Here is a 60,948-nt window from a genome sequence, read left to right on the forward strand (position 1 = left end):
GGTTAAGGGGTTACTAGGCTTACTAGGATTATTTGGTTACTAGGGTCACTAGGGTTAAGGGGTTACTAGGGTTACTAGGGTTAAGGGGTTACTAGGTTACTATGGTTAAGGGATTACTAGGGTTACTAGGGTTACTAGGGGTTAGGGTTACTAGGGTTACTAGGGTTACTAGGGGTTAGGGTTACTAGGGTTAAGGGGTTAGGGTTACTAGGGTTAGGGTTACTAGGGTTAAGGGGTTAGGGTTAGGGTTAAGGGGTTAGGGTTACTAGGGTTAAGGGGTTAGGGTTACTAGGGTTAAGGGGTTAGGGTTACTAGGGTTAAGGGGTTAGGGGTTAAGGTTACTATGGTTACTAGGGTTAGTGTTACTAGGGTTAGGGTTACTAGGGTTAGGGTTACTAGGGTTAAGGGGTTAGGGTTACTAGGGGTTAGGGTTACTAGGGTTAAGGGGGTAGGGGTTAGGGTTACTAGGGTTACTAGGGTTAAGGGCTTAGGGTTACTAGGGTTAAGGGGTTAGGGTTACTAGGGTTATTAGGGTTACTAGGGTTAGGGTTACTAGGGTTAGGGTTACTAGGGTTAAGGGTTACTAGGGTTAAGGGTTTAGGGTTACTAGGGTTAAGGGTTTAGGGTTACTAGGGTTAAGGGGTTAGGGTTACTAGGGTTACTAGGGGTTAGGGTTACTAGGGTTACTAGGGGTTAGGGTTACTAGGGTTACTAGGGGTTAGGGTTTCTAGGGTTACTAGGGTTAAGGGGGTAGGGGTTAGGGTTACTAGGGTTAATGGGTTAGGGGTTAAGGTTACTATGGTTACTAGGGTTAGGGTTACTAGGGTTAGGGTTACTAGGGTTAGGGTTACTAGGGTTAAGGGGTTAGGGTTACTAGGGTTAAGGGGTTAGGGTTACTAGGGTTATTAGGGTTACTAGGGTTAGGGTTACTAGGGTTAAGGGTAAAGGGTTACTAGGGTTAAGGGTTTAGGGTTACTAGGGTTAAGGGGTTAGGGTTACTAGGGTTACTAGGGGTTAGGGTTACTAGGGGTTAGGGTTACTAGGGTTACTAGGGATTAGGGTTACTAGGGTTACTAGGGTTAAGGGGGTAAGGGTTAGGGTTACTAGGGTTAATGGGTTAGGGGTTAAGGTTACTATGGTTACTAGGGTTAGGGTTACTAGGGTTAGGGTTACTAGGGTTAGGGTTACTAGGGTTAAGGGGTTAGGGTTACTAGGGTTAAGGGGTTAGGGTTACTAGGGGTTAGGGTTACTAGGGTTAAGGGGGTAGGGGTTAGGGTTACTAGGTTTAAGGGGTTAGGGTTACTAGGGTTAAGGGGTTAGGGTTACTAGGGTTATTAGGGTTACTAGGGTTAGGGTTACTAGGGTTAAGGGTTTAGGGTAACTAGGGTTAAGGGTTTAGGGTTACTAGGGTTAAGGGTTTAGGGTTACTAGGGTTAAGGGGTTAGGGTTACTAGGGTTACTAGGGGTTAGGGTTACTAGGGTTACTCGGGGTTAGGGTTACTAGGGTTACTAGGGGTTAGGGTTACTAGGGTTACTAGGGTTAATGGGTTAGGGTTTAAGGTTACTATGGTTACTAGGGTTAGGGTTACTAGGGTTAGGGTTACTAGGGTTAGGGTTACTAGGGTTAAGGGGTTATTGTTACTAGGGTTAAGGGGTTAGGGTTACTAGGGGTTAGGGTTACTAGGGTTAAGGGTTTAGGGTTACTAGGGTTAAGGGTTTAGGGTTACTAGGGTTAAGGGGTTAGGGTTACTAGGGTTAAGGGGTTAGGGTTACTAGGGGTTAGGGTTACTAGGGTTACTAGGGGTTAGGGTTACTAGGGTTAGGGTTACTAGGGTTAGGGTTACTAGGGTTAAGGGTTTAGGGTTACTAGGGTTAAGGGTTTAGGGTTACTAGGGTTAAGGGGTTAGGGTTACTAGGGTTAAGGGGTTAGGGTTACTAGGGGTTAGGGTTACTAGGGTTACTAGGGGTTAGGGTTACTAGGGTTACTAGGGTTTAGGGTTACTAGGGTTACTATTGTTAAGGGGGTAGGGGTTAGGGTTACTAGGGGTTAGGGTTACTAGGGTTAAGGGGTTAGGTTTACTAGGGTTAAGGGGTTACTAGGGTTAAATGGTTACTAGGGTTAAGGGGTTACTAGGGTTAAGGGGTTACTAGGGTTAAGGGGTTAGGGTTACTAGGGTTAAGGGGTTAGGGTTACTAGGGTTAAGGGGTTACTAGGCTTACTAGGGTTATTTGGTTACTAGGGTCACTAGGGTTAAGGGGTTACTAGGGTTACTAGGGTTAAGGGGTTACTAGGTTACTATGGTTAAGGGATTACTAGGGTTACTAGGGTTACTAGGGGTTAGGGTTACTAGGGTTACTTGGGTTACTAGGGGTTAGGGTTACTAGGGTTAAGGGGTTAGGGTTACTAGGGTTAAGGGGTTAGGGTTACTAGGGTTAAGGGGTTAGGGTTACTAGGGTTAAGGGGTTAGGGGTTAAGGTTACTATGGTTACTAGGGTTAGTGTTACTAGGGTTATGGTTACTAGGGTTAGGGTTACTAGGGTTAAGGGGTTAGGGTTACTAGGGGTTAGGGTTACTAGGGTTAAGGGGGTAGGGGTTAGGGTTACTAGGGTTACTAGGGTTAAGGGCTTAGGGTTACTAGGGTTAAGGCGGTTAGGGTTACTAGGGTTATTAGGGTTACTAGGGTTAGGGTTACTAGGGTTAGGGTTACTAGGGTTAAGGGTTACTAGGGTTAAGGGTTTAGGGTTACTAGGGTTAAGGGTTTAGGGTTACTAGGGTTAAGGGGTTAGGGTTACTAGGGTTACTAGGGGTTAGGGTTACTAGGGGTTAGGGTTACTAGGGTTACTAGGGATTAGGGTTACTAGGGTTACTAGGGTTAAGGGGGTAAGGGTTAGGGTTACTAGGGTTAATGGGTTAGGGGTTAAGGTTACTATGGTTACTAGGGTTAGGGTTACTAGGGTTAGGGTTACTAGGGTTAGGGTTACTAGGGTTAAGGGGTTAGGGTTACTAGGGTTAAGGGGTTAGGGTTACTAGGGGTTAGGGTTACTAGGGTTAAGGGGGTAGGGGTTAGGGTTACTAGGTTTAAGGGGTTAGGGTTACTAGGGTTAAGGGGGGTTAGGGTTACTAGGGTTATTAGGGTTACTAGGGTTAGGGTTACTAGGGTTAAGGGTTTAGGGTTACTAGGGTTAAGGGTTTAGGGTTACTAGGGTTAAGGGTTTAGGGTTACTAGGGTTAAGGGGTTAGGGTTACTAGGGTTACTAGGGGTTAGGGTTACTAGGGTTACTAGGGGTTAGGGTTACTAGGGTTACTAGGGATTAGGGTTACTAGGGTTACTAGGGTTAATGGGTTAGGGTTTAAGGTTACTATGGTTACTAGGGTTAGGGTTACTAGGGTTAGGGTTACTAGGGTTAGGGTTACTAGGGTTAGGGGTTAGGGTTAGGGTTAGGGGTTATTAGGGTTACTAGGGTTTAGGGTTACTAGGGTTTAGGGTTACTAGGGTTAGGGTTAGGGTTACTAGGGTTAGGGGTTAGGGTTACTAGGGGTTAGGGTTACTAGGGTTACTAGGGTTTTAGGGTTACTAGGGTTAGGGTTACTAGGGTTAGGGTTACTAGGGTTAAGGGTTTAGGGTTACTAGGGTTAAGGGTTTAGGGTTACTAGGGTTAAGGGGTTAGGGTTACTAGGGTTAAGGGGTTAGGGTTACTAGGGTTACTAGGGGTTAGGGTTACTAGGGTTACTAGGGGTTAGGGTTACTAGGGTTACTAGGGTTTAGGGTTACTAGGGTTACTATTGTTAAGGGGTTACTATGGGGGTTAGGGTTACTAGGGTTAGGGGGGTTAGGGTTACTAGGGTTAAGGGTTATTGTTACTAGGGTTAGGTTACTAGGGTTAAGGGTTACTAGGGTTTACTAGGGTTACTAGGGTTAGGGTTACTAGGGTTAGGGTTACTAGGGTTAAGGGGTTTAGGGTTACTAGGGTTAAGGGTTTAGGGTTACTAGGGTTAAGGGTTAGGGTTACTAGGGTTAAGGGGTTAGGGTTACTAGGGGTTTAGGGTTACTAGGGGGTTAGGTTACTAGGGTTACTAGGGTTACTAGGGGGTTACTAGGGTTACTAGGGTTTAGGGGGTTACTATTGTTAAGGGGTAGGGGTTAGGGTTACTAGGGGTTAGGGTTACTAGGGTTAAGGGGGGTTAGGTTTACTAGGGTTAAGGGGTTACTAGGGTTAAATGGTTACTAGGGTTAAGGGGTTACTAGGGTTAAGGGGTTACTAGGGTTAAGGGGTTAGGGTTACTAGGGTTAAGGGGTTAGGGTTACTAGGGTTAAGGGGTTACTAGGCTTACTAGGGTTATTTGGTTACTAGGGTCACTAGGGTTAAGGGGTTACTAGGGTTAAGGGGTTAGGGTTACTAGGGTTACTAGGGGTTAGGGTTACTAGGGTTACTAGGGGTTAGGGTTACTAGGGTTACTAGGGGTTAGGGTTACTAGGGTTACTAGGGTTAATGGGTTAGGGTTTAAGGTTACTATGGTTACTAGGGTTAGGGTTACTAGGGTTAGGGTTACTAGGGTTAGGGTTACTAGGGTTAAGGGGTTATTGTTACTAGGGTTAAGGGGTTAGGGTTACTAGGGTTAGGGGGTTACTAGGGTTAAGGGGTTAGGGTTACTAGGGTTAAGGGGTTAGGGTTACTAGGGTTAAGGGGTTACTAGGCTTACTAGGGTTATTTGGTTACTAGGGTCACTAGGGTTAAGGGGTTACTAGGGTTAAGGGTTAGGGTTACTAGGGTTACTAGGGGTTAGGGTTACTAGGGTTACTAGGGGTTAGGGTTACTAGGGTTACTAGGGGTTAGGGTTACTAGGGTTACTAGGGTTAATGGGTTAGGGTTTAAGGTTACTATGGTTACTAGGGTTAGGGTTACTAGGGTTAGGGTTACTAGGGTTAGGGTTACTAGGGTTAAGGGGTTATTGTTACTAGGGTTAAGGGGTTAGGGTTACTAGGGGTTAGGGTTACTAGGGTTAAGGGTTTAGGGTTACTAGGGTTAAGGGTTTAGGTTACTAGGGTTAAGGGGTTAGGGTTACTAGGGTTAAGGGGTTAGGGTTACTAGGGGTTAGGGTTACTAGGGTTACTAGGGTTATTAGGGTTACTAGGGTTAGGGTTACTAGGGTTAGGGTTACTAGGGTTAAGGGTTTAGGGTTACTAGGGTTAAGGGTTTAGGGTTACTAGGGTTAAGGGGTTAGGGTTACTAGGGTTAAGGGGTTAGGGTTACTAGGGGTTAGGGTTACTAGGGTTACTAGGGGTTAGGGTTACTAGGGTTACTAGGGTTTAGGGTTACTAGGGTTACTATTGTTAAGGGGGTAGGGGTTAGGGTTACTAGGGGTTAGGGTTACTAGGGTTAAGGGGTTAGGTTTACTAGGGTTAAGGGGTTACTAGGGTTAAATGGTTACTAGGGTTAAGGGGTTACTAGGGTTAAGGGGTTACTAGGGTTAAGGGGTTAGGGTTACTAGGGTTAAGGGTTTAGGGTTACTAGGGTTAAGGGGTTAGGGTTACTAGGGTTAAGGGGTTAGGGTTACTAGGGTTAAGGGGTTACTAGGCTTACTAGGGTTATTTGGTTACTAGGGTCACTAGGGTTAAGGGGTTACTAGGGTTAAGGGGTTAGGGTTACTAGGGTTACTAGGGGTTAGGGTTACTAGGGTTACTAGGGGTTAGGGTTACTAGGGTTACTAGGGGTTAGGGTTACTAGGGTTACTAGGGTTAATGGGTTAGGGTTTAAGGTTACTATGGTTACTAGGGTTAGGGTTACTAGGGTTAGGGTTACTAGGGTTAGGGTTACTAGGGTTAAGGGGTTATTGTTACTAGGGTTAAGGGGTTAGGGTTACTAGGGGTTAGGGTTACTAGGGTTAAGGGGTTAGGGTTACTAGGGTTAAGGGGTTAGGGTTACTAGGGTTAAGGGGTTACTAGGCTTACTAGGGTTATTTGGTTACTAGGGTCACTAGGGTTAAGGGGTTACTAGGGTTAAGGGGTTAGGGTTACTAGGGTTACTAGGGGTTAGGGTTACTAGGGTTACTAGGGGTTAGGGTTACTAGGGTTACTAGGGTTAAGGGGTTAGGGTTACTAGGGGTTAGGGTTACTAGGGTTAAGGGGGTAGGGGTTAGGGTTACTAGGTTTAAGGGGTTAGGGTTACTAGGGTTAAGGGGTTAGGGTTACTAGGGTTATTAGGGTTACTAGGGTTAGGGTTACTAGGGTTAGGGTTACTAGGGTTAAGGGTTTAGGGTTACTAGGGTTAAGGGTTTAGGGTTACTAGGGTTAAGGGTTTAGGGTTACTAGGGTTAAGGGGTTAGGGTTACTAGGGTTACTAGGGGTTAGCGTTACTAGGGTTACTAGGGGTTAGGGTTACTAGGGTTACTAGGGGTTAGGGTTACTAGGGTTACTAGGGTTAATGGGTTAGGGGTTAAGGTTACTATGGTTACTAGGGTTAGGGTTACTAGGGTTAGGGTTACTAGGGTTAGGGTTACTAGGGTTAAGGGGTTATTGTTACTAGGGTTAAGGGGTTAGGGTTACTAGGGGTTAGGGTTACTAGGGTTAAGGGGGTAGGGGTTAGGGTTACTAGGGTTACTAGGGTTAAGGGGTTAGGGTTACTAGGGTTAAGGGGTTAGGGTTACTAGGGTTATTAGGGTTACTAGGGTTAGGGTTACTAGGGTTAGGGTTACTAGGGTTAAGGGTTTAGGGTTACTAGGGTTAAGGGTTTAGGGTTACTAGGGTTAAGGGTTTAGGGTTACTAGGGTTAAGGGGTTAGGGTTACTAGGGTTACTAGGGTTAAGGGGTTAGGGTTAGGGTTACTAGGGTTAAGGGTTTAGGGTTACTAGGGTTAAGGGGTTAGGGTTACTAGGGGTTAGTGTTACTAGGGTTACTAGGGGTTAGGGTTACTAGGGTTACTAGGGGTTAGGGTTACTAGGGTTACTAGGGTTAAGGGGGTAGGGGTTAGGGTTTCTAGGGTTAATGGGTTAGGGGTTAAGGTTACTATGGTTACTAGGGTTAGGGTTACTAGGGTTAGGGTTAAGGGGTTAGGGTTACTAGGGTTAGGGGTTAGGGTTACTAGGGGTTAGGGTTACTAGGGTTAAGGGGTAGGGGTTAGGGTTACTAGGGTTAAGGGGTTAGGGTTACTAGGGTTAAGGGGTTAGGGTTACTAGGGTTATTAGGGTTACTAGGGTTAGGGTTACTAGGGTTAGGGTTACTAGGGTTAGGGTTACTAGGGTTAAGGGTTTAGGGTTACTAGGGTTAAGGGTTTAGGGTTACTAGGGTTAAGGGGTTAGGGTTACTAGGGTTACTAGAGTTAAGGGGTTAGGGTTAGGGTTACTAGGGTTAAGAGGTTAGGGTTACTAGGGTTAAAGGGTTAGGGTTAAGGGGTAGGGGTTAGGGTTACTAGGGTTAATGGGTTAGGGGTTAAGGTTACTATGGTTACTAGGTTTTTTACTAGGGTTAGGGTTACTAGGGTTAAGGGGTTAGGGTTAGGGTTACTAGGGTTAAGGGTAGGGGTTAGGGTTAGGGGTTAGGGTTACTAGGGTTAATGGGTTAGGGTTACTAGGGTTAAGGGGTAGGGGGGTTTAGGGTTAGGGTTACTAGGGTTAAGGGGTTAGGGTTACTAGGGTTAATGGGTTACTAGGGTTAAGGTTACTATGGTTACTAGGGTTAAGGGTTACTAGGGTTAGGGTTACTAGGGTTAGGGTTACTAGGGTTAAGGGGTTACTAGGGTTAGGGTTACTAGGGTTAAGGGTTAGGGGTTAGGGTTACTAGGGGTTAGGGTTACTAGGGTTAAGGGGTTAGGGTTACTAGGGTTAAGGGGTTAGGGTTACTAGGGTTATTAGGGTTACTAGGGTTAGGGTTACTAGGGTTAAGGGTTTAGGGTTACTAGGGTTAAGGGTTTACGGTTACTAGGGTTAAGGGTTTAGGGTTACTAGGGTTAAGGGTTTAGGGTTACTAGGGTTAAGGGTTTAGGGTTACTAGGGTTAAGGGTTAGGGTTACTAGGGTTAGGGTTACTAGGGTTACTAGGGGTTAGGGTTACTAGGGTTACTAGGGTTTAGGGTTACTAGGGTTACTAGGGTTAAGGGGTAGGGGTTAGGGTTTACTAGGGGTTAGGGTTACTAGGGTTAAGGGGTTAGGTTTACTAGGGTTAAGGGGTTACTAGGGTTAAGGGGTTATTAGGGTTAAGGGGTTACTAGGGTTAAGGGGTTAGGGTTACTAGGGTTAAGGGGTTAGGGTTACTAGGGTTAAGGGGTTACTAGGGTCACTAGGGTTAAGGGGTTACTAGGGTTACTAGGGTTAAGGGGTTACTAGGTTACTATGGTTAAGGGATTACTAGGGTTAAGGGGTTAGGGTTACTAGGGTTACTAGGGGTTAGGGTTACTAGGGTTACTAGGGTTACTAGGGGTTAGGGTTACTAGGGTTAAGGGGTTAGGGTTACTAGGGTTAGGGTTACTAGGGTTAAGGGGTTAGGGTTAGGGTTAAGGGGTTAGGGTTACTAGGGTTAAGGGGTTAGGGTTACTAGGGTTAAGGGGTTAGGGTTAGTAGGGTTAAGGGGTTAGGGTTACTAGGGTTAAGGGGTTAGGGTTACTAGGGTTAAGGGGCTAGGGTTACTAGGGTTACTAGGTGTTAGGGTTACTAGGGTTACTAGGGGTTAGGGTTACTAGGGGTTAGGGTTACTAGGGTTACTAGGGTTTAGGGTTACTAGGGTTACTAGGGTTAAGGGGGTAGGGGTTAGGGTTTACTAGGGGTTAGGGTTACTAGGGTTAAGGGTTAGGTTTACTAGGGTTAAGGGGTTACTAGGGTTAAGGGGTTACTAGGGTTACTAGGGTTAAGGGGTTACTAGGGTTAAGGGGTTAGGGTTACTAGGGTTAAGGGGTTAGGGTTACTAGGGTTAAGGGGTTACTAGGGTTACTAGGGTTAAGGGGTTACTAGGGTCACTAGGGTTAAGGGGTTACTAGGGTTACTAGGGTTAAGGGGTTACTAGGTTACTATGGTTAAGGGATTACTAGGGTTAAGGGGTTAGGGTTACTAGGGTTACTAGGGGTTAGGGTTACTAGGGTTACTAGGGTTACTAGGGGTTAGGGTTACTAGGGTTAAGGGGTTAGGGTTACTAGGGTTAGGGTTACTAGGGTTAAGGGGTTAGGGTTAGGGTTAAGGGGTTAGGGTTACTAGGGTTAAGGGGTTAGGGTTACTAGGGTTAAGGGGTTAGGGTTACTAGGGTTAAGGGGTTAGGGTTAGTAGGGTTAAGGGGTTAGGGTTACTAGGGTTAAGGGGTTAGGGTTACTAGGGTTAAGGGGCTAGGGTTACTAGGGTTACTAGGTGTTAGGGTTACTAGGGTTACTAGGGGTTAGGGTTACTAGGGTTACTAGGGGTTAGGGTTACTAGGGTTACTAGGGGTTAGGGTTACTAGGGTTAAGGGGTTACTAGGGTTACTAGGGTTAAGGGGTTAGGGTTACTAGGGTTAAGGGGTTAGGGTTACTAGGGTTAAGTGGTTACTAGGGTTAAGGGGTTACTAGGGTTAAGGGGTTACTAGGGTTAAGGGGTTACTAGGGTTAAGGGGTTACTAGGGTTAAGGGGTTACTAGGGTTAAGGGGTTACTAGGGTTAAGGGGTTACTAGGGTTAAGAGGTTACTAGGGTTAAGGGGTTACTAGGGTTAAGGGGTTACTATGGTTAAGGGGTTACTATGGTTAAGGGATTACTATGGTTAAGGGATTACTAGGGTTAAGGGATTACTAGGGTTAAGGGATTACTAGGGTTAAGGGATTACTAGGGTTAAGGGATTACTAGGGTTAAGGGGTTAGGGTTACTAGGGTTACTAGGGGTTAGGGTTACTAGGGTTACTAGGGGTTAGGGTTACTAGGGTTACTAGGGTTAATGGGTTAGGGGTTAAGGTTTCTATGGTTACTATGGTTAGGGTTACTAGGGTTAGGGTTACTAGGGTTAGGGTTACTAGGGTTAAGGGGTTATTGTTACTAGGGTTAAGGGGTTAGGGTTACTAGGGGTTAGGGTTACTAGTGTTAAGGGGGTAGGGGTTAGGGTTACTAGGGTTACTAGGGTTAAGGGGTTAGGGTTACTAGGGTTAAGGGGTTAGGGTTACTAGGGTTATTAGGGTTACTAGGGTTAGGGTTACTAGGGTTAGGGTTACTAGGGTTAAGGGTTTAGGGTTACTAGGGTTAAGGGTTAAGGGTTTAGGGTTACTAGGGTTAAGGGTTTAGGGTTACTAGGGTTAAGGGGTTAGGGTTACTAGGGTTACTAGGGTTAAGGGGTTAGGGTTAGGGTTACTAGGGTTAAGGGTTTAGGGTTACTAGGGTTAAGGGGTTAGGGTTACTAGGGGTTAGTGTTACTAGGGTTACTAGGGGTTAGGGTTACTAGGGTTACTAGGGGTTAGGGTTACTAGGGTTACCAGGGTTAAGGGGGTAGGGGTTAGGGTTTCTAGGGTTAATGGGTTAGGGGTTAAGGTTACTATGGTTACTAGGGTTAGGGTTACTAGGGTTAGGGTTAAGGGGTTAGGGTTACTAGGGTTAAGGGGTTAGGGTTACTAGGGGTTAGGGTTACTAGGGTTAAGGGGGTAGGGGTTAGGGTTACTAGGGTTAAGGGGTTAGGGTTACTAGGGTTAAGGGGTTAGGGTTACTAGGGTTATTAGGGTTACTAGGGTTAGGGTTACTAGGGTTAGGGTTACTAGGGTTAGGGTTACTAGGGTTAAGGGTTTAGGGTTACTAGGGTTAAGGGTTTAGGGTTACTAGGGTTAAGGGTTTAGGGTTACTAGGGTTAAGGGGTTAGGGTTACTAGGGTTACTAGAGTTAAGGGGTTAGGGTTAGGGTTACTAGGGTTAAGAGGTTAGGGTTACTAGGGTTAAAGGGTTAGGGTTAAGGGGGTAGGGGTTAGGGTTACTAGGGTTAATGGGTTAGGGGTTAAGGTTACTATGGTTACTAGGTTTAGGGTTACTAGGGTTAGGGTTACTAGGGTTAGGGTTACTAGGGTTAAGGGGTTAGGGTTACTAGGGTTAAGGGGTTAGGGTTACTAGGGGTTAGGGTTACTAGGGTTAAGGGGGTAGGGGTTAGGGTTAAGGGGGTAGGGGTTAGGGTTACTAGGGTTAATGGGTTAGGGGTTAAGGTTACTATGGTTACTAGGTTTAGGGTTACTAGGGATAGGGTTACTAGGGTTAGGGTTACTAGGGTTAAGGGGTTAGGGTTACTAGGGTTAAGGGGTTAGGGTTACTAGGGGTTAGGGTTACTAGGGTTAAGGGGTAGGGTTAGGGTTACTAGGGTTAAGGGGTTAGGGTTACTAGGGTTAAGGGGTTAGGGTTACTAGGGTTATTAGGGTTACTAGGGTTAGGGTTACTAGGGTTAAGGGTTTAGGGTTACTAGGGTTAAGGGTTTACGGTTACTAGGGTTAAGGGTTTAGGGTTACTAGGGTTAAGGGTTTAGGGTTACTAGGGTTAAGGGTTTAGGGTTACTAGGGTTAAGGGGTTAGGGTTACTAGGGGTTAGGGTTACTAGGGTTACTAGGGGTTAGGGTTACTAGGGTTACTAGGGTTTAGGGTTACTAGGGTTAAGGGGTTAGGGTTACTAGGGTTATTAGGGTTACTAGGGTTAGGGTTACTAGGGTTAGGGTTACTAGGGTTAGGGTTACTAGGGTTAAGGGTTTAGGGTTACTAGGGTTAAGGGTTTAGGGTTACTAGGGTTCAGGGTTTAGGGTTACTAGGGTTAAGGGGTTAGGGTTACTAGGGTTACTAGAGTTAAGGGGTTAGGGTTAGGGTTACTAGGGTTAAGAGGTTAGGGTTACTAGGGTTAAAGGGTTAGGGTTAAGGGGTAGGGGTTAGGGTTACTAGGGTTCATGGGTTAGGGGTTAAGGTTACTATGGTTACTAGGTTTAGGGTTACTAGGGTTAGGGTTACTAGGGTTAGGGTTACTAGGGTTAAGGGGTTAGGGTTACTAGGGTTAAGGGGTTAGGGTTACTAGGGGTTAGGGTTACTAGGGTTAAGGGGTAGGGGTTAGGGTTAAGGGGTAGGGGTTAGGGTTACTAGGGTTAATGGGTTAGGGGTTAAGGTTACTATGGTTACTAGGTTTAGGGTTACTAGGGATAGGGTTACTAGGGTTAGGGTTACTAGGGTTAAGGGGTTAGGGTTACTAGGGTTAAGGGGTTAGGGTTACTAGGGGTTAGGGTTACTAGGGTTAAGGGGGTAGGGGTTAGGGTTACTAGGGTTAAGGGGTTAGGGTTACTAGGGTTAAGGGGTTAGGGTTACTAGGGTTATTAGGGTTACTAGGGTTAGGGTTACTAGGGTTAAGGGTTTAGGGTTACTAGGGTTAAGGGTTTACGGTTACTAGGGTTAAGGGTTTAGGGTTACTAGGGTTAAGGGTTTAGGGTTACTAGGGTTAAGGGTTTAGGGTTACTAGGGTTAAGGGGTTAGGGTTACTAGGGGTTAGGGTTACTAGGGTTACTAGGGGTTAGGGTTACTAGGGTTACTAGGGTTTAGGGTTACTAGGGTTACTAGGGTTAAGGGGTAGGGGTTAGGGTTTACTAGGGGTTAGGGTTACTAGGGTTAAGGGGTTAGGTTTACTAGGGTTAAGGGGTTACTAGGGTTAAGGGGTTACTAGGGTTAAGGGGTTACTAGGGTTAAGGGGTTAGGGTTACTAGGGTTAAGGGGTTAGGGTTACTAGGGTTAAGGGGTTACTAGGGTTACTAGGGTTAAGGGGTTACTAGGGTCACTAGGGTTAAGGGGTTACTAGGGTTACTAGGGTTTAGGGGTTACTAGGTTACTATGGTTAAGGGATTACTAGGGTTAAGGGGTTAGGGTTACTAGGGGTTAGGGTTACTAGGGTTACTAGGGTTACTAGGGGTTAGGGTTACTAGGGTTAAGGGGTTAGGGTTACTAGGGTTAGGGTTACTAGGGTTAAGGGGTTAGGGTTAGGGTTAAGGGGTTAGGGTTACTAGGGTTAAGGGGTTAGGGTTACTAGGGTTAAGGGTTAGGGTTAGTAGGGTTAAGGGGTTAGGGTTACTAGGGTTAAGGGGTTAGGGTTACTAGGGTTAAGGGGCTAGGGTTACTAGGGTTACTAGGTGTTAGGGTTACTAGGGTTACTAGGGGTTAGGGTTACTAGGGTTACTAGGGGTTAGGGTTACTAGGGTTACTAGGGTTTAGGGTTACTAGGGTTACTAGGGTTAAGGGGGTAGGGGTTAGGGTTTACTAGGGGTTAGGGTTACTAGGGTTAAGGGGTTAGGTTTACTAGGGTTAAGGGGTTACTAGGGTTAAGGGGTTACTAGGGTTAAGGGGTTACTAGGGTTAAGGGGTTAGGGTTACTAGGGTTAAGGGGTTAGGGTTACTAGGGTTAAGGGGTTACTAGGGTTACTAGGGTTAAGGGGTTACTAGGGTCACTAGGGTTAAGGGGTTACTAGGGTTACTAGGGTTAAGGTGTTACTAGGTTACTATGGTTAAGGGATTACTAGGGTTAAGGGGTTAGGGTTACTAGGGTTACTAGGGGTTAGGGTTACTAGGGTTACTAGGGGTTAGGGTTACTAGGGTTAAGGGGTTAGGGTTACTAGGGTTAGGGTTACTAGGGTTAAGGGGTTAGGGTTAGGGTTAAGGGGTTAGGGTTACTAGGGTTAAGGGGTTAGGGTTACTAGGGTTAAGGGGTTAGGGTTAGTAGGGTTAAGGGGTTAGGGTTACTAGGGTTAAGGGGTTAGGGTTACTAGGGTTAAGGGGCTAGGGTTACTAGGGTTACTAGGTGTTAGGGTTACTAGGGTTACTAGGGGTTAGGGTTACTAGGGTTACTAGGGGTTAGGGTTACTAGGGTTACTAGGGGTTAGGGTTACTAGGGTTAAGGGGTTACTAGGGTTACTAGGGTTAAGGGGTTAGGGTTACTAGGGTTAAGGGGTTAGGGTTACTAGGGTTAAGGGGCTAGGGTTACTAGGGTTAAGTGGTTACTAGGGTTAAGGGGTTACTAGGGTTAAGGGGTTACTAGGGTTAAGGGGTTACTAGGGTTAAGGGGTTACTAGGGTTAAGGGGTTACTAGGGTTAAGGGGTTACTAGGGTTAAGAGGTTACTAGGGTTAAGGGGTTACTAGGGTTAAGGGGTTACTATGGTTAAGGGGTTACTATGGTTAAGGGATTACTATGGTTAAGGGATTACTAGGGTTAAGGGATTACTAGGGTTAAGGGATTACTAGGGTTAAGGGATTACTAGGGTTAAGGGGTTAGGGTTACTAGGGTTACTAGGGGTTAGGGTTACTAGGGTTACTAGGGGTTAGGGTTACTAGGGTTAAGGGGTTAGGGTTACTAGGGTTAGGGTTACTAGGGTTAAGGGGTTAGGGTTACTAGGGTTAAGGGGTTAGGGTTACTAGGGTTAAGGGGTTAGGGTTACTAGGGTTAAGGGGTTAGGGTTACTAGGGTTAAGGGGTTAGGGTTACTAGGGTTAAGGGGTTAGGGTTACTAGGGTTAAGGGGTTACTAGGGTTAAGGGGTTACTAGGGTTAAGGGGTTACTAGGGTTAAGGGGTTACTAGGGTTAAGGGGTTACTAGGGTTAAGGGGTTACTAGGGTTAAGGGGTTACTAGAGTTAAGGGGTTGGGGTTACTAGGGTTAAGGGATTAGGGTTACTAGGGTTAAGGGGTTACTAGGGTTAGGGTTACTAGGGTTACTAGGGTTAAGGGGTTGGGGTTACTAGGGTTAAGGGATTAGGGTTACTAGGGTTAAGGGGTTACTAGGGTTAGGGTTACTAGGGTTAGGGTTACTAGGGTTAAGGGGTTGGGGTTACTAGGGTTAAGGGATTAGGGTTACTAGGGTTAAGGGGTTACTAGGGTTAGGGTTACTAGGGTTACTAGGGTTAAGGGGTTGGGGTTACTAGGGTTAAGGGATTAGGGTTACTAGGGTTAAGGGGTTACTAGGGTTAGGGTTACTAGGGTTAAGGGGTTACTAGGGTTAAGGGGTTGGGGTTACTAGGGTTAAGGGATTAGGGTTACTAGGGTTAAGGGGTTACTAGGGTTAGGGTTACTAGGGTTACTAGGGTTAAGGGGTTGGGGTTACTAGGGTTAAGGGATTAGGGTTACTAGGGTTAAGGGGTTACTAGGGTTAGGGTTACTAGGGTTAGGGTTACTAGGGTTAGGGTTACTAGGGTTAAGGGGTTATGGTTACTAGGGTTAAGGGGTTAGGGTTACTAGGGTTAAGGGGGTACTAGGGTTACTAGGTTTAAGGGGTTAGGGTTACTAGAGTTAAGGGGTAGGGTTACTAGGGTTAAGGGGTAGGGTTACTAGGGTTAAGGGTTAGGGTTACTAGGGTTAAGGGGTTAGGGTTACTAGGGTTACTAGGGTTATTAGGGTTACTAGGTTTAGGGTTGTTAGGGTTACTAGGGTTAGGGTTACTAGGGTTAAGGGGTTAGGGTTACTAGGGTTATGTGGGTAGGGGTTAGGGTTACTAGGGTTAATGGGTTAGGGGTTAAGGTTACTATGGTTACTAGGGTTAGGGTTACTAGGGTTAAGGGGGTAGGGGTTAGGGTTACTAGGGTTAATGGGTTAGGGGTTAAGGTTACTATGGTTACTAGGGTTAGGGTTACTAGGGTTAGGGTTACTAGGGTTACTAGGGTTAAGGGGTTAGGGTTAGGGTTACTAGGGTTAAGGGTTTAGGGTTACTAGGGTTAAGGGGTTAGGGTTACTAGGGGGTTAGTGTTACTAGGGTTACTAGGGGTTAGGGTTACTAGGGTTACTAGGGGTTAGGGTTACTAGGGTTAAGGGGGTAGGGGTTAGGGTTTCTAGGGTTAATGGATTAGGGGTTAAGGTTACTATGGTTACTAGGGTTAGGGTTACTAGGGTTAGGGTTAAGGGGTTAGGGTTACTAGGGTTAAGGGGTTAGGGTTACTAGGGGTTAGGGTTACTAGGGTTAAGGGTTACTAGGGTTAAGGGGTTAGGGTTACTAGGGTTAAGGGGTTAGGGTTACTAGGGTTATTAGGGTTACTAGGGTTAGGGTTACTAGGGTTAGGGTTACTAGGGTTAGGGTTACTAGGGTTAAGGGTTTAGGGTTACTAGGGTTAAGGGTTTAGGGTTACTAGGGTTAAGGGTTTAGGGTTACTAGGGTTAAGGGGTTAGGGTTACTAGGGTTACTAGAGTTAAGGGGTTAGGGTTAGGGTTACTAGGGTTAAGAGGTTAGGGTTACTAGGGTTAAAGGGTTAGGGTTAAGGGGGTAGGGGTTAGGGTTACTAGGGTTAATGGGTTAGGGGTTAAGGTTACTATGGTTACTAGGTTTAGGGTTACTAGGGATAGGGTTACTAGGGTTAGGGTTACTAGGGTTAATGGGTTAGGGTTACTAGGGTTAAGGGGTTAGGGTTACTAGGGGTTAGGGTTACTAGGGTTAAGGGGTAGGGGTTAGGGTTACTAGGGTTAAGGGGTTAGGGTTACCAGGGTTAAGGGGTTAGGGTTACTAGGGTTATTAGGGTTACTAGGGTTAGGGTTACTAGGGTTAAGGGTTTAGGGTTACTAGGGTTAAGGGTTTACGGTTACTAGGGTTAAGGGTTTAGGGTTACTAGGGTTAAGGGTTTAGGGTTACTAGGGTTAAGGGTTTAGGGTTACTAGGGTTAAGGGGTTAGGGTTACTAGGGGTTAGGGTTACTAGGGTTACTAGGGGTTAGGGTTACTAGGGTTACTAGGGTTTAGGGTTACTAGGGTTACTAGGGTTAAGGGGGTAGGGGTTAGGGTTTACTAGGGGTTAGGGTTACTAGGGTTAAGGGGTTAGGTTTACTAGGGTTAAGGGGTTACTAGGGTTAAGGGGTTACTAGGGTTAAGGGGTTACTAGGGTTAAGGGGTTAGGGTTACTAGGGTTAAGGGGTTAGGGTTACTAGGGTTAAGGGGTTACTAGGGTTACTAGGGTTAAGGGGTTACTAGGGTCACTAGGGTTACTAGGGTTACTAGGGTTAAGGGATTACTAGGTTACTATGGTTAAGGGATTACTAGGGTTAAGGGGTTAGGGTTACTAGGGTTACTAGGGGTTAGGGTTACTAGGGTTAAGGGGTTAGGGTTACTAGGGTTAGGGTTACTAGGGTTAAGGGGTTAGGGTTAGGGTTAAGGGTTAGGGTTACTAGGGTTAAGGGGTTAGGGTTACTAGGGTTAAGGGGTTAGGGTTAGTAGGGTTAAGGGGGTAGGGTTACTAGGGTTAAGGGGTAGGGTTACTAGGGTTAAGGGGTTAGGGTTACTAGGGTTAAGGGGTTAGGGTTAATAGGGTTACTAGGGTTATTAGGGTTACTAGGTTTAGGGTTGTTAGGGTTACTAGGGTTAGGGTTACTAGGGTTAAGGGGTTAGGGTTACTAGGGTTAAGGGGTTACTAGGGTTAGGGTTACTAGGGTTAGGGTTACTAGGGTTAGGGTTACTAGGGTTAAGGGGTTAAGGTTACTAGGGTTAAGGGGTTAGGGTTACTAGGGTGAAGGGGGTACTAGGGTTACTAGGTTTAAGGGGTTAGGGTTACTAGAGTTAAGGGGGTAGGGTTACTAGGGTTAAGGGGGTAGGGTTACTAGGGTTAAGGGGTTAGGGTTACTAGGGTTAAGGGGTTAGGGTTACTAGGGTTACTAGGGTTATTAGGGTTACTAGGTTTAGGGTTGTTAGGGTTACTAGGGTTAGGGTTACTAGGGTTAAGGGGTTAGGGTTACTAGGGTTAAGGGGGTAGGGGTTAGGGTTACTAGGGTTAATGGGTTAGGGGTTAAGGTTACTATGGTTACTAGGGTTAGGGTTACTAGGGTTAAGGGGGTAGGGGTTAGGGTTACTAGGGTTAATGGGTTAGGGTTACTAGGGTTAAGGGGTTAGGGTTACTAGGGTTAAGGGGTTACTAGGGTTAAGGGGTTACTAGGGTTAAGGGGTTACTAGGGTTAAGGGGTTACTAGGGTTAAGGGGTTACTAGGGTTAAGGGGTTACTAGAGTTAAGGGGTTGGGGTTACTAGGGTTAAGGGATTAGGGTTACTAGGGTTAAGGGGTTACTAGGGTTAAGGGGTTGGGGTTACTAGGGTTAAGGGATTAGGGTTACTAGGGTTAAGGGGTTACTAGGGTTAGGGTTACTAGGGTTACTAGGGTTAAGGGGTTGGGGTTACTAGGGTTAAGGGATTAGGGTTACTAGGGTTAAGGGGTTACTAGGGTTAGGGTTACTAGGGTTAGGGTTACTAGGGTTAGGGTTACTAGGGTTAAGGGGTTAAGGTTACTAGGGTTAAGGGGTTAGGGTTACTAGGGTTAAGGGGGTACTAGGGTTACTAGGTTTAAGGGGTTAGGGTTACTAGAGTTAAGGGGGTAGGGTTACTAGGGTTAAGGGGGTAGGGTTACTAGGGTTAAGGGGTTAGGTTTACTAGGGTTAAGGGGTTAGGGTTACTAGGGTTACTAGGGTTATTAGGGTTACTAGGTTTAGGGTTGTTAGGGTTACTAGGGTTAGGGTTACTAGGGTTAAGGGGTTAGGGTTACTAGGGTTATGTGGGTAGGGGTTAGGGTTACTAGGGTTAATGGGTTAGGGGTTAAGGTTACTATGGTTACTAGGGTTAGGGTTACTAGGGTTAAGGGGGTAGGGGTTAGGGTTACTAGGGTTAATGGGTTAGGGGTTAAGGTTACTATGGTTACTAGGGTTAGGGTTACTAGGGTTAGGGTTACTAGGGTTACTAGGGTTAAGGGGTTAGGGTTAGGGTTACTAGGGTTAAGGGTTTAGGGTTACTAGGGTTAAGGGGTTAGGGTTACTAGGGGTTAGTGTTACTAGGGTTACTAGGGGTTAGGGTTACTAGGGTTACTAGGGGTTAGGGTTACTAGGGTTAAGGGGGTAGGGGTTAGGGTTTCTAGGGTTAATGGATTAGGGGTTAAGGTTACTATGGTTACTAGGGTTAGGGTTACTAGGGTTAGGGTTAAGGGGTTAGGGTTACTAGGGTTAAGGGGTTAGGGTTACTAGGGGTTAGGGTTACTAGGGTTAAGGGTTACTAGGGTTAAGGGGTTAGGGTTACTAGGGTTAAGGGGTTAGGGTTACTAGGGTTATTAGGGTTACTAGGGTTAGGGTTACTAGGGTTAGGGTTACTAGGGTTAGGGTTACTAGGGTTAAGGGTTTAGGGTTACTAGGGTTAAGGGTTTAGGGTTACTAGGGTTAAGGGTTTAGGGTTACTAGGGTTAAGGGGTTAGGGTTACTAGGGTTACTAGAGTTAAGGGGTTAGGGTTAGGGTTACTAGGGTTAAGAGGTTAGGGTTACTAGGGTTAAAGGGTTAGGGTTAAGGGGGTAGGGGTTAGGGTTACTAGGGTTAATGGGTTAGGGGTTAAGGTTACTATGGTTACTAGGTTTAGGGTTACTAGGGATAGGGTTACTAGGGTTAGGGTTACTAGGGTTAATGGGTTAGGGTTACTAGGGTTAAGGGGTTAGGGTTACTAGGGGTTAGGGTTACTAGGGTTAAGGGGGTAGGGGTTAGGGTTACTAGGGTTAAGGGGTTAGGGTTACTAGGGTTAAGGGGTTAGGGTTACTAGGGTTATTAGGGTTACTAGGGTTAGGGTTACTAGGGTTAAGGGTTTAGGGTTACTAGGGTTAAGGGTTTACGGTTACTAGGGTTAAGGGTTTAGGGTTACTAGGGTTAAGGGTTTAGGGTTACTAGGGTTAAGGGTTTAGGGTTACTAGGGTTAAGGGGTTAGGGTTACTAGGGGTTAGGGTTACTAGGGTTACTAGGGGTTAGGGTTACTAGGGTTACTAGGGTTTAGGGTTACTAGGGTTACTAGGGTTAAGGGGGGTAGGGGTTAGGGTTTACTAGGGGTTAGGGTTACTAGGGTTAAGGGGTTAGGTTTACTAGGGTTAAGGGGTTACTAGGGTTAAGGGGTTACTAGGGTTAAGGGGTTACTAGGGTTAAGGGGTTAGGGTTACTAGGGTTAAGGGGTTAGGGTTACTAGGGTTAAGGGGTTACTAGGGTTACTAGGGTTAAGGGGTTACTAGGGTCACTAGGGTTAAGGGGTTACTAGGGTTACTAGGGTTAAGGGGTTACTAGGTTACTATGGTTAAGGGATTACTAGGGTTAAGGGGTTAGGGTTACTAGGGTTACTAGGGGTTAGGGTTACTAGGGTTAAGGGGTTAGGGTTACTAGGGTTAGGGTTACTAGGGTTAAGGGGTTAGGGTTAGGGTTAAGGGGTTAGGGTTACTAGGGTTAAGGGGTTAGGGTTACTAGGGTTAAGGGGTTAGGGTTAGTAGGGTTAAGGGGGTAGGGTTACTAGGGTTAAGGGGGTAGGGTTACTAGGGTTAAGGGGTTAGGGTTACTAGGGTTAAGGGGTTAGGGTTACTAGGGTTACTAGGGTTATTAGGGTTACTAGGTTTAGGGTTGTTAGGGTTACTAGGGTTAGGGTTACTAGGGTTAAGGGGTTAGGGTTACTAGGGTTAAGGGGTTACTAGGGTTAGGGTTACTAGGGTTAGGGTTACTAGGGTTAGGGTTACTAGGGTTAAGGGGTTAAGGTTACTAGGGTTAAGGGGTTAGGGTTACTAGGGTGAAGGGGGTACTAGGGTTACTAGGTTTAAGGGGTTAGGGTTACTAGAGTTAAGGGGTAGGGTTACTAGAGTTAAGGGGTAGGGTTACTAGGGTTAAGGGGTTAGGGTTACTAGGGTTAAGGGGGTTAGGGTTACTAGGGTTACTAGGGTTATTAGGGTTACTAGGTTTAGGGTTGTTAGGGTTACTAGGGTTAGGGTTACTAGGGTTAAGGGGTTAGGGTTACTAGGGTTAAGGGGTGGGGTTAGGGTTACTAGGGTTAATGGGTTAGGGGTTAAGGTTACTATGGTTACTAGGGTTAGGGTTACTAGGGTTAAGGGGGTAGGGGTTAGGGTTACTAGGGTTAATGGGTTAGGGGTTAAGGTTACTATGGTTACTAGGGTTAGGGTTACTAGGGTTAGGGTTACTAGGGTTAGGGTTACTAGGGTTAAGGGGTTAGGGTTACTAGGGTTAAGGGGTTAGGGTTACTAGGGGTTAGGGTTACTAGGGTTAAGGGGTTAGGGTTACTAGGGTTATTAGGGTTACTAGGGTTAGGGTTACTAGGGTTAGGGTTACTAGGGTTAAGGGTTTAGGGTTACTAGGGTTAAGGGTTTAGGGTTACTAGGGTTAAGGGGTTAGGGTTACTAGGGTTAAGGGGTTAGGGTTACTAGGGGTTAGGGTTACTAGGGTTACTAGGGGTTAGGGTTACTAGGGTTACTAGGGTTTAGGGTTACTAGGGTTACTAGGGTTAAGGGGGTAGGGGTTAGGGTTACTAGGGGTTAGGGTTACTAGGGTTAAGGGGTTAGGTTTACTAGTGTTAAGGGGTTACTAGGGTTAAGGGGTTACTAGGGTTATTAGGGTTACTAGGGTTAGGGTTACTAGGGTTAAGGGTTTAGGGTTACTAGGGTTAAGGGTTTAGGGTTACTAGGGTTAAGGTTACTAGGGTTAAGGGGTTAGTGTTACTAGGGTTAGGGTTACTAGGGTTACTAGGGGTTAGGGTTACTAGGGTTACTAGGGTTTAGGGTTACTAGGGTTACTAGGGTTAAGGGGGTAGGGGTTAGGGTTACTAGGGGTTAGGGTTACTAGGGTTAAGGGGTTAGGTTTACTAGGGTTAAGGGGTTACTAGGGTTAAGGGGTTACTAGGGTTAAGGGGTTACTAGGGTTAAGGGGTTACTAGGGTTAAGGGGTTACTAGGGTTAGGGTTACTAGGGTTAGGGTTACTAGGGTTAGGGTTACTAGGGTTAAGGGGTTAAGGTTACTAGGGTTAAGGGGTTAGGGTTACTAGGGTGAAGGGGGTACTAGGGTTACTAGGTTTAAGGGGTTAGGGTTACTAGAGTTAAGGGGGTAGGGTTACTAGGGTTAAGGGGGTAGGGTTACTAGGGTTAAGGGGTTAGGGTTACTAGGGTTAAGGGGTTAGGGTTACTAGGGTTACTAGGGTTATTAGGGTTACTAGGTTTAGGGTTGTTAGGGTTACTAGGGTTAGGGTTACTAGGGTTAAGGGGTTAGGGTTACTAGGGTTAAGGGGTAGGGGTTAGGGTTACTAGGGTTAATGGGTTAGGGGTTAAGGTTACTATGGTTACTAGGGTTAGGGTTACTAGGGTTAAGGGGGTAGGGGTTAGGGTTACTAGGGTTAATGGGTTAGGGGTTAAGGTTACTATGGTTACTAGGGTTAGGGTTACTAGGGTTAGGGTTACTAGGGTTAGGGTTACTAGGGTTAAGGGGTTAGGGTTACTAGGGTTAAGGGGTTAGGGTTACTAGGGGTTAGGGTTACTAGGGTTAAGGGGTTAGGGTTACTAGGGTTATTAGGGTTACTAGGGTTAGGGTTACTAGGGTTAGGGTTACTAGGGTTAAGGGTTTAGGGTTACTAGGGTTAAGGGTTTAGGGTTACTAGGGTTAAGGGGTTAGGGTTACTAGGGTTAAGGGGTTAGGGTTACTAGGGGTTAGGGTTACTAGGGTTACTAGGGGTTAGGGTTACTAGGGTTACTAGGGTTTAGGGTTACTAGGGTTACTAGGGTTAAGGGGGTAGGGGTTAGGGTTACTAGGGGTTAGGGTTACTAGGGTTAAGGGGTTAGGTTTACTAGTGTTAAGGGGTTACTAGGGTTAAGGGGTTACTAGGGTTATTAGGGTTACTAGGGTTAGGGGTTACTAGGGTTAAGGGTTTAGGGTTACTAGGGTTAAGGGTTTAGGGTTACTAGGGTTAAGGTTACTAGGGTTAAGGGGTTAGTGTTACTAGGGGTTAGGGTTACTAGGGTTACTAGGGGTTAGGGTTACTAGGGTTACTAGGGTTTAGGGTTACTAGGGTTACTAGGGTTAAGGGGGTAGGGGTTAGGGTTACTAGGGGTTAGGGTTACTAGGGTTAAGGGGTTACTAGGGTTAAGGGGTTACTAGGGTTAAGGGGTTACTAGGGTTAAGGGGTTACTAGGGTTAAGGGGTTACTAGGGTTAAGGGGTTACTAGGGTTAAGGGGTTACTAGGGTTAAGGGGTTACTAGGGTTAAGGGGTTAGGGTTTCTAGGGTTAAGGGGTTAAGGGGATATTTTTATTTTCATCATGCGCAGTAGGTGGCGGCATGCACATTCGAACGCCATTATTATACCAGAGAAGAAGAAGGAAACGACTGATGTGTGGACTTCAATACCGGACGTGTCGTATCTTAAACAAGCGAAGTGCCGCTCGTTAACACAACCAAGCGCGATTTTTTTTATTATTGTTTTTTAAATCAGGCCCCGGGAGTTTTATTTTTTTCCCCCCCGTTAGCTAACGTTAGTACTGTACCAGAGAGCATCAATATACTGACTAGATGTTGATAGCCTCCTGGTAACGTTAGCTAGAAGCTACCACTGAAGGATAGCTTGGCACAGTAGTTAGCTATCCACTACCTTTTTGCGCCCGGGAGTTTTCCAATTGTAGCGGGTACGTACACAGCCACTCTAAACCGATAGGTAGGGTGGGATTGTGTGTTTGTTAGCCTAACCAGAGTCATACTAAACTAATGTCGCTTGTTAGCTTGCTGAGCTTGTTTTACCGTTATGCGTCACTATAATCTACAGTACGCTTGCTTGATTTGAAAATGTGTAGCTAGTTAGCTAGTAATGTCTCACTTGTTGGTCTCCCATATATTGCTAGCTGTCGTCATAACTTTATACAGCCAAATCTTAGGGTTAGTCACTTTCCTGTTGCTGGACTACCGACGTTGCCACAACAAACAAACGGCATCAAAATTGCCTAGTTAACGTTAGTTGACTAACATTACCTCTGTGTTATTTGCTCACTACGTTGGTTAATGTTTTGGTTTATTTTGTTTCTAATTAACTAGCGAATTAAATATGAACTTTTTTTAGAACAATCAAATGTACTGCAACAGTTAACGTTGGTTAGTTTGCTAGCTAAGTAACGTTAGCTGACGAACGAGTGCACTGCGAAAGTTATTATTTGTGAACACAAGTAACTAGCTCATGTGGTTGGCGATTGTACAGAAACTGACTGATTCAGTATTTTCTACACTGACTATGTTTACTCTGTTCAGGGATGGCATCAACCAGGTGTGAAGAACTACTAAGTGACAAAGAACCTTTGCATATATCAGCCCCCACCTCTCCTCCCCCCATTTCTATCCTCACTGCATCCCTTTCTAAACAAGCCCCCCCCTCCCCCTCTCTGATCCGCTCCTGGCCTTCCTCGCACCGTGAGGTCACAGCCCGCCTCTACTCCTCGCTGCAACTCACCCGAGATCTCCAGGCCAAAGGTCAACCATCACCAGGCCACACTCACAGGTAACCCGGGCCCTGTCCAGAAACAACCTCACCCCCCTCTTGCCCAGAAATAAGACTGGGTTTTCAACATGCAAATAGACAGACTGGTTGATGGACAGTGTCATGTCTCACTCGAAATAACTTTCTCTGTGTGTCTCCAGACAGGTGTCATTTCAGTTTTCTTCTCCTCAGCTGGGGGGGGAGGAAGGGGGTATGGCTAGATCCCCCCTGAACCTTCACACCCCCTCCCCCGGGGGGAGACAGGAGGAGGAGGGAGAGGAAGATAGGGTGTTGGTAGAGGAGATGGGTGATAATCTCAACACCAGTGTGGACTACAGCAGCAGACTCACTGTAACTAACCCCTTACATCCGACACGTGTTTGTTGTATGTGTGCGATTGTGTGTGTGACTTCATGTTGGTGTGTTGGTTGCAGAATGGCAGGAGACATATCCAGGACATGGAGAATGTCAGAGCTCACCTTCAAACCATGCTGAGAAGCACACCCACATTGGAGACAGAGGGTGAGACTCTCCTTCTATCCCAAACCAACCCATAGCCTGTACCCCCCCCCCCCATAGGCACAGATCATAGAGGAATGGATGGATGTCCACAATATGTAAAAAAATATATATTAAAAAATCCACCTGACTTGTCAGAGGGCATGATGGAGGTGAAACTAGGGTTGGGCGATATTATGATGGCATTATCTATTGACGATGATTGACAGCCATCGTCTATGGCGACGACATGTGATCGACGATGGTTTAGCGTATTTGAACTTGACTGGTGCCGTGGAGTAAAAAGTATCGCAGGACAAGTGACATTCTAATTTGCCTATTCCTATTTGCTATAGCCCAGTGGTCACCAACTTTTTCAAGCCTAAGATCACATGCCAAGTCCAAATGTAAAACCAAGATCTACCTCTTGCAAAAAATTACGGAAAACAAGGCCACAATGGAGTTCCACTTTGACGTGCTTTATTTTGTTACCTGTCAGTCACAAGCAAAGTATTCATTTAATTATGTAAATAGTATAATCAGAAGTGCAACTGTCATTGATAAGTCGTAATACATTTTTCAATATTTCCACAGGCTTATTAATCATTAACCATCCATATACAGTTGAAGTCGGAAGTTTACATGCACTTGGTTATTAAAACTTGTTTTTCAACCACTCCACAAATTTCTTGTTAAACTATAGTTTTGGCAAGTCGGTTGGGACATCTGCTTTGTGCATGACACAAGTAATTTTTCCATCTTTACAGAAAGATTATTTCACTTATAATTCACTGTATCACAATTCCAGTGGGTCAGAATTTATATACACTAAGTTGAGTGTGCCTTCAAACAGCTTGTAAAATTCCAGAAAATGATGTCATGGCTTTAGAAGCTTCTGATAGGCTAATTGACATCGTTTGAAGTAGGCCTACCAAAGTTATGTGACTTTGACAACCTTGGCCTATTTGACTAGAAAGCTAGAAACCTATAACTGAACCACTGTATCAGCAAAACATTTCCATAATGTACTGACAAATCATGTAAAAAAAACTGTACAGTTGACACGCCACTCTCACAAACACACACAAACTTTGCCAATATGGTATTCCCTCTATTGTCCTGCAGGAGGCAGCAGTGTTACAGAGAGTCCCAACCAGTCATTTAACAGTGACAGCACCTCACAGCTACTCGGGTAACACTATACACCTTCTCTATTTTAGTTTTTTGATATGTTTTTGTGTTCTCTATAATAGCTATGTAGTCGGTACGTATTTGACTAAATGTAAAACAAATTGCACTTTTCTTATTCTCTTCTCCAGTGGTGGGGTAGGAGGTTTAGAGGAGTTGTTCCCGCGTTATTCTTCTCGTCTGCGTTCTGATGGTGTCTTCTCCTCCCCGGAAGCCACTCTCCTTAGGGAGAGCCTAGACAGGGAGAGGACCAGCCGCAAGGTAAACATACCAACACTGATCCTGATATGATCTTTGGCCCCAATACCTTCCAATTCCTGAGGATCAGCCCTGCTTTAGCCTGGTCAGTGTCTAACCCCTCTCTATGTGCCAGTATGAGGGGCAGATGTGTGTGAGGGGCAGGTGCTGCCTGGTGTGTAACTGTGCATCTGTAGTAGGGTTGTCACGGTACCACTATCCCAATATTGGTATCGGAACAACCCTAGTCAGGAGCAGTGTGACGTGCAGGGGCTGCAGGTTTGTGACGTTAAGTGTGTCTCTAGCAGTGTGAGCGGCACGTGCTGGTTTTGCAGAGTGAGGCTCTGGAGCTGCAGCAAAGATTGGCTCTCGCTTTGTCAGCTGACCGGAAGAAGGACGTCATGATCGAGCAGCTGGATAAGGTGTGGACACACCTTACACTCATACACTCTTGCTCTCTCTCTGTTTCTCTCTCTCTAGCTCTCTCCCACACACATGCACATCTTTAGGATCTACAGTACCTGTCAAAAGTGTGGACACACCTACTCTTTCAAGAATTTTTCTTTATTTGTACTATTTTCTACATTGTAGAATATTGAAGACATCTAAACTGTGAAATAACACATGGAATCATGTAGTAACCAAAATAGTGTTAAACAAATACAAATATATTTGGTTCTTCAAAATACCCACCCTTTGCCTTGATGACAACTGCACACTCTTGGCATTCTCTCAACCAGCTTCAACTGAAATGTTTGTCCAACAGTCTTGCAGGAGTTCCCACATGCTGAGCACTTGTTGGCTGCTTTTCCTTCACTCTGCGGTCCAACTCATCCCAAATCATTTCAATTGGGTTGAGGTCGGGTGATTGTGAAGGCCAGGTCATCTGATGCAGCACTCAGTCACTCTCCTTGGTCAAATAGCGCTAACACAGCCTGGAGGTGTGTTTTGGGTCATTGTCCTGTTGAACAACAAATGGTAGTCCCACTAAGTGCACACCAGATGGGATGGTGTATCGCTGTGGTAGCCATGCTGGTTAAGTTTGCCTAAATATATATAATAAATCACAGACAGTGTCACCAGAAAAGTACCATCACACCACCTCCATGCTTCACGTGAGAACCACACATGCAGAAATCATCTGTCCACTTACTCTGCATCTCACAAAGACATGGCAGTTGGAACCAGAAATCTACTAATTAGACTCATCAGACGAAAGGGCAGATTTTCACCCGTTTAATATTGATTCTCGCAGTCTTCTCTGAACAGTCGATGTTGAGATGTGTCTGCAGCCCGTCAGAGTTCAAGTAACAATCTGAGGTGCAGTTAACTCTAATGAACTTATCCTCTGCAGCAGAGGTAACTCTGGGTCTAACTCTGGGTCTTCCTTTCCTGTGGTGGTCTTCATGAGAGCCAGTTTAATCCTAGCGCTTGATGGTTTTTTTTTGGACTTTTTCCGTTTTGACTGACCTTCATGTTTTAAAGTAATGATGGACTGTCGTTTCTCTTTGCTGATTTGAGCTGTTCTTGCCATAATATGGACTTGGTCTTTTACCAAATAGGGCTATCTTCTGTATACCACCCCTCCCTTGTCACAACACAACTGATGGCTCAAATGCATTAAGGAAAGAAATTCCACAAATTAACTTTTAACATATTTTGATTTAACACTTTTCTGGTTGCTATGTGATTCCATGTGTGTTATTTAATAATTTTGATGTCTTCACTATTATTCTTCAATGTAGAAAATAGTACAAATAAAGAAATACCCTTGAATGAGAGACACAGGTACAAAAACATGCTTACGCACACATTGATGTTGTATGGTGGTATTGAAAATGTTCTGTTGTGGATATGCGGTGGTGTAGGGTTTTATCTTTAGCTCATTCAGTACAAACATAGTTCACTGTTTTATATTTTGTTTTATATGTAATGTGGGTGCTTTGGTGTGTTTGGACCCCAGGAAGAATAGGCAGCAGCTAATGGGGATCCCCAATAAATACAAATGAGTAGGTGTGTCCAAACTTTTCACTCATACTGTATATGGTGAAAATATCAGAGGCCAAGGTGGAGCTGTCACCATATATTACTAATAACCTGTGTGTGTCTATCAGACCCTGGCTAAGTTGGTTGAAGGCTGGAGGAAACATGAGCAGGAGAAGAGTGAGGGAGTGAAGAGACTACAGCAAGAGAAGGAGCTGGCGGAGAGACGACATACAAAGCAGCAAGAGGTAGCACAAACACAGTATTTATGTGCTTACAAAGATTTAACATGTTGCTGCCTTGCATCCATAGCTCTGTTTGAATTTGACAGTGGTTACATTTCCACACCACCATCCCACATCTTTATACCAAACCAAGTCGCGTGACTGTCATTGGCTGTTGTTATCACATATACATAGGATTCGCAAATGTCACTACGAGTGTGTGCGTGCATGTGTGTTTTCCAGACCCTTGGTCAATTAGAGCAGTCTCTGGCTCAGGTTGCCGAGGCCCTGGAGCAAGAGCAGAAACACACTGAGGAACTACAGAGAACCAACAGACAGCAGGTGAGTAACTCACACACACAGTCACATTCTCTCAAACTATCAGTTACACCTATCTGTGTGTGTGTGTGTAGGAGCTGCGGCTGGTGGAGTTGGAAGGGTCTCTGTGTGATTGTAGGCGTGAGTGTGAGCTCTTGTGTGTGGAGCGAGACAGGCTGCATCGACATGCCCAGGAAGCCCAGACTGCTCTGACCTGCCTCCAGGAGCAAACAGCCAATGAGAGAAGATCGCTGGAGGACCAGACAGTCCAGCTAGCCAATCAACTACAAGAGGAGAGGGTGGGTTTGTCTCCTGTCCAACATTTTGGAATGTCCGTTTAAATCACTCAACTGAAATTGTTACTAAGTAACATGTTTGCCGCAAACGGAAGCCTTGAACGCAGCTCTTATTTAGCAACTAACAGCAGTCTCTAACTAGCATTTCCATTTATGAAGTGTTTTTTAAAATTGTGCATGAAGTGTACCTAATGGAATCAATGTCCTTTAAATAACTCAAAGCATCTTGAATTGGAGTTCATTCTAAATTGACACCATCGTGTGTGTGTGTGTGTGCGCATGTGTTTTTTTGTAGGAGTGCAAGCAGCGAGAGGAGCAGCATTTGTTGGAGGTAAGACAGGTGTTGGAGGAGGTGAGGGGAGAGTTGGCCAAAGTGAGCGGGAGACTGCTACAGCTGGAGGAGGAGAAACTGGAGGCGCGGAGAGAGTGGGACACGGAGCGCATGGACTGGGCTCTGGAACAGGTACATATCTATTTGTCTGTGTTTACAAGATCTTATGACTCTGGGGGGTTGTTTACAAATTTGGGGGTGTGTGTGTGTGTGTGTGTGTGTGTGTGTGTGTGTGTGTGTGTGTGTGTGTAGGCCCGATTTGAAGCCCAGCATTCTCAGTTGGAAGTAAAGCTGAAACAGGAGACTGAGAGACTGTCAGCTTCACAGCAGGAACACATTGCCCTGAAAGACCAGCACAGGTAAACACAGACACCACTAGGGGGTGATAAAGTCCTAAACCACAGTTATTTTACCCACAAGCAAGCATACAAGACCCTCTCTCGTCTGCCATTTAGCAAATCAGATCATGACTCTGTACTCCTGCTAACTGTTTACAAGCAGAAACTAAAACAGGAAGTACCCGTGACTTGCTCCATTGATAAATGATCACCAGAAACAGAGATTATGCCTGAGGACTGCTTTGCTAACGCTGATTGGAATATGTTTTGAGACTGTGCCGATAACATTGACAAGCTAACGACCTCTGTTACAGGCTTTATTAGAAAATGCATCAGCGACGACGTCCCCACGGTGAGGGTTCGCTGCTTCCCCAATCAAAAACCTTGGATTAACACCAATGTTGGTGCTAAACTAAAGAACTGGGCTACCACACACAGCTATCATAGACAACCCTAAGGCTACGGCCATAGACGGGAATAAGTACAAGAAGTCCTGCTATGACCTCTGCAGAGTCATCAAACGAGCAGAACAATATAGGAACAAAGTGGAATCATATTACACAGCCTCCGACGTCCACTACATGTGGCAGGGGCTACAGTCCATTATGGATTACGAAAGAAGACCTAACCGTGATCTGCCCAACGATGCCTCTTTACCAGACTAACTCAATGCATTTTATGCACGCTTTGTGCTGGGTGTGAGGGCCTTCCCCGACCAAGAGGATTGGGTGATCTCGCTCTCCGAGGACCACATGAAAGGTCTTCAATCAGGGCAACACCCACAATTCCGTTGGGCCCGACGGTATTCCAGGGTGTGTTCTCAGAGCATGCGCAGGACAGTTGGCAGGCATTTTCACGGTCATTTTCAACCTCCTTGTCCCAGTCTGTAATCCCCACATGTTTTAATATGACCACCATCATGTAGCACTCACTTCTGTAATCATGAAGTGCTTTGAGTGGCTGGTTATGGCACACATTATGGCACACATTAACTCCACCATCCCAGACACCCTAGACCCACTCCAATTTCCATACCGTTCCAACAGATCCATAGATGACTCAATCACTCTACACACTGCCCTCACCCACCTAGATAAGTGGAATACCTATGTGAGAATGCGGTTCATTCTGACATAGGGCGACGCACAATTGGCCCGGCGTCATCCGGGTTTGGCCTGTGTAGGCCGTCATTGTAAATAAGCTCACCAAGCTTAGGACTCTGGGTCTGAACACCTCCCTCAGGAACTGGATCCTGGACTTCCTAACGGGCCAACCCGTGAGGGTAGGCTACATCACCTCCGCCATGCTGACACTCAAAAAAGAGCTCCCTCCTGTACTCCCACGTACGACTCTAACACCATCATCAACTTTGCTGACAACACGACGGTGGTAGACCTAATCACCGTCAACAACAAGTCAGCCTACAGGGAGGAGGTCAGTGACCTGGCAGTGTGGTGCCAGAGCAACAACCTCTCCCTTAACGTCAGTAAGACCAAGGAGCTGATCGTGGACGACAGGAAACGTAGTAGTCCACATTGACAGTGGAGCAGGTCGAGAACTTCAAGTTCCTTGTTGTCCCCATCAGGAGTTTGAAAAAGTTTGCATGGGCCCTCAAATCCTCAAAAGGTTCTACAGCTGTACCATTGAGAGCATCTTGACTGGCTGTATCACTGCTTGGTATGGCAACAGCACCACCCTTGATCACATGGTGCTACAGAGGGTTGTGCGGACAGCCCAGTACATCACTGGGGCCGAGCTCCCTGCCATCCAGGACATCTATATCAGTCAGTGTGGAAGGAAGGCCCGGATAATTGCTAAAGATTCTGCTTCTGCGTAGCAAGCTGTATCGGTGCAACAAGTCTGACACCAACAGATTCTTGAACAGCTTCTATCCCTAAGCAATAAGACTTATAAATGGCTAACAAAATAGCTACACGGACTATGTGAATTTACTTTGTTTTTGCACTGTCTGTGCGCACTCACAGGGCCCTACACACTCACTCCATCATCTGTTCACTCACACATAATATGCACATACATTAATAGTGTCTAGACACACGCACACCCACTCACATACAAGCTGCTGCTACTCTGTTGTCTTATATCCTGTTGCCTAGTCACCTTACCCCTATACATATCTACCTCCATCACTCCAATATCCCTGCACGTAGTAAATATGCTTTTGGAACTGACCCTGTATATAGTACGCTTATTTACTTACTTATTGTGTTCTCTATACTTCTTCTTTCTCGTGTGTTGTTTATAGTATTTCATTGTTATTGATTGTTGGGTTTTGAGTTTGCAAGAAAGGCATTTCACTGTACTTGTGCATGTGACATTGAAACTTGAACCCACACACTTCCACAGTGTTTGACGTGTGTTTTCAGGAATCAGCTGCTGGATCTGAGTGCTCGCCATGAGAGAGAACTTTCCTCCCAGTTACAGCAACACCAGCAGCACACACTGACACTAACCCAGGACTACCAGACCAGGTAACACACACACACACACACACACACGGAAAGTTTATCACCAGGTTGGTTTTTGCACTCGTATTGGTTTCTGCCCATTTTGTGTGTGTGTGTGTCTCTCTCTCTCAGGCTGGCCCACTCCAAGCAGCAGTCTGTTTTGTTGGAGGAGAGCAGGAGGAGGCTCGAAGGGCAGAGAGAGGAGCTTGTGAGCAGACTGCAGAGTTTACTACGCTCCCATTGGACAGAAGCACTGAGACTGCTCAGCACACAGGTACATATACTCGCACTCAGTGTTTCTACACAGATCATTTCTGTCACCTCCTGTTAACAGAGATACTGACTTGCACTCTTGCTTTCTGCCTCTGCAAATGTTGGTTCTGTGTAGCATGCCAAAAACTATACTTATGGGACTCTTGAATTAGGCTTGTGGTGTAGTTGATTTGCTATCATCCGTTTTTTCAATGGTCAAGGCCTTCTGAGCCAGCCAGCAGAGGTACCTGTGTGTGTTTGTTTTGCAGGCAGAAGGGTCTTCTCTTCCTTCGCTGTGGGACGAGCCCAAAGACTGGATGAACCAACATCTACTACAGGAACCATCATCTAGTTCACACATTACAGTACAGTACAGAGCTGCAGCTGACACGCACATGGTGCAGGGAGAGCAGGAGGGGGAGGAAGTTCCTCGCTTGGCACAAGGTAATCAATAGGAACATTTTATGTTTTAAACCGCTCTGCTTAAACTCACTGATTAGAGCTTATGTTTTGAACCACTCTGCTTAAACTCACTGATTAGAGCTTATGTTTTGAACCACTCTGCTTAAACTCACTGATTGGACCACTCAATCCTGAAAGTGCTAGCTTCTCAAACCTTCAAACGGTGCCAGAGATCAAGCACTGATTCTCTATTCCCAAGAATGTCTGAGACTACATTCAAATCAAACATTAACTTTCAAGGTAAATGGAGGCAAATCCACAAGCCCCCATTGCCATCTTTTTTGTCAGTCACTTTTATTTAGCCATTTCTAAGCTCCAAAATAATTTTGCAAATGTGCTCATGTAACATCAATATGGTTTGCACTGGCCCAAAAGTGTGTATAATGATTGCACTGTAGAGTCCTGCAGTGTCTTTGTGGAGAGAAGTGCTTTCTCTATTGTTATTGTTATTATATTTTTGTTAGTGTAGTTATTATTATATTTGTTTCACCAGACGCTCAAGCAGTGGTCCTCCGACTCTCCAGAGAGAGAGGTGAATTAAGTGGAGAGGGTGAAGCAAGAGCGATAACAGAGGGAAGAGAGAGAAGTTGGGAGAGGGGGCAGGAAGAGAAGAGAGTGGAAACCTCAGCGTGCTGAACCACACTCTCTCCTTCAACCTTCTGGAGCCACAACTAGACACCACCAACATGACAGGTAAGGGCTGGGAATTGCTAGGGACCTCACGATAGGATATGTGCTGTGATTTTTATTGCGATTCGTTGTTCCAATCTTATTGCTCATCATATGTCTGCTGCTCAGGGGCAAAAGAGAAAACAAGTTTTGATCAGTAAATCAAAATAAAAGTGCTGAAAACAAATTGTCTCCCTATTTAAAAAGATGGAGAACAAGCTATGAAGGAAAAATACTGGCGTTTTTGTGCAATTACATCCAACTAGTGCAAAAAATTATATTGCGATTTATAGTCCATACAATACGATATATTGTCAAATAGTATCCTTTTATTTTAACTATCACATCCCCCCCCCCCGATCGGTTACACACATGTTCGCAGGCACAAACACACACTTGCACGTTTTGTTCTTCTATCCTCGTGGGGACATAAAATTAATTTATATTCAAAATCCTATTTACCCTAACCTGTAACCCACACCCTAAACCTCTTACCCCTAACCCTACTTTTAACCCTAAACCTAACCACTGAGTTTAAAATAGCATTTGTCCTCATGGGGACGTGGGAAATGTTCCATGCAGGAACCTTTGGGGATTTTCGGTCCCTACAAGGATATAAGAACCAACCACACACACACAGCCAGAAACTGCCAACCTGACAAGAACTCAGGTGTGTATGTATATTGTGTCGGTATCACAGGAGGTTGGTAGCACTTTAATTGGGGAGGACGGGCTCGTGGTAATATATATAGGTATAGGTATTCAACACATTCAACACATCAAACACATGATTTCCACGTGTTTGATGCCATTCCATTTGCTCCGTTCCAGCCTTTATTATGAGCCGTCCTCCCCTCAGCAGCCTCCACTGGTATGTGGTTGGTTCTTGCACTCACACATTCGGGTGTGTGTGACATGACTGTGCAGTAGCCTAATTGTCATCTCACCTCTAATCTGTTAATGTCGGAATTGGATTTATGCAGTCTCCCTGAATCCTGCCACTAGAGCCCAAAATATATACAGTAATGCCAACACTCTTACACACACTAATACAAACTTAACACACACTATCACAATTTTGTCTGCTCACGTCCTTCTGCTACCAGAGCCAAATATACACTTACACACAATGACACACACTAACACAATTGTCTCTTCTGCAACCTGAGCTAAATATACGATAATGCTGCCCTGGGTGTGACCAGGGTGACATCAAATGTAATTAGCCACATGCTCCGAATACAAAAGGTGTAGACCTTACAGTGAAATGCTTACTTACAAGCCCCTAACAAACAATGCAGTTTAAAAAAAATATGAATAAGAAAAAAGTAACAAGTAATTAAAGAGCAGCAGTAAAATAACAATAGACTATACTAGACTATACAGGGGGGTACCGGTACAGGTACAGAGTCAATGTGCGGGGGTACCGGTGTCTGTAATTGAGGTAGAGTTATTAAAGTGACTATGCATAGATAATAACAGAGAGAAGCAGCAGTGTTCCAGAGGGGGGGAGGCAATGCAAGTAGTCTGGGTAGCCATTTGATTAGGTGTTCAAGAGTCTTATGGCTTGTGGGTAGAAGCTGTTTAGAAGCCTCTTGGACCTAGACTTGGCACTCCGGTACCGCTTGCCATGCGGTAGCAGAGAGAACCGTGTAGGACTTGGGTGGCTTGAGTCATTGACAATTTTTAGGGCCTTCCTCTGACACCGGCTGGTGTAGAGGTCCTGGATGACAGGAAGCTTGTCTCCAGTGATGTAGTGGGCCATTAGCACTACCCTCTGTAGTGCCTTGCGGTCGGAGGCCGAGCAGTTGCCTTACCAGGCAGTGACGCAACCAGTCAGGACATTTTGAGGATCTGTGGACCCATGCCAAATTTTTTCAGTCCCCTGAGGGTGAATAGGTTTTGTCGTGCCCTATTCACGACTGTCTTGGTGTGCCTGGACCATGTTAGCCTGGCTGTGCAGTCATGAGTGAACAGGGAGTATGGGAGGGGACTGAGCACGCACCCTGAGGGGCCCCTGTGTTGAGAATCTGCATGGCGGATTTGTTATTAACTACACTTACCACCGTCAGGAAGTCCAGGATCCAGATGCAGAGGGAGATGTTTAGTCTAGGGTTCTTAGCTTATTGATGAGCTTTGAGGGCACCATGGTTTTGAACACTGAGCTGTAGTCAATGAATAGCATTGGGAACGGGCAGTGTGGAGTGCAATAGAGTGCATCTTTTGGGGTGGTATGGAAATTGGAGTGGGTCTAGGGGTTCTTGCATAATGATGTTGTTGTGAGCCATGACCAGCCTTTCGAAGCACTTCATGGCACATGAGTGCTACAGGTCGGTAGTCATTTAGGCAGGTTACCTTAGTGGTTTTGGGCACAGGCACTATGGTGGTCTGCTTAAACCTCTTAGAGCTAGGGCTACCCCCCTACTTTTTTCAATTTCCGCCTGAAGACCCAAATCTAACTGACTGTAGCTCAGGCACAGAACCAAGGATATGCATATTCTTGGTACCATTTGAAAGAAAACACTCTGAAGTTTGTGTAAATGTGAATTCAATGTAGGAGAATATAACACAATAGATCTGGTTTAGATAATACATTGAAAAAAAACATACGTTTTTCTTTTTATTGTTGTATCATCTTTAACCTCTCTGCGCACTGAATCCGTTAACATACGGTGATCGCTGCATAACTAGTCATATTAAACATTCATGAAAATACAAGTGTCTCACATGGTTTGAAAGCCTAGAATCTTGCTAATCCAACCGCTTTGTCAGATTTAAAAAATGATTTATTGCGAAAGAATACGCTGCGATTATCTGAGCACAGACCCCCATATCAAACTACTTATTCAACCAGCATTTGCGTAACAAAATCGCATTGCATTGAAATCAATCGTTTACCTTTGAAGATCTTGCACTGGTTGCAATCCCAAGGCTCGTTGTTACACGATGAATAGTCTTTTGTTCGGTTAAATCCATTTTTTATAGCCTAACACGAAACATTTTGTGAATGCTTATCTCGTTGAATTTCGTGTCATTCAATTTTCGACGTAACATCCAACGAAAATAGACAGACTTTCCCTGACTTTATCCAGTCATGTTTCGTTTCCTTGCAATCAACTGTTTGTTTCTAACACAACCAAACTTGATGGGTCATTTTGCGGGGCGTATTGACCTGGAAAAACCGATTGGAAGACAACAAGTGACGAGCCCATTGTGCACCAATTATATGACCACTCGTTCATTGACTGTATTTTAACCCAATGACCACTGATCGTCTTGAAATCTAGCTGGGTAGATAGCCAATGAGCAGAGGTAAACGGCAATATCCCATGGTTCTTTGTTTTAGGACAAACCTTTCCATTGAACGCTGGCGTAAGGACCGTTCTTTCGCCATTGCCAATTCAACCGTGAAGGAGCGACGCTTATTACTCACAGCAGTATTTCGGTGACTTGCATCTTCAGCTGTTTATTTATCCAACATCATGGCGAAAAAGTGAAGGAAAGCTAATTCTAAGACTAGATATACGAATGTAGAAACAATTTGAGAGGAAATTGATCGTGAAAGCTAATGCCATTGTTTTGAAATTAATATAAAATATTATTTGTGATTGTTTTTACATTTTATTTGCAATATATAAAGATTTAATGAAATGGGTAAAGTACATATTAGCTAGTCATTGTGAGGGTCTGTTTGTTTGTATGAGAACGACCATAGCCTATGTCTGTGTGTATATATACACTGCTCAAAAAAATAAAGGGTACACTTAAACAACACAATGTAACTCCAAGTCAATCACACTTCTGTGAATTCAAACTGTCCACTTAGAAAGCAACACTGATTGACAATAAATTTCACATGCTGTTGTGCAAATGGAATAGACAACAGGTGGAAATTATAGGCAATTAGCAAGACACCCCCAATAAAGGAGTGGTTCTGCAGGGGGTGACCACAGAACACTTCTCCGTTCCTATGCTTCCTGGTTGATGTTTTGGTCACTTTGAATGCTGGCGGTGCTTTCAATCTAGTGGTAGTGTAACAGTACTCTTCTTGCGTTGTGTACAATCAGTCTTTGACACGGAACTCCAACATGTAGCACCAGTCATGTAAATTTATTCTGTTAGGAACGGCACAAAATTGCACGTCATGCAATGCACGTCTCACCATCCAACTCTGCACTCACGCACGCTGGTTTGGTGCTTGTTCATTGGGCTAGTTACCAAAATAATACAATTACAATATACAATATAATATCTTTAACAATGTACCTGATAAGAAAGACACAAAATTGCACGTCATGCAATGCACGTCTCCCCATCCAACTCTGCACTCACGCACTGTACAAAATATATGAACCCCCCCCACCAGACACAGTAAGTTGCTAGCTAGTACTGGCGGGAGTTCTCTACAACAAAATGCACAACAAATATTCTCCAAAAACCGCTGCATCTTATGTGTGATGTTTGAATAACATTTACAAACAATTTGATATAAATTGTACATTTAAATCATCACTTGAGAGTATGAAAATCACTTTTGATGTACAGTGCTTTGCAACCAACAACTTAACGCTGGTTTGGTGCTTGTTCACTGGGACGATTCTAACTGGAACATCCCCCCTCGTAAGCAAGCTATGCAAACCAGCCAATAAGATGCCATGTTGAGTGTCTGCTTGAGGATGTTGCAGGCAGCAGAACATTCTCCACGGCGTCTCCAGACTCTGTCACGTCTGTCACTTGCTCAGTGTGAACCTGCTTTCATCTGTGAAGAGCACAGGGCGCCAGTGGCGAATTTGCCAATCTTGGTGTTCTCTGGCAAATGCCAAACGTCCTGCACAGTGTTGGGCTGTAAGCACAACCCCCACCTGTGGACGTCGGGCCCTCATACCACCCTCATGGAGTCTGTTTCTGACCGTTTGAGCAGACACATGCACATTTGTGGCCTGCTGGAGGTCATTTTGCAGGGCTCTGGCAGTGCTCCTCCTGCTCCTCCTTGCACAAAGGCGGAGGTAGCGGTCCTGCTGCTGGGTTGTTGCCCTCTTACGGCCTCCTCCACGTCTCCTGATGTACTGGCCTGTCTCCTGGTAGCGCCTCCATGCTCTGGACACTACGCTGACAGACACAGCAAACCTTCTTGCCACAGCTCGCATTGATGTTCCATCCTGGATGAGCTGCACTACCTGAGCCACTTGTGTGGGTTGTAGACTCCGTCTCATGCTACCACTAGAGTGAAAGCACCGCCAGCATTCAAAAGTGACCAAAACATCAGCCAGGAAGCACAGCATGTGAAATGTGTTGCTTCCTATGTGGACAGTTTGATTTCACAGAAGTGTGATTGACTTGGAGTTACATTGTGTTAAAGTGTTCCCTTTATTTTTTTGAGCAGTGTATAAACAGCTGAATCTGTGCGTTTACCAAACAATGCTGTGCGTAATATGCGTAGCTCCTTCCAGTATAAAACTTCAATAGCGATTGACTCCCTTTACGCCGGAGTTTACTACATGGGTTGGTCTTCCAACACATGACCATTGCATATTGCCGTTTACCTCCGCTCATTGGCTATCTACCCAGCTAGATTTCAAGACGAACAGTGGTCATTGGGTTAAAATACAGTCAATCAACGAAACAGTGGTCATATCATTGGTGCACAGTGATGTCATTACTTGTTGTCTTCAAATCGGTTTCTTTCAGTCAATACGTCCCGCGAAATGGCCCATCAGGTTTGGTTGTGTTACAAACAAACCAGTTGATTGCAACGAAACCAAACATGACTGGAAAAGTCACGTTTTGTGTGGGTATTTACCCTGGAATGTGTCGTTGAAAATGGAATAAGACGGAATTCACAACACAAGCGGTTCACAAAATGTTTTGTGTTAAGCTATAAAAAAACGGATTTATCAAACAAAAGATCATTCATTGTGTAACAATGAGCATTGGGATTGCAAACAGACGAAGATCGTCAAGGGTAAACGATTAATTTTAATGCAGTTTGTGATTTTGTTACGCCTGTGCTGGTTGAAATATATATATATTTTTATGGGGCTCTATCCTCAGATAATCGCATCGTATTCTTTCGCAGTAAATCCTTTTTTAAACCTGACAACGCAGTTGGATTAGCAAGATTCTAGGCTTTCGATACATGTGAGACACTTGTATTTTCATGAATGTTTAATATGACTTTATGTAGCGATCACCGTATGTTGTGGAATTTCAGCCCGCTACCGGGTTCCGTGCGCAGGGAGGTTAAAACATGTTGGTATTAAAGACTTGGACAAGGAGTGGTTGTAAATGTCAGTGAAGACACTTGCCAGTTGGGCAGCGCATGCCTCCAGTACACGTCCTGATAATCCGTCTGGCCCTGTGACCTTGTGAATGATGACCTGTCTAAAGGTCTTACATCGGCTGCAGAGAGCGTGATCACACAGTCTTCCGGAACAGCTGATGCTCTCATGCATGTGAGAGCATAGAAGTAGTTTATCTCGTCTGGTGGGTTTGTGTCACTGAGCAACTCTCGGCTGTGCTTCCCTTTTGTAGGCTAATGCCACATCCGACGAGCGTCATAGCCGGTGTAGTATGATTCGATCTTAGTCCTGTATTGACGGTTCGTCGGAGGGCATAGCGGGATTCGTTATAAGCTTCCGGGTTAGAGTCCCGCACCTTGAAAGCGGCAGCTCTAGCCTTTCGCGCTGTGGATGTTGCCTGTAATCCATGGCTTCTGGTTGGGGTATGTACAGTGGGGCAAAAAATGATTTAGTCAGCCACCAATTGTGCAAGTTCTCCCACTTAAAAAGATGAGAGGCCTGTAATTTTCATCATAGGTACACTTCAACTATGACAGACAAAATGAGAAAAAAAAATCCAGAAAATCATTGTAGGATTTTTAATGAATTTATTGGTGGCTGACATACTTTTTTGCCCCACTGTATGTACGGTCACTGTGGGGACGACGTCATCGATGCGCTTATTGATGAAGCCAATGACTGATGTGGTGTACTCCTCAATGCCATCAGAGGAATCCTGGAACATATTCCAGTCTGTGCTAGCAAAACAGTCCTGTAGCTTAGCATCTGCCTCATCTGACCACTTTTTTATTGATCTAGTCATTGGTGCTTCCTGTTTTAATTTTTGCTTGTAATTCGGAATCAGGAGGATAGAATTATGATCAGATTTGCCAAATGGTAGGAGGGGCTTTGTATGCGTCTCTGTGTGGAGTAAAGGTGGTCCAGAGTTTTATTTTCCGCTCTGGTTGCACATTTAACATGCTGATATAAATTTGGTTAAACTGATTTAAGTTTCCCTGCATTAAAGTCCCCTGCTACTTGGAGCGCCACCTCTGGGTGAGCGTGTTTGCTTATGGCGGAATACAGCTCATTCAATGCTGTCTTAGTGCCAGCCTCTGACTGTGGTGGTATGTAAACAGCTATGAAAAATGCAAAAAAAAAACACTCTAGTTAGGTAGTGTGGTCTACAGTTTATCATGAGATATTCTACCTCAGGCGAGTAATAGCTCGAGACTTCCTTAGATATCGTGCACCAGTTGTTATTTACAAAAAGCCCCTTGTCTTACCAGATGCCGCTGTTCTATCCTGCCGGTGCTGCGTATAACCAGCCAGCTGTATGTTGATAGTGTCTTCATTCAGCCACGTCGCTGTGAAGCATTAAGATATTAGTTTTTAATGTCCCTTTGGTAGTTTAATCTTCCGCGTAGGTCATCTATTTTTATTGTCCAAAGTTTGCTAGCAGAATGGAAGAAGTGTTTTTTTGTTGTTGATCACATACGAATTCTCAGAAGGCAGCCCGCACTCCGGCCCCTTTTTCTTACAAATGCAAATAAATGAACAAAAAAGCACAATCGTACACATCCTGGGTTAATCTCTCTACACAGCAAAATATACTCTACGCCACTTTTCTGTGTGTTTGTGTCGCAGGACTTGAGGAGCTGTGTGACAGAGGGGGAGATATGAGGGGATGTGTGGCGGAGGAAGAGGAGCATAAGGGAGAAAGACAGAGAGCTGAGAGTGGAGAGAGGCAACAGTGGGTGGAGAGGGGTCCCAGCCTCACCTCTGGCCCCAGCCCTAGCTTTGACCCCGGAAGGAGGAGTGAACTACAGTACTATGTCGCCATGGTGAGTACCTCTCTCTTGCTATCTGTGACACACACAAACTCACACACACTCTGTCTGTGTCCTCTTTACTTTCACTTACACACAGTTCTCTAAAACTATGAACTAGGTTTGAATATTTCCCTGTTATTTTACAAAAGTTCCATCCTGAGAATTAGTCACTTTTCTCCCTGTATTTTCTGCCAAAACTGTAAGTGTATTTCTAAAGCATATGCAGTGCATTCGGAATGTATTCAGACCCCTTGACTTTTTCCACATTTTGTTACTTTACAGCCTTATTTTAAAGTTGATAAATAGTTTTTATCCCTCATCAATCTACACACAATCTACCCATAATGACAAAGAAAAAACAGGTTTACATTTCTTCTTGCAAATTTATACAAAAAAGCATAGGAAATATCACGTTTACATAAGTATTCAGACACATTACTCTGTACTTTGTTGAAGCACCTCTTGCAGCGATTACAAGCTTTGCACACCTGTATTTGGGGAGTTTCTCCCATTCTTCTCTGCAGATCTTCAAGTTCTGTCAGGTTGGATGGGGAGCGTTACTGCACAGCTATTTTCGGGTCTCTCCAGAGATGTTCGATCGGGTTCAAGTCCGGGCTCTGGCTGGGCCACTCAAGGACATTCAGAGACTTATCCCGAAGCCACTCCTGCTTTGTCTTGGCTGTGTGCTTAGGGTCGTTGTCCTGCTGGAAAGGGAACCTTCGTCCCAGTGTGAGGTCCCGAGCACTCTGAAGCTGATTTTCATCAATGATATCTCTGTACTTTGCTCTGTTCATCTTTCCCTTGATCCTGACTTAGTCTTCTGGTCCCTGCCGCTAAAAAAAATCCCCACAGCCTGATGCTGCCACCTTCTGGAAGGTTCTCCACAGTTGAACTCTGGAACTCTGTCAGAGTGACCATCAGGTTGTTGGTCACCTCCCTGTCCAAGGCCATTCTCCCCCGATTGCTCAGTTTGGCCAGGCAGCCAGTTCTAGGAAGTCTTGGTGGTTCCAAACTTCTTCTATTTAAGAATGATGGAGGCCACTGTGTTCTTGGGGACCTTCAATGCGGCAGAAATGTTTTGGTACCCTTCCCTAGATCTGTGCCTCGACACAATTCTGTATTGGAGCTCTATTTCTTTGACCTCATGGCTTGGTTTTGGCTCTGAAATGCACAACTGTGGGACCTTACATGTACAGTTTTACAGAAACTGGTTTTACTGTTTAATTTTTTTTAATACATTTGCAAATATTTCTAGACTTGTTTTCACTTTGTCAGTATGAGGTGTATATTTGTTATTTAATCCATTTTAAAATAAGGCTGTAATGTAGCAAAATGTGGAAAAAGTCAAGGGGTTTGAATACTTAACGGATAGACTGTAAATGTCTGGATTTGATTAGCGCTTTGATTTAAGCCTGATGCTGATCCATACATTAACCTGTTAAACTCTGGTGGAATTTTCTAAACAACGCCTAATATTGTATTAGACCCTCAAAGTACATTTTCGTTTTAAAACTGTCTTACAAACCCATGCTTAGTACTGTTAGAAAGGTAATAACTGTTTCTGACACCTTTATCGGAATCCCAATTTGACGACGACAGAGCCCAAGATGCAGCAAACCAAATAAAAACATACATTTACAGTTTTTTTTTCTTGTAGGGGGTGCCTAAGAGATTTAAAAGTCTAGGTTTGAGATATAATATGTCGCCAACTACTGTTCCACAATATATATATATATATTTTTTTTTTTTTTTTCTTTCTCAGATCTTAACTAATGGTGGCACTCTAAACATGCACATTCCCATTGAGTAACAGCCGGGCTTGTGCAACATTCCATACCTTTTACAGGAATAAAATATACTGAACAACAATATAAATGCGACATGCAACAATTTTAAAAACTGTACTGAGTTACAGTTCATATAGGGAAATCAGTCAATTGAAATACATTTTTCAGGCCCGAATCTATGGATTTCACATGACTGGGAATATAGATATGCATCTGTTGGTCACGGATACGGCAGGGTAGCCTAGTGGTTAGAACGTTGGACCCCCGAGCTGACACGGTACAAATAGGTTGTTCTGCCCCTGAACAGGCAGTTCTGTTCCTAGGCCGTCATTGAAAATAAGAATTTGTTCTTAACTGACTTGCATAGTTAAATAAAGGTACAATAAAATACCTTTAAGCTCTCTAGGGTTGGGGGCAGTATTTGGAATTTTGGATGAAAAGCATGCAAGCATTAAACGGCCTGCTACTCGGGCCCAGAAGATATGATATGCATAGAACTGGTATAACTGATTTGGATAGAAAACACTCTAAAGTTTCCAAAACTGTTAAAATAGTGTCTGTGAGTATAACAGAACTGATTTAGCAGGCGAAAACCTGAGAAAAATCCATTCAGGAAGTAGTTTTGTCCGGTTGAAATATTATAGATCATTTAGGCTAAAAAACAACCTGACGATTGAATATAAACATTGTTTGACATGTTTCTATGAACTTCACGGATACAATTTAGATTTTTTTGTCTGATTTGTTTTAACTGAGTTTGAGCCTGTGGATTACTGAAGAAAACGCGCTAACAAAATGGAGGTTTTTGGATATAGAGAGACTTCATCGAACAAAAGGAACTTTATTGAGTAAATGAATGTATTCTGATTGCCACCATATGAAGATCATCAAAGACAATTAATCCCTTATCTCTATTTCTTGTAACGCTTCTGCTTGGCTGGTTACTGTTTGTAATAATTTGTCAACTGGGCTATGTTCTGGGCTAGGTATGTTCTGGGCTAGGTATGCTTTTGCCAAAAAGCATTTTATAAATATGACACTGTGGTTGGTTTAACAAGAAGGTAATCTTTAAACCTATGTAAAATATGTTTTGTTTTCTGAATTTTTATAATGAGCATTTCTGTAATTGAATTTGGCGCTCTGCAACCTCACTGGATGTTGGCCAGATGGGACGCTAGCGTCCCACATACCCTAGAGAGGTTAAAAAAAGGTCAATATCTGGTGTGACCACCATTTACCTCATGACACATCTCCTTCGTGTAGAGTTGGTCAGGCTGTTGATTGTGGAATGTTGTCCCACTCTTCTTCAATGGCTTTGCTGGATATTGGCGGGAACTGGAACATGCTGTGTTACACGTCTATCTAGAGCATCCCGAACATACATGCTCAATGGGTGACATGTCTGGTGAGTATGCAGGCCATGGAAGAACTGGGACATTTTCGGCTTCCAGGAACAGAGCCTTGTGACATGGGGCCGTGCATTATCATGCTGAAACATGAGGCAATGGCTAAATGGTATGACAATGGACCTGAGGATCTCATCACGGTATCTCTATGCATTCAAATTGCCATCGATAAAATGCAGTTGTGTTCATTGTCCGTAGCTTATGCCTGCCTATACCAGAACCCCACCATCTGTTCACAACATTGACATCAGCAAACCGCTTGTCCACACGATGCAGTCTGCCATCTGCCCGGTAAAGTTGAAACTGGGATTCATCTGTGAAGAGCATACATCTCTAATCAAATTGACTTATTAAGCCCTTTACATCAGCTGATATCGCAGTGCTGTACAGATACCCATACTAAAACCACAATCAGCAAGCAATGCAGGTGTAGAGAAGCACTGTGGCTAGGAAAAACTCCCTAGAAATGCCAGAAACAAGGAAGAAACCAGGCTATGAGGGGTGGCCAGTCCTCTTCTGGCTGTGCTGGGCGGAGATTATAACAGAACATGGCCAAGATGTTCAAATGTTCATAGATGACCAACAGGGTCAAATAATAATAATCACAGTGGTTGTCGAGGGTGCAACAGGTCAGCACCTCAGGAGTAAATGTCAGTTGGCTTTTCGTAGCCGATCACATTCAGAGTATCTCAACCGCTACTCTGCTGTCTCTAGAGAGTTGAAAACAGCAGGTCTGGGACAGGTAGCACATCCGGTGAACAGGTCAGGCAGGCAGGCAGGCGCGCTGTGGCCCCATCCGATGATAACCCCACCTGCTTTGCCAAAGCACAGCCCCCACACCACTAGAGGGATATCTTCAACCACCAACTTACCATCCTGAGACAAGGCCGAGTATAGCCCACAAAGATCTCGCCACGGCACAACCCAAGGGGGGGCGCCAACACAGACAGGAAGATCACGTTGATTTGTCACGTGCCAAATACAACCTTACAGTGAAATGCTTACTTATAGGCTCTAACCAACAGTGTAATTTCAACCCCCAAAAAATGAGGTATTAGGTGAACAATAGGTAAGGCTATAACAGTGGGGAGGCACCGGTTAGTCGGGCTGATTGAGGTAGTATGTACATGTAGATATGATTAAAGTGACTATGCATATATGAAAAAACAGAGTAACAGTAGCTTAAAAGAGGGGGTGGCGGGACACAATGGCGGTAGCCCGGGGGCACTGATTAGTTGGGCAAATGGAGGTAGTATGTACATGAATGTATAGTGTACTCCCTGTTCACCCACGACTGCGTGGCCACGCACGCCTCCAACTCAATCATCAAGTTTGCGGACGACACAACAGTGGTAGGCTTGATTACCAACAACGACGAGACGGCCTACAGGGAGGAGGTGAGGGCCCTCGGAGTGTGGTGTCAGGACAATAACCTCACACTCAACGTCAACAAAACTAAGGAGATGATTGTGGACTTCAGGAAACAGCAGAGGGAACACCCCCCTATCCACATTGATGGAACAGTAGTGGAGAGGGTAGTAAGTTTTAAGTTCCTCGGTGTACACATCACAGACAAACTGAATTGGTCCACCCACACAGACAGCATCGTGAAGAAGTGCACAATGCATCACCGGGGGCAAACTACCTGCCCTCCAGGACACCTACACCACCCAATGTCACGGGAAGGCCATAAAAGATCATCAAGGACAACAACCACCTGAGCTACTGCCTGTTCACCCCGCTATCATCCAGAAGGCGAGGTCAGTACAGGTGCATCAAAGCTGGGACCGAGAGACTGAAAAACAGCTTCTATCTCAAGGCCATCAGACTGTTAAACAGCTACCACTAACATTGAGTGGCTGCCGCCAACACACTGACTCAACTCCAGCCACTTTAATAATGGGAATTGATGTAAAATATATCACTAGCCACTTTAAACAATGCTACTTAATATAATGTTTACATACCCTACATTATTTATCTCATATGTATACGTATATACTGTACTCTATCATCTACTGCATCTTTATGTAATACATGTATCACTAGCCACTTTGAACTATGCCACTTTGTTTACATACTCATCTCATATGTATATACTGTACTCGATACCATCTACTGCGTCTTGCCTATGCCGCTCTGTACCATCACTCATTCATATATCTTTATGTACATATTCTTTATCCCTTTACACTTGTGTGTGTATAAGGTAGTAGTTTTGGAATTGTTAGCTAGATTACTTGTTGGTTATTACTGCATTGTCGGAACTAGATGCACAAGCATTTCGCTACACTCGCATTAACATCTGCTAACCATCTGTATGTGACAAATAAAATTTGATTTGATTTAAAGTGACTATGAATACAGTGGGGCAAAAAGGTATTTGGTCAGCCACCAATTGTGCAAGTTCTCCCACTTAAAAAGATGAGAGGCCTGTAATTTTCACCATAGATACACTTCATCTATGACAGACAAAATGAGAGAGAAAAATTCCAGAAAATCACGTAAGATTTGTTTATGAATTTATTTGCAAATTATGGTGGAAAATAAGTATTTGGTCACCTACAAACAAGCAAGATTTCTGGCTCTCACAGACCTGTAACTTCTTCTTTAAGAGGCTCCTCTGTCCTCCACTCGCTACCTGTATTAATGACACCTGTTTGAACTTGTTATCAGTATAAAAGAAACCTGTCCACAACCTCAAACAGTCACACTCCAATCTCCACTATGGCGAAGACCAAAGAGCTGTCAAAGGACACCAGAAACAAAATTGTAGACCTGCACCAGGCTGGGAAGTCTGAATCTGCAATAGGTAAGCAGCTTGGTTTGAAGAAAGCAACTGTGGGAGCAATTATTAGGAAATGGAAGACATACAAGACCACTGATAATCTCCCTCGATCTGGGGCTCCACGCAAGATCTCACCCCGTGGGGTCTAAATGATCACAAGAACGGTGAGCAAAAATCCCAGAACCACACGGGGGGACCTAGTGAATGACCTGCAGAGAGCTGGGACCAAAGTAACAAAGCCTACCATCAGTAACACACTACGCCGCCAGGGACTCAAATCCTGCAGTGCCAGACGTGTCCCCCTGCTTAAGCCAGTACATGTCCAGGCCCGTCTGAAGTTTGCTAGAGAGCATTTGGATGATCCAGAAGAAGATTGGGAGAATGTCATATGGTCAGATGAAACCAAGAGAGAACTTTTTGGTATAAACTGTTTTTCTGCAAAGGGACCAGGACGATCCGTGTAAAGGAAAGAATGTATCGTGAGATTTTGAGTGAAAGCCTCCTTTCATCAACAAGGGCATTGAAGGTGAAACGTGGCTGGGTCTTTCAGCATGACAATGATCCCAAACACACCGCCCGGGCAACGAAGGAGTGGCTTCGTAAGAAGCATTTCAAGGTCCTGGAGTGGCTTAGCCAGTCTCCAGATCTCAACCCCATAGAAAATCTTTGGAGGGAGTTGAAAGTCCGTATTGCCCAGCAACAGCCCCAAAACATCACTGCTCTAGATGAAATCTGCATGGAGGAATGGGCCAAAATACCAGCAACAGTGTGTGAAAACCTTGTGAAGACTTACAGAAAATGTTTGACCTCTGTCATTGCCAACAAAGGGTATATAACAAAGTATTCAGATAAACTTTTGTTATTGACCAAATACTTATTTTCCACCATAATTTGCAAATAAATTCATTAAAAATCCTACAACGTGATTTTCTGGATTTTTTTTGTCTCATTTTGTCTATCATAGTTGAAGCGTACCTATGATGAAAATTGGCCTCATCTTTATAAGTGAGAGAACTTGCACAATTGTTAGCTGTCTAAATACTTTCTTGCCCCAGTGTATATGATGACAGACAGCAGCAGCAGCGTAAAAGAGGGATTGGGGGAGGCACTCAATGTAAATAGTCCGGGTAGCCATTTGATTACCTGTTCAGGAGTCTTATGGCTTGGGGGTGAAAATTGTTGATATGCCTTTTTGTCCTCGACTTGGCTCTCCGGTACCGCTTGCCATGCGGTAGTAGAGAGAACACTCTATGACTGGGGTGGCTGGGGTCGTTGACAATTTTTAGGACCTTCCTCTGACACTGCCTGGTGTAGAGGTCCGGGAATGCAGGTACGCACTACCTGTAGTGGCTTGCGGTCGGTGGCCGAGCAGTTGCCGTACCAGGCAGTTATGCAACCAGTCAGGATGTGCTCGATGTTGCAGCTGTAGAACCTTTTGAGGATCTGAGGACCCAAGCCAAATCTTTTTAGTTTCCTGAGGGGGAATTGGCTTTGTTGTGCCCTCTTCAAGACTATCTTGGTGTGTTTGGACCATTCTCGTTTGTTGTTGATGTGGACACCAAGGAATTTGAAGCTCTCAACCTGCTCCACTACTGCCCCGTCGATGAGAATGGGGACGTGCTCGGTGCTCCTTTTCCTGTAGTCCACAATCATCTCCTTAGTCTTGGTTACGTTGAGTGATAGGTTGTTATTCTGGCACCACCCAGCCAGGTCTCTGACCTAGTCCCTATATGCTGTCACGTCGTTGTTGGTGATCAGGCCTACCACTGTTGTGTCGTCTGCAAACTTAATGATGGTGTTGGAGTCGTGCCTGGCCATGCAGTCGTGGGTGAACAGGGAGTACAGGAGGGGACTGAGAACGCACCCCTGAAGATGCTCTCGGAGGATCAGCGTGGCAGATGTGTTGCTACCTACCCTCACCACCTGGGGGTGGCCCGTCAGGAAGTCCAGGATCCAGTTGCAGAGGGAGGTGTTTAGTCCCAGGGTCCTTACCTTATTGATGAGCTTTGAGGGTACAATGGTGTTGAATGCTGAGCTGTAGTCAGTGAATAGCATCCTCATGTAGGTGTTCCTTAGTTGTGAATGTTGACCTGTTTAAAGGTCTTACACAATTCTTCTACGGAGAGCGTGATCACACAGTCGTCTGGAACAGCTGATCCTCTCATGCATGCCTCAGTGTTGCTTGCCTCGAAGCGAGCATAGAAGTGATTTTGCTCACCTGGTAGGCAGCTCGTGGCTGTGCTTGCTTCCCTTTTATAGTCTGTAATAGTTTGAAAGCCCTGCCACATAAGATAAGCGTCAGAGCCGGTGTAGTACGATTCAATCTTAGCCCTGTATTGACGCTTTGCCTGTTTGATGATTCGTCGGAGTGGCCATTGAAGGTATGCATTTGCCCACTGAAGTCGGTTAAGATGCCGAAATGTAGTCCGGTCAAGATCCTGGTGAGGACGACGAGCACGCAGATTAGCTTCCCTGAGAAAGTTTCTGATGGTCAGTGCAGAAATTCTTCAGTTGTTCAAACCCAGTTTCATCAGCTGTCCGGGTGTCTGATCTCAGAGGAGATCCTGGGCTGTCGTGGTTACACTTGGTTAGCCAAAGTCTCTAAAACGATGTTAGAGGCGGCTTATGGTAGATAAATAACAATACATTCTCTGGTAACAGCTCTGCTGGACATTCCTGCAGTCAGCATGCCAATTGCACACTCCATCAAAACTTGATACATCTGTGGCATTGTGTTATGTGACAAAACTGCTCATTTTAAAGTGGCATTTTATTGTCCCCAGTTCAAAGTGCACCTATGTTATGATCATGCTGTTTAATCAGCTTCTTGATATGCCACACGTCAGGTGTATGCATTATCTTGGCAAAGGATAAATGCTCACTAATGTAAACAAATTTGTACACACAATTTGAGAGAAATAAGCTTTTTGTACATATGAACAATTTCCAAGAGATTTTATTTCAGCACATGAAACACAGGACCAACACTTTACATGTTGTGTTTATATTTTTGTCTAGTGTACTCATGAGAAAGCTGATTCGGCTAAAAGCTGAAATAAAATATCTCAAATTGTTCATTTGTACAAAAAGCAAATTGTGTGTACAAATGTGTTTACATAGTGAGCATTTCTCCTTTGTTGTTAATATATCCTGTCTGATTCCCAGTTCTTTCACTAGATGGCATGCCGTCTCTTGGCCACTTGAAACCAGTTGCGTCTGGTTTGGGTACTGGGTCACTGCGCAAAATGGCTAAATTAATTTTTAATTAAGCCTTTGCATAGTTTTAATTTTAAATTAAACGTCAAACTTTTTTTCCCATTCACCTTTCCTATTGTAAATAATGAGCGAGCTAAACGGCACATATGAAGGATGCATAGATGGTAATGTGGCTGGGGAAGGAAATGCATTGCTTAACAATGACCATCAGGGTGTACCCTTTCAATGATTACTATTAAATTTGAGTTACATTTTTAAATATTAGTCTTTTTTATCTTTAGAATTACTAGTCTGACGCATATACCTTATACCTTATTTCCCCTAATGTGCGACGTGCGTAAACTATATAAGTAACTCAAAAATGATACTTACAATTTGCTGCACGCACAAAACAAATATTTAGCTAACAAGGCTCTGTTTTTACCAAGCAAATGCTTGATTTTGTAAGAAGCTAACCATTTAGCTAGATAGCTTACTAGTTACTAAATTAGCAATCCAAATGCATTTAGCACATTTTAGACAGTTAACTTAATAGTTATAAGATATTGAGCTGGCAAACATTTAGTTGTGAATTCCATACTGTAATTAGATCACCTGGTGCATGCTGCACAACAGTGAGTGACTCCCAAGTCTCCATTCCCTCATCGTTGTGCGCTTGTAAACAAACATCAAGCTTACGGTACGGGGACTACCGTAAGCTTCATAATAATGTGACGGGTGAAATGAAGAACATAATGATCTCTATCTCCTAACATATTGCACAAGTTGACTGAAGATATTTAATTAAAAAGGAGCTACAAATATTACATAGTTTTGACGCTTTTGAAAAACCATTCCGAGGCTTTTTCCAAATACCCCGGCCCATGCTTAGCTGCTGTATTTAATATTAAGCAAACAAGAGCTCATATTCCTCTTCAAATAGTCTATTAGTTTAAACCTGTTATGGCAAGGCAATCCCCTAGGGGAATTTTACAGCGAAAACACAACATATATTTGTTAGACCACCACCAAATCAAAAAAAACACAGCCATTTTTCCCAGCCAGAGATAGTCACAAAAGCAGGATTAGAGTTAAAATCATTCACTAACCTTTTGAAAATCTTCATCAGATGACACTCATATGACATGTTACACAATACACTTATGTTTTGTTAGATAATATGCATATTTATATCCACAAATCTCGGTTTACATTGACACCATGTTCAGAAATGCCTCCAAAGTATCTGGAGGAATTATAGAAAGCTACGCCAGATAACAGAAATACTCATCATAAACTTTGACTAAAGATACATGTTCTACATATAATTAAAGATACACTGGTTCTTAATGCAACTGCTGTGTCAGATTTTTTTTAAACGTTACAAAAAAAGCCCACCATGCAATAATCTGAGACAGCGCTCAGACGTAAATATATTTCTCCGCCATTTTGGATTCAACAAATACGAAATTACATCATAAATATTCCCTTACCTTTGATCTTTCATCAGAATGCAGTGCAAGGAGTCCTAGTTCCACAATAAATCGTTGTTTTGTTCCATAATGCCCAATACTAGTGTCCAATTAGCTGCGTTTGCTAGCACTTTCAGCTCACGTGCCCAAAAGCTGACGCTGGTCCAGGAGAACTCGGACGAAAACTTCAAAAAGATATATTCCAGGTCGACTAAACTGGTCAAACTAAGCAGAGAATCAATCTTCAGGATGTTATTTCATATATATCCAATAACGTTCCAACCGGATCATACGTTTTCATCTGCAGCCAAATGGAACGACGGTGACACCCACAGACAAATGCGCCACAGGGAAATTGCATTCTGCCTGCCCTATGTGTTCTGTTCAGACACAATTCAAACAGTTTTAGAAACTTCAGTGTTTTCTATCCAATAGTAGTAATAATAATAATAATAATTTGCATATATTAGTAATCTAGGACAGAGTAGGATGCAGTTCACTATGGGCACGCAATTCATCCAAAGTGAAAATACTGCCCCCTATCCCCAACAAGATAAGAAATGCAACAACAAAATTCCCTTCAAGTTATTCTATGGAACTCCAAGAGCTAAGCAGCGTTTTTTAAAGAGAAAGGTCAGTGGAGAGCAGGTGCAAAAGACAAGATGCTTTAAGTTAGAAGCTTATGTATAACACATTCATTAGTTAAATGTAAGGCTAATACTGCATTGAATGTATCACCTAAAAGAGGTAGGCTAGGACATCTATATACAGTACCAGTCAAAACTTTGTGCCCACCTACTCATTCAAGGGTGTTTCTTTATTTTTACTATTTTCTACATTGTAGAATAGTAGTGAAGACATCAACACTTTGAAATAACACATATAGAATCATGTATTAACCAACAAGTGTTAAACAAATACAAATATATTTCAGATTCTTCAAAGTAGCTTTGCACACTCTTGGCATTCTCTCAACCAGCTTCATGAGGAATGCTTTTCCAACCGTCTTGAAGGAGTTCCCACATATGCTGAGCATTTGTTGGCTGCTTTCCCTTCCATCTGCTGTCCAACTCACCCCACACCATCTCATTTCGGTTTAGGTCTGGTGATTTGCGGAGGTCATCTGATGCAGCACTCAATCACCCTCCTTGTTCAAATAGCCCTTCCACAGCCTGGTGGTGTGTTTTGGGTCATTGTCCTGTTGAAAAACAAATGATAGTCCCACTAAGTGCAAACCAGATGGGATGGTGTGTTGCTGCAGAATGCTGTGGTAGCCATACTGGTTAAGTGTGCCTTGAATTCTAAATAAATCAGCGTCATCAGCAAAGCACCATCACACCTTCTCTTCCATTATTCACGGTGGGAACCACACATTTCTTAGCAGCAATTCGACTATGAAGGCCTGATTCATGCAGTCTCCTCTAAGCAGTTGATGTTGAGATGTGTGTATTTCTGCAATTCTGAAGCACTTATTTGGGCTGCAATTTCTGAGGCTGGTAACTAATGAACTTGAAGAAACTTTCAAAGTTCTCAATTTTCAGTATTGACTGACCTTCATGTCTTAAAGTAATGATAGACTGTCGTAATGATGGACCTTGTCACAACACAACAAAAATATATATAATTGACCCATGGTCACACTAGAGTTCTTCTGTGGAGATGGGAGAACCTTCCAGAAGGACAACCAACTCTGTAGCACACCATCAATCAGGCCTTTATGGTAGAGTGGCTCGACTGAAGCCACTCTTCAGTAAAAGGCACATGACAGCCCTCTTGGAGTTTGCCAAAAGGCACCTAAAGACTTTGACCATGAAAAACAAGATTCTCTGGTCTGATGAAACCAAGATTAAACTCTTTGGCCTGAATACCTAAGCACACAGCCAAGACAATGTGGGAGTGGCTTCGGGACAAGTCTCAATGTCCTTGAGTGGACCCGCCAGAGCCCGTACTTGAACCCAATTGAACGTCTCTGGAGAGACCTGAAAAAATTTGTGCAACCTGACAGAGCTTGAGAGGATCTGCAGAGGATAATGGGAGAAACTCCCCAAATACAGGTGTGCCAAGCTTGTAGCGTCATACCCAAGAAGACTCGAGGCTGTAATAACTGCCAAAGGTGCACTGAGTAAAGGGTCTGAATACATATGTAAATTAGATTTCCATATTATTTTTTTATACATTTGCAAACATTTCTAAAAACCTGTTTTTACTTTTGGGTATATTGTGTTGAGTGAAAAAATGATTTAATCAATTTCATAATAAAAGCTGTAACATAACAAAATGTGGAAAAAGTCAAGGATAAAGTCAAGAATAATTTCCGAATGCACTGTATCTTGATTAGATAAGTATTCAACCCCCTGAGTCCATACATATTGATACAACTGTAGCTAATATGGTGAGATGTCTGTCCATAATAAAGTGCTGTTCTACCTTCTTAACAGCACTACCAACAAGGCAGGTTCTACAAGCTCTAGTTTTGTCACACCTGGACTACTGTTCAGTAAATTGGTCAGGTGCCATCAAGAGGGACTAAGGAAAATTGCAATTATCTCAGAACAGGGCAGCACAGCTGGCCCTTGGATGTACACAGCAAACATTAATAATGTCTATCCTGGCTCAAAATAGAGATATTGACTTCACAAATTGTATTTGTGAGAGGTATTGACATGTTGAAAGCACCGAGCTGTCTGTTTAAACGACTAACACAGCTCAGGCACCCATGCATACCCCACAAGACAAGATTTCACAGTCCCTTAAGTCCAGAACAGACTTTAGGAGGCGCACAGTACTACATAGAGCCATGACTACATGGAACTCTATTCTACGTCAGGTAACTGATGCAAGCACAAATATAGGCACAGACACATGCATAGACACATGATAACATACATACATTCACATGGATTTTGTGTTGTAGATATGTGGTAGTGGAGTATGGGCCTGAGGGCACCTTTTTTTTGCAGTTTTACTTTAGTGCCTTGTTGCAAACAGGATGCATGTTCTGGAATATTGTTATTCTGTACATTTCTGTCAATTGGGTTAGTATTGTGGAGTAACTAATATGTTGATCCATCCTCAGTTTTCTCCTGTCACAGCCATTAAACTCGAACTGTTTTAAAGTCACCATTGGCCTCATGGTAAAATCCCTGAATGGTTTCCTTCCTCTCCGGCAAGGGAGTTGGGAAGGACGCCTGTATCTTTGTAGTGTTGGGAAACTGCCCTGGTCTTTGTAGTTGAATCTGTGTTTGAAATTCACTGCTCAACTGAGGGATCTTACAGATAATTGTATGTGTATGGTACAGAGATGAGGTAGTCATTCAAAAATCATATTAAACACTATTTTTGCACACAGAGTGAGTCCATGCAACTTATTATGTGACTTGTTAAGCTTATTTATCAGCTTTTCACAGTTATTTATTCGTAGAAAGCGAGTGGGTTTGGTTGTTAAATCTTAGTAAGTCTCGGTAACCCGGTTCCCACTTTTTAACCCTGCTATGAACTGTCTATTAAGGAAAACCAATGAGACCCCTCTCTCCATCTGTCTTTCTATCAGTTGTTAGATCGTTCTCCAGGAGAGCCAGTGGAGAAGTCCAGCTCAGGACAACACAGGTAACCTTGGCAACTAGTATTCTAATATTACAAGGTATATTTATCTCAAGGGTGGTGAAGCATAATGTGTGTTTTATTTACCTGGGGGGGGTGTGTGTGTTTAGGTCTGGGGTCATCGTGGGACAGTGTGAAGATTCAGCTTCACGCCCCTCTGGAAACTCCCTCCTCCCCTGGAGCCCAAACCAGACACCCCACATGCAATCCAACTAACACAGGTGTGCTGCATACACACAAATATACAAACACAAAAATAGCCTGGGAATATATATATATATATATTTCAGTTTATAAACCCACCTCCACCCCTGAGTGTTTGCAGGTCAGGTGTCAGCCCAGCTCAGGTCTCTCCTGGCGCAGTTCCCCTCCCAGCCTGACAGGGCGGCGCACTCTCTGCAGTTGCTCTCTAAGCTAACCCATGGGTAAACCACAGACACACACCCCTTATGAACCTACCTTTCCACAACAAACATTTAACAAGCTGTATTTCAGAATGTAATTGGAGCTCTGAGCATTCAGACTGCAGTTTATTGTGGCTGTATATTGTGTGTGTATTAAGGTTTGTGTTTCATATTGTCTATTTTTTAAATTTACCTTAATTGAATCAAGGAGTCACCATTGTGACCAGTGTCTCTTTGGAGGGAGACCTGTATATACATTACCAGTCAAAAGTTTTAGAACACCTACTCATTCAAGGGTTTTTCTTTATTTTTACTATTTTCTACATTGTAGAATAAGAGTGAAGACATCAAAACTATGAAATAACACATATGTAGTAACCATAAAAGTGTGAAAGAAATCCAAATATATTTTATATTTCAGATTCTTCAAATAGCCACCCGTTCATATTATTGCAAGAACAGCTCAAATAAGCAAAGAGAAACAACAGTCCATTACTTTAAGACATGAAGATCAGTCAATACGGAACATTTCAAGAACTTTGAAAGTTTCTTCAAGTGCAGTCGCAAATACCATCAAGCTCTATGATGAAACTGGCTCTCGTGAGGACCGCCACAGGAGTGGAAGACCCAAAGTTACCTGTGCTGGAGAGGATACGTTCATTAGAGTTACCAGCCACAGAAATTGCAGCCCAAATAAATGCATCACAGAGTTCAAGTAACAGGCACATCTCAACATCAACTGTTCAGAGGAGACTGCATGAATCAGGCCTTCATGGTCAAATTTCTGCAAATAAACCACTACTAAAGGACGAAGAAGAGACTTGCTTGGGCCAAGAAACAAGAGCAATGGACAATTGACCGGTGGAAATTTGTCCTTTGGTCAGGTGTCCAAATTGGATATTTTTGGTTTCACCTGCCCGTGTCTTTGTGAGATGCAGTGTGGGTGAACGGATGATCTCTGCATGTGTATTTCCCACCGTAACGCGTGATGGTGTTATGGTGTGGGGTTGTTTTGCTGGTGATACTGTCTGTGATTTATTTAGAATTCACGGCACACTTAACCAGCATGGCTACCACAGCATTATGCAAACCATCTGGTTTGGGCTTAGTGGGACTATGATTTGTTTTTCAATAGGACAATGACCCAAAACACACCTCCAGGCTGTGTAAGGGCTATTTTACAAAAGAGGAGAGTGGTGGAGTATTGCATCAGATGACCTTGATTTGTTTAACACTTTTGGTTTCTACATGAATTCATAGGTGTCATTTCATAGTTTTGATGTCTTCACTATTATTCTACAATGTAGAAGATAATTAAAATAAAGAACCGCAAGAATGAGTAGGTGTCCTAAAACGTTTGACCAGTATTGTCCAATTTCATGAAATACATAAAAAGTGAAATACAATATCAAACAAATAAAATACTGCACACTACCTATTGAACAGAGAAACACAAATGTACACAATATTTACAAAACAAAGTGAACACATTCATTTATAAAAATCCTCTGTCCGGGCTGTATAGGTCTGTTGGTGAGTGTGAGGAGAAGCCGAGCCGCCTGAAGAAGAGCGAACCACTCCTCCAGAACTCTGGAATGTCCCGGGTAACTAGTCAGGGGTCCGGGCTGAGGGGTCAGGTGCCGGGTATGAGGGGCAGAAGGGGGTGGCAGGGAAGGGGGGGAGCGTGGAGATGATGTTTTTGTTAAAAAGCTGTTTTACCACATCACATATGTTTGTGACTGTTATTAAAATCTACTTTTTCTATTCATGAGGTTCTGTGTGTTTTCTAAACAACTTTTTAATAATATCTTTTTTTAAATTTAACCTCTAGAGGAACGATATCCTGTCCTCGAGATGATTGCGCTAATGTAGGCTAATGTGATTAGCATGAGGTTGTAGGAAACAAAAATAAATCCCAGGACATAGACATAACTGATATGAGCAGATAGATTAACAAGAATTTAAGCTAACTGCACTGTCCAATTTACAGTAGCTATTACAGTGAAAGAATACCATGCTATTGTTTGAGGAGAGTGCAAAATTATGAACTTAAAAATTTATGAATAAACCAATTAGGCACATTTGGGCAGTCTTGATACAACATTTTGAATAGATATGCAATAGTTCATTGGATCAGTCTAAAACTTTGCCATACATTCCTGGCATCTAGTTGCCAAAGTCTATATTGCGCCTGGGCTAGAATAATTCATTATGGCCTTTCTCTTGCATTTCAAAGATAATGGTACAAGTATTATTTTTTAAATGTGTTTTTTCTTTGTATTGTCTTTTACCAGATCTAATGTGTTATTCTCTCCTACTTTAATTTTACATTTCCACAAACTTAAGTGTTTCCTTTCAAATGGTATCAAGAATATTTATAGCCTTGCTTTTCAGGTCCTGAGCTACAGGCAGTTAGATTTGGGTATGTCATTTTAGGCGAAAATTTTAAAAAGGGGCAGATCCTTAAGAGTTAACCTTTATATAACTAGGCAAGTCAGTTAAGGACAAATTATTATTTTACAATGATGGCCTACCCTGGCCAAATCCTCCCCTAACCAGGACGACAATTGTGTGCCGCCTTATGGGTCTCCGGATCATGGCCGGTTGTGATACAGCCTGGGATCGAACCAGGGTCTGTAGTGATGCCTCTAGCACTGAGATGCCATGCCTTAGACCACTGCGCAACTCTGAAGCCCAAGTGAGAATAGAAATATGATCTCCCTCGTCCCTCTTACTCACATTAGGGAGTGTGTGAGGCCACTCGTTTAGATCACTTAAATGTTTGACAATCTCCACTCACCACTCACTCACTGATCCTCTGACACTTATCCTCTGATCCCACAACATAGGAAAAATAAGGTAGAGAAGCCACCTCTTTCTGTCCCTCTCATTCTGATGATCATAGAGATTGGGCTGTTGTCTGATGTATTTATTATGGATCCCCATTAGCCAAAGCAGCAGCTACTCTTCCTGGTGTCCAGCAAAATTAAGACAGTTTATACAATTTGAAAAAATTACAATCCATTCAGATTTCACAGCACACTGTGCCATCAGGCCCCGACTCCACCACTATCACATATCTACAGCAAATGGATATCCGTCAAAAATACAAAACCTTGCATAACACGTTTGTTTAACAGGTACGGAAGGCTGCTTAGACTGACCCCTGTAATATTAGAATGCATGTTGACGACCCTAGCTGCAGTTTAGTTCATGTCATAGAAAACATTAAGATGGACTCAACTTGTTTGCCATATATTAAAGATACAAATTGGCTGAAAATAATTGGCATAAATAGAAAAATATACCAGTTACATTTGAGGACAAAAAGGTTGACAGCTGCACCATACAGGTTGCAAAATAAATGGGAAAGGATTTACAATGTTCTGACACATGGTTTATTAACTTTTAAAAGTTTTTCAATTTAAATTATTATAAATTCTTGCCACCAACAGAATGCTATATACAGTGGGGAGAACAAGTTTTTGATACTCGATTTTGCAGGTTTTCCTACTTACAAAGCATGTAGAGGTCTGTAATGTTTTATCATAGGTACACTTCAACTGTGAGAGACAGAATCTAGAACAAAAATCCAGAAAATCACATTGTATGATTAAGTAATTAATTTGCATTTTATTGCATGACATAAGTATTTGATACATCAGAAAATCAGAACTTAATATTGGTACAGGAACCTTTGTTTGCAATTACAGAGATCATACGTTTCCTGTAATTCTTGACCAGGTTTGCACACACTGCAGCAGGGTTTTTGGCCCACTCCTCCATACAGACCTTCTCCAGGTCCTTCAGGTTTCGGGGTTGTCGCTGGGCAATACGGAATTTCAGCTCCCTCCAAAGATTTTCTATTGGGTTCAGGTCTGGAGACTGGCTAGGCCACTCTAGGACCTTGAGATGCTTCTCACGGAGCCATTCCTTAGTTGCCCTGGCTGTGTGTTTTGGGTTGTTGTCATGCTGAAAGACCCAGCCACGACCCATCTTCAATGCTCTTACTGAGGGAAGGAGGTTGTTGGCCAAGACCTCACGATACATGGCCCCATCCATCCTCCCCTCAATACGGTGCAGTCGTCCTGTCCCCTTTGCAGAAAAGCATCCCCAAATAATGATGTTTCCACCTCCATGCTTCACGGTTGGGATGGTGTTCTTGGGGTTGTACTCATCCTTCTTCTTCCTCCAAACACGGCAAGTGGAATTTAGACCAAAAAGCTCTATTTTTGTCTCATCAGACCACATGACCTTCTCCCATTCCTCCTCTGGATCATCCAGATGGTCATTGGCAAGGGGGACCTTGCGTGCGCTGCAGGATTTTAATCCATGATGGCGTAGTGTGTTACTAATGGTTTTCTTTGAGACTGTGGTCCCAGCTCTCTTCAGGTCATTAACCAGGTCCTGCCGTGTAGTTCTGGGCTGATCCCTCACCTTCCTCATGATCATTGATGCCCCACGAGGTGAGATCTTGCATGGAGCCTCAGACCCAAGGTGATTGACCGTCATCTTGAACTTCTTCCATGTTCTAATAATTGCGCCAACAGTTGTTGCCTTCTCACCAAGCTGCTTGCCTATTGTCCTGTAGCAAATCCCAGCCTTGTGCAGGTCTACAATTTTATCCCTGATGTCCTTACACAGCTCTCTGGTCTTGGCCATTGTGGAGAGGTTGGAGTCTGTTTGATTGAGTGTGTGGACAGGTGTCTTTTATACAGGTAACGAGTTCAAACAGGTG

At 44.1% G+C, this 60,948-nt stretch overlaps 1 protein-coding gene across 4 annotated transcripts; it reads left to right on the top strand.

Moving 5' to 3' along the window:
* The first annotated feature begins 23,067 nt into the window (after positions 1-23,067).
* cntrob (centrobin, centrosomal BRCA2 interacting protein) lies at positions 23,068-57,974 on the top strand. Of its 4 annotated transcripts, none has more exons than XM_064925956.1 (21): positions 23,068-23,345; positions 23,959-24,205; positions 24,346-24,535; positions 24,619-24,706; positions 25,808-25,874; positions 26,002-26,131; positions 26,413-26,529; positions 28,222-28,338; positions 28,558-28,656; positions 28,728-28,931; positions 29,224-29,391; positions 29,512-29,618; positions 31,985-32,089; positions 32,198-32,339; positions 32,587-32,761; positions 33,273-33,472; positions 41,374-41,570; positions 55,757-55,812; positions 55,917-56,027; positions 56,123-56,231; positions 57,736-57,974. In XM_064925956.1, exons 2-16 carry the CDS (start codon positions 23,961-23,963, stop codon positions 33,413-33,415), a joined length of 2,097 nt encoding a protein of 698 aa, XP_064782028.1. In that variant the 5' UTR covers positions 23,068-23,345; positions 23,959-23,960; the 3' UTR covers positions 33,416-33,472; positions 41,374-41,570; positions 55,757-55,812; positions 55,917-56,027; positions 56,123-56,231; positions 57,736-57,974. The 4 variants fall into 4 exon arrangements, with proteins under 4 accessions (XP_064782028.1, XP_064782027.1, XP_064782030.1 ...); XM_064925955.1 differs by having other exon boundaries at positions 56,132-56,231; XM_064925958.1 differs by having other exon boundaries at positions 26,416-26,529; positions 56,132-56,231.
* Positions 57,975-60,948: the final 2,974 nt, after the last annotated feature.

Source organism: Oncorhynchus masou, chromosome 20 (assembly GCF_036934945.1).
Source record: "Oncorhynchus masou masou isolate Uvic2021 chromosome 20, UVic_Omas_1.1, whole genome shotgun sequence".
Taxonomy (NCBI): Eukaryota; Metazoa; Chordata; class Actinopteri; order Salmoniformes; family Salmonidae; genus Oncorhynchus; species Oncorhynchus masou.

Bases quoted from the DNA above. Each gene is read 5' to 3' on its own strand.
- cntrob (XM_064925956.1), top strand. From the start codon at position 23,961: ATGGCATCAACCAGGTGTGAAGAACTACTAAGTGACAAAGAACCTTTG. The intron at 29,392-29,511 runs GTACATATCTAT...GTGTGTGTGTAG, and splicing joins TGGACTGGGCTCTGGAACAG to GCCCGATTTGAAGCCCAGCA. The intron at 32,090-32,197 runs GTAACACACACA...TCTCTCTCTCAG, and splicing joins ACCCAGGACTACCAGACCAG to GCTGGCCCACTCCAAGCAGC.